Genomic DNA, 72089 nt, shown 5'->3' on the forward strand with positions numbered 1-72089 from the left:
AAATGTACTTAGATGTTTACAACTGAACTTTGTGATGATTCTTTGATTCTCCCACTCAATAAGATTTTTTTTACACCTATGAAATGTAAGAAATTCTGTTCTTTATTTTTACTTCACAAAGTGAAACCAAAACACACACACACACAAAAAAAAAAAACATGTCCCCTTTCTGCTATGGTTAATTTGATAAAAAGGCTATATAGGATATGGCAGCCGGAGACAGGGCAAGAAGCTGCCGTGTAGGCAGTTTTTTAATGATTATTTGTTATTTTCTTATTTAGTATTTCTTATTTACTTTATTTTATTATTTGTACCATCTATATAGTGATTCAAAACCTTTCGGGGGGAGGAGGGCCTTTATTGTAACTTTTTTTTTCCCCATTGTTGATTTCCCCTAGAACTGTAGTCTGCTAAGACCCAGCAACTTGTGCAGTTACCTGGGCCAAAGAGATCACATGACTGCCATGACTTGTGTCCATTAAACCCTGTATGTGGACTATATACATATGGCGTGTATAGATATGATGTGTATGCAATGCTAAATCCATACTTTAGGAGGTAGCTAAAAAATAGACATGCAAGTGATTTCGGCCCACCCAAAAACATTTTCTCTAGGGGGCCCAAAGCTCCTCAAGCTGGCAGTGCACAAACCTTGCTTTACAATACAGTACTTTTATGAAAAAATAAAAATAAAATAAAAATCAGAGAAAAAAAAATAATAATAATGCACTAACACAATAGATGCAGGCATTATATATAGACTAAGCCCTCATTCTGATATAATAAAATCTTAGACTCTTAGCCAATATATTTTGATCAAAACACATCTGTGCCCGCCTATACCGGCCAAGGGGGTCTCAGTCAGGCAGGTCCCACGCTAAACCCATGCCTCCCAAGTGTCCCTCTTTTGGAGAGAAAGTCCCTCTTTTTGACCCATGTCCCTCTCACGAATATTGTAGGGGAGAACACCAAAAGACAACAAGACGGAAGGGAAAAGACACTAGGCCTCACCGCTAGGGAAGGAAAAGGGTCACCACCTATGAAACCCTGCTCCTGGCCCTAACTCCTATCCGTATAGGCACCTCTCGATGGTAGAGATGCCCATACACAGGAACCTAGAAAACCCTGGTGGCCCTCAGATGCCCTAGACTTATGACAGGGCAGAGACAACCCGCTCCTTCCCTGGTGAAGGAACCAGCATCTCACTGAGGCCTAGTAAACAACAGAGGGGAGGGAGGAATACAAAAACACAACAAGCGGAACACTTAACTTCTAAGGATGATAGATGATCAGGACTTCAACTAGAACCACACTCCAGCTATTCTAACACCAAATGAAGCTATCCAGTGAAACCAAAAGATGCTGTCAGATCACTAATTAGCAGATAATCTTTCAGATCTTCCCAAACCTGTCACCGGTGTGACAGTCCCTCTTTTTGACTTGGGGAATTAATGCAGAAATGTGCATTAATAAATGTACTAAATTGCTCCTAACTAAAGTGTCTGTATGATTTCTACCTGTGTATTAGACCAGGACTTCACTATTTGGTGCCATTTGGACCTTAAAATATCTATAATCTGATGATTTATGTGCTAATATTTAAATAGATATTGAAGTGCAAGAAAAAAATAAAAATAAATGTAAAAAAATTAAGGAATTTATACTCACCTAACCGATCCCCAGCTGCTGCAGTTCTGATGGAGTCAGCAATTATGCTTTGGGCGGAGTTAGAGGTGTGGCCTAGTATGAAAAAAAACTGCTGTGATGCGCGCCGCACATATTGTCCCTCTTAGAGATTTTCAAAAGTTGGGAGATATGTAAACCTACCTATGCCGTTGGGCCTCTACATTCAGTAGCGCAGACTCTGCACATATAGTGTGCTGCTACTAGTCACCTCTATGTGCATCCAGCAACCACTGAGAGGAGGAGCAAGCACAGCTACATGTACCACCCAAATCAAGGAAGCCTGTTTGATAGGAAGGGCAAAAGTGCACAAGAATTCTACTCCCAGGATAAAATAGGAGCGTATTCACACTTGGAGGTGCCACTCCCTCAAGCATATACTACAAACTTAAACAAAAATCGAAATCCACAAAATCCACAAATCTTGCACGATATTATAAATAAATATGCGGATGTCCCCGGCTACATTTATGGGGGGAAAAAAATCTGAGAAAAAAAAAAGAAATAAGGCACTAACACAATAGATGCAGGCATTATATATAGTGTGGGGGGGTTAGCTCTTCTCCAGGGGTCATTCACACAAGTATCGTCACCAGACACCAAGTTTCAGGTCCAAACATCGCTTTATTTGGCATCTCAGCAAACCAAATCTAAATTATACAAAATAAACACCTGCCCGGCTGGGCTCTAACTAAACATATAATAACCTGACTCACTTAAAGTATACCTCACAGTTCACACACTGTTTCAGGTGCGGCTTTCTTAGCCAGTAGTCCAGCTCACTTCCAGGCTGTAACAAAGTCAGTCTAGGCCATCTCCCAGCCTCTTGGTCCCTCAGCCTTGCCCAGCTGAGACCACATTCACAGAGCCTCTAGGCCTCTGTCCACGGGTAACACACTCCCCAGAGTGAGACACACCCAAGATCCAGTAGCAGGATTAAATAGGATCCCTCGACATGAACATGCCTCAATTCCCGGATTGGAACCTGGGGAACAGGCACCCACCCAACACATTGCCTGTTGCCAGTAAAAGCCTGCCCTGAACTAGCTGAACCAGCTACACTATCTATATGGTGTCCCCCAACTATTTTAGTGGACACCTGAACTAGGGCTTTCACTCCACCAAGGCCGGGCCCCTTGGTGACACGCTCCCGGTGCACACAACACCCCTTTTATCCTGCTTCCCCGGGACTTTACTGCACACCTCAATGTTCACATTGCCACAATAGACTAACCCCTCATTCTGATATAATAAAATCTGAGACTCACAGCCAATATATTTTGATCAAAACTCATCTGTGCCCGCCAACCCTGCCAAGGTGATCTCAGTCAGGCAGGTCCTACACTAAACCTTACCACTGTACTTTACTCCTTTATAGAAGAACATGCCTTCATCAAGTCACTTGGGTCTCTTCCTCGGGCATCTTGAGGAAGAGGCCCAAGTAGCCACTGAAAGCTTCTGTGATGTTTGTGATAGATCACTGTGACCTTTACCCTCTTTCTCCTGATGCATGATGGGGGAGGAGGAGCTGTACCAGGAAGTCAGACAGTGTGTGAGGATAGTGTCATCATCGTTTCAGTTAGCCAATAAAAAGGTATCAACCACTGAGGAATCTATTTACTGGTGAACACGGTACAAAAATTTATTTTACTTCAAGTCAAAGAGTCATTCTTTAGGACACCACTATGTGTGCGTATGGAAACAGGAAGCCTGTAGTCATTTATGAAATAGGAAGAATACCGTGACATTGTAAATGTAAACCCTATACCACAAAGTTGCATTTGTAAGAAAGGAAACACAATGAACTCTTTAATCTCATCTTTATTTGCATAAAGCAAGAGTTGAATTGAATGCATCATGATGACTGAGTCTACTGTATGTATTTTATATGTAAGATGTCATAGATATATGGTAGGAGCAAATGTGGAGGAAATATCTGGAAGAATTAAGGCTGGATTCACATCATGTTTTTCCCATCCGTTTAACATATACAAAAAACGTATACATTAAACAAATGCCTTAGACTGATGTCATACAGTGGCATCCGTTCATCATAGAGTTTCATTATATAAAAAAAGTGTACTTTTTTTTACCAGACTCTACAGCAGTGGTCCCCAACCTTTTTTGCACCAAGGACCAGTTTCATGCAAGACAATTTTCCCAGGGACCGGGTAGGGGGTTCTGGGCTGGGCTTATGGGGTGCTGGTCGGCGGTGACTGATTCAAGCGTATAACAAAACACAAGGTGCATATTAAAATATATAACACTATATAATGACTATATACACTGACTAGGGTCTCTGCTGCACTGGTCTCTGCTGCACTGTATCGTATTTTTCGCCCTATAAGACGCACCTAGGTTTTAGAGGAGAACAATAAGAAAAAAACTATTTTCCATGACACCTCAGGTCAGACCAGCAATCAGACCTCCAATGCCTCAGATCAACCCCCCCATGTCAGTCAGCCATCAGCCCCCCCCATGTCAGTCAGCCATCAGCCCCCCCCCATGTCAATCAGCCATCAGCCCCCCCCCCCATGTCAATCAGCCATCAGCCCCCCCCCCCCATGTCAATCAGCCATCAGCCCCCCCCCCCCATGTCAATCAGCCATCAGCCCCCCCCCCCCATGTCAATCAGCCATCAGCCCCCCCCCCCCATGTCAGTCAGCCATCAGCCCCCCCCCCCCCCCCATGTCAGTCAGCCATCAGGCCAAATAAAAAAAATAAAAAAATAGGATCGGACTGTTCTATTATGGGCCTGACATTCCAAAAAAAGCGGAATGCACGCGGCTTTTTTTGGTGTTTTATTTTTTTTTGCATGGTATCGAGTATCGCAATACTTTTTTATGGTATCGAAACCAAATCAAAATTTTGGTATCGAAACAACCCTACGGCCTGTATCGCGGGCGCGGCGCACAATGTGAAGTCACAGTGCACCCTCACGCTGTGCGCAGGCCTGCACAGACAGCCGAGCCGAGGACCAGGAGGCGGCGAGTACAGATCCTTCACCGCTTCCTGGTCCTCCGGTACTAATGAAGCACTTCCATAATGGAAGCGCTTCATTAGTACCGTGTTAAAGACGGCCCTGATTGCCGCAGCCCGGCAAACAATCTTCCAGGGTCCGGTCTTTGGCCGCAGTCCGGCGGTTGGGGACCACTGCTCTACAGGATACAAAAACGTGGTGTGCTGCGTTTTTGTATTCTTTTATTTCTATAGTATACCGTACGTCAAACAGAGGCATAAAACGTGATGTGAACCCACCCTAAAACATCCTGCATGCCTACTGAGTACATCCTGCGTACATCCTGTGTAACCCTGCATACACCCTGTGACATAAAGAAACAAAAGTATCCTGTAAAAAAACATATCCTGTGCATCAGTTATGCACATTTGGCATCCATTTGAGCCATTTCCATCTGAGATCCATTCTTTTAGCCTCAGATCAGACCCCCATCAGCCTCAGATCAGTCCCCCATCAGCCTCAGATCAGACATTAAAAATATATAAACTTACCTTGATTGCTTCCACTCTGCAGATCCAGGACTCACTGCCCCCTGCTCTTTTTCCAGCCCGCTGCACTGTTACCTGGCGTCGCACAGCATCAGGTCATAACGTACGCCTACGTGCACTGAACGCAATCAGTATAGTGCAGAGCCAGGACCCGAAGAAACCAGGGAGGGTGAATACAGCCGGCGCAGCGCTTTCCTCACTGTTCCCCATGCCTCATTCACGCTGATGACCGCGGTCTATAAAACGCACTGTGTCATGGTGTGGCAGCAGTGTCAGTAGTGTGGGGATCAAAACCCTGGGCAAATGACAAGGTGCATCAGAGCTCAGCTGTCAGCTCCGCCTGGCATGCAGGGAAGCCGGCATGATGGGATTGCCAAAGCTCTGTATAAGGCCGTATATGCAGGTGCCGGTGAATTTCTTGTCCTCTGCTGTTTCCTTGTGGTATTGCAGAAGACCCCTCTGGCTTGTGAAATTCTGTACTGGTATTGTGACTACGCTTTGGCTTCTGGCTATTTGGTATTGTATTGTTCTCCTGGTTCCTGACTTTTTAGCGTGTTGGATTTCTTATTTGCTTCTGGCGTTTTGGTACTTCCTTGTCTGTCTGGCTTTTGACCTTTTTTCCGCAAAACTACCCTCTGTCTGTTCCCTGTTTGTGTGTTGTCCGCAGATGTATTTCAGCGTGGGAACTACCGTCCAGTTGTGGGGTCACTGCCTAGGATGACCGTGCAAGTATGTAGGGATAGTGGTTCTGGGTACCCTAGGGCTGCACTATCCCTGTTTGTGTGAGGTGGTTGTTGCCTTATCCTGACAAACTGACATTTTCCCCTCAAGAAAGTGCGTCTTATAGTCCGAAAAATATGGTATGTGTACAGGTACGCAATATTCAGGCACCAGCGGTGTGCACTCCGTTCTGCGGACCCATTGACCTGAATGGGTCTGCGATCTGCAAGATATGGCAAAAGATAGGACATGTCTTATCTTTTGAGCAGCGGAGGCACAGATCGGAAACACTGAAGTGGGCTTATTGGCCCAGAATATTTTTAAAAAATGAACACAAATCAATAGCCTGTAGTCAGCGCACGTCCTGATAAATGAAGACAGAAGGACCTTCTATCTTCATTCAGCAGGACCTGCGCTGACGTCACTGCGCTCACCACGTGGTGAGCGTGATTACGTCAAAGGTCCTTTGGCAGGTCCTGAAAGAAGAAGAAGGAAGAAGATGCCAGGTGCGCGAACAACAGGATTAGGTGAGGTTTTTTTTTTTGGTTTTTTTAACCCCTAAAGCCACATTTTAGTAAGCATTCTGTATTAAGAATGCTATTATTTTCCCTTATAATGATGTTATAAGGGAAAATAATACAGTAAGGCCCCTTGCAGACGAGCGTGTCCGGATAGGGTCCGGATGCGTTGCGGGTGCATTGCGGCAAATCCGCGCGAGTAGGTACCCAATTGCAGTCAGTTTTGACTGCGATTGCGTTCCGTTGAGTTTTTATCGCGCGGGTGCAATGCGTTTTGCACGTGCGTGATAAAAAAAATGAATGTGGTACCCAGAGTCCCAGACCCGAACTTCTTCATTGAAGTTCAGGTTTGAGTTCAAGGTAGTGTAGATTGTATTATTTCCCCTTATAACATGGTTATAAGGGAAAATAATAGCATTCTGAATACAGAATGCATAGTAAAATAGGGCTGGAGGGGTTAAAAAAAATAAAATAAATTTAACTCCCCTTAATCCACTTGTTCGTGCAGCCGGCATCTCTTCTGTCTTCTTTGAGGAATAGGACCTTTGATGACGTCACTGTGCTCATCACATGATCTTTTACCATGGTGATGGCTCATGTGATGGACCATGTGATGAGTGTAGTGATGTCACCACAGGTCCTTTTCCTGTCGTCACAGCGGGGAGTGGGGGAAACCCCCCACTGTGCGGTATCAAAGGGATAACGGGTAGCTGCTAGGCCAGGACTCTGGGATCAGGGAGCAGGTCACCTCCTAATGCCTCCCTAATTCTGACCCTGACTCCTAACCGTATGAGCCAACCCAGATGGTAGGAGGGCTCATACTCTGGAACCTCGGGGCCCTACTAACCCTCAGGAAATCCCTGGACTAGGAGCAGGGAAAGACGACCTGTTCCTCCACAACACAGACGAACAGGAGTCTCCACCGGCCAAGCTGCAAGGAGAGGGGAACACATACAGCTATAGAGATGGCAGGTAAGCGAGACTAGTAACACTTACCTGCCACAGACACACTGACTGGAACCCGTGCAGAAGTGCTGGTGTCCACACCAACATAAAAAGGACACACCACAACCACACAGGAACTCAGGACACCCATAGCTGCAATAAACGTGAGACACCATAAAAACACCCATGACCACAAGGGTGGCCCTCACTGGACAGCTTGAATATGAAGAACAGGAGGATAGCTCTAGCATACACCATGGCTGGAGTACCCCTCCGCTTTAGGCATTCAGCAGAGACTAAATAGCCCAAGCAGCCACACCCACACAAACCCAATGTTCACAAAACACTAGGAAGGGAGTTAACTCTTCCAACACCAGACAGAGGAAGGAAGCCACTTAAAGGGGAACTGCACACAAAAGCAAACAAAACCACACATTGCCGCAGGCAACAACATGCACGGCAAACATGTCTTGGCAATCACCCAGAAGGCCGAGAAACTGCCACCGCATGCTCTCACTGCAACATGTTGCCGCGGGCAACCGCAAGAGTAGCAACAGTGTCACAGCACACACCATAGGCCGTGACACCTGTGCACAGCAAAGATGAAGACAGAAGAGTGGATTAAAGGTGAGTTAAATATTTTTTTTAACCCCTCCAGCCCTATTGTACTATACATTCTCTATTCGGAATGCTATTATTTTCCCTTATAACCATGTTATAAGGGAATATAATAATGATCGGGTCCCTATCCCGATCGTCTCCTAACAACCGAGCGTGAAAATCGCACCGCATCCGCACTTGCTTGCGGATGCTTGCGATTTTCACTCAGCCCCATTCACTTCTATGGGGCCTGCGTTGCGTGAAAAACGCACAATATAGAGCATGCTGCGATTTTCACGCAAAGCACAAGTGATACGTGAAAATCACCGCTCATGTGCACAGCCCCACAGAAATGAATGGGTCCGGATTCAGTGCGGGTGCAATCCGTTCACCTCACGCATTGCACCCGCGTGGAAAACTCACCCGTGTGAAAGTGGCCTAATAGTTTTTTAATATCACCAAAGGCTTTTGAAAACACAACACAGAGAAAGATATAAGTATATAATATAAGAGACATCAATTCGCTCAGTGTTCATTTTTAAACAAACATAATAAAGGTTATTTTTTACCTTTTCCAAAAAAAGAGAACAAATAATTTAGGCCTAAAACAGAATTGGTATAGCTACAGGCGTTGGGTCCATGCCTCCGCACCGCAAAAAGCAGGACATATCCTATGACCACACGATCGTGTGAATAAGCCCTTAAAGGAGGTTATCCCATGATTAATTTAAACATATAGTACATGACACCTCTTTCTAACAAAGCTAGGACCGGCCCTGTACCTCACATGGATCCAGCGATCTCCACATTCATTGCTCTGCTAGATTTATATCAAGCTGACAGCTCAAGGGGCGTGTCTTATCTGCTGCAGGTAAGGAGGCGTGTCTGTGCTCTGCCTATCACAGCTCAGAAGGCAATTGAAGGATGAAACTGAGCATGTGCGGCTTTCTCAGTGAGCAGGACAAAAAAATAAGAAAAAGAACAAAAATATACATTCTATTAAATAACTCAGTGGCTATACAAAATCTTTAAAGGGAACCTGTCACCTCAAAAACACATATAAAACGGCCAGCATTACCTCATAGTAGCCCCCAGTCTGTTATTAATCATGTGTTTGATCCGTTAGTCTGATGCTCCATAGAATCACAAAACGATATTTTAAGCGCCATCAGCGCTATCTTGCCGGTCAGCTTGAAGTCAAGGGGGCAGCGGCTTCCTTGCTTCAAGTTAAGGTAAGCAGGTAAGCACGCCCCCTAACCGTCCCCTCTTGTGTTAGATTGACAGCCGGCAGTGCGGCCGGGAGCGCATAGGTCTCGCACATGCGCGGTGCGCTCCTAGGTAAGGCGCAATCCTGTCTCCGGCTGCCGCTGTTTAGGGTGCATTCACACGACCCCATTTTGGCTCTGCATCCGTTAACGGGTGCAGACCCATTTATTTCAAAGGGGCCGCAAAAGATGCGGGTCCGCATCCGAGGATCCGTTCCGCGGCCCCGCAAAAAAGATAGAGCATGTCCTATTCTTCTGCGGACAAGAATAGGCATTTCTATCACAGGGCCGGCTACATTCATCCCTGTTTTGCTGATCCGCAATTTGTGGACCGCAAAACACATACGGTCGTGTGAATGTAGCCTTTGCCGGTTTCAGCAGCGCACTGCGTTTGCGCGAGACTTAATGCATTCCCGGCCGCACTGTCAATAATTATGCCACCATTTGCCAAATAATTCCCTCATTTAATGGTGACTTGTAAACTGACTGAAAACGGTGGTAAAGCTTTTTTTTTAATTAATATATTTATGTATTTTAGACAATTTTCACAGAATGCACTTCTTCTACAGACCATGGTATCGATGAGAGACGAGGTGATAAGGACGGAACCAGCAGAGCAGACCACCGCGGCCGGTAGGCGGAGAATTAATGATGCGTCACTAGCCGCGCAGCTCAGCGATTCAGGCGGTCACGTGGTGCAGGGGAACCCCCCCCCCCCTTCAGCTGCGCATGCGTGGTCGATGAGCTGCCGTTAGGTGGCGCGCGGTGGCCGGTTATACGGACTGCTCCTTCAGAGCGGCCATATCGCAGCTTCGGTAGGGGGCGCTACATACGGCTGGGGCCGCCGTACTGAGGCTCAGTTATAGCAGCGGGACTCCGTGGTGTAATGCTGCAGTAGGAAGGCCTGGCTGTCAGGTCCATGGCGTCTTGCAGAGCTCTAGTCGTCTAAATACGACCACGTGCACATTGAAGTGTATTAGGGAGGACTAATGAAGACGCATCAGTTATCATTCTGCAATACAAGGCATTGCAGCGCCCCCTACAGTAACTATGTGGTAGTGCACACGTGTCAGTAATAAAGGGGGGTTCTCCCTCTCAGGACCCCATTCTGTTAGAAGCCCTTCCGTGAAGGACGTGGCTACTCCGTGTATTAGTGAGGTCCAGACGCCTCCCGCTCCGTGTTTATATGGACATGGGGGACATTTATAAAGGCGGCTTTTTATATCAGCCTTAGTGGCCCCCCTCCGCACTGCCGTAGTATCCTGCAGTCCGTGCGCCGGTCTGAAGACCTAGGCCAGGCACCGGCCCATGAACGTGGGTGAACGCACCTAACATCCGCAGATCTCATCCTTCCACTAAAAAGGGTGAAATCCACAGCTAAGACCACAAACCCTGACATGCGGCAGACTTGGATATCCGCACGGCGGGTCAATTTCCACGTGGAAGAAATCTGCAAAGTGTACATGAGAGTACTGTGATCTCATACACCTAGCTGGTACGGTACTACGCGGTAAAACCGAGTGTATTCCGCAACATGTGCAGGTGGCCTAAGGGTGGCTACACACGGTGCAGATTACACCCGTTTTTTTTTTCCGGGATGGATTTCATGCGAAAAAAACCGCAGAGTAATACGGCACGAACAAAGTGGATGGGATTAGACAAATCTCATGTACGATTTGCTTTTATTCTTATGTGAGGACATTGACCTGCTGTGTGGATTTTAGAATTTATAGGGGCACGTTTATTAGGACTGACTTTTTCGATAAAGCCCTAAACTGGCGGGGGATCCGCCGAAGTTATGAGAAGGCGCCGGCCTCTCCATGAGTTCAGCGGATCCTCCCCCACTTCTTTATGTAAGACAGCTTACTTGTCTTACAGTTAGACCATTTTCTACATCTAAGGCTACATGCACACGACTATGTGTTTTGCGGTCCGGAAAAAAAAAAACGGAGGACATCCGTATGCCATCCGTTTTTTTGCGGATCCATTGTAACAATGCCAAAAACGGACAAGTATAGGACATGCTCTATTTTTTTTGCGGGGCTACGGAACGGACATACGGATGCGGATAGCACACAGTGTGCTGTCCGCATTTTTTGCGGACCCATTGAAATGAATGGGATCCTATCCGCAAAAAAAAACAACAGACATGGAAACAAAATACGTTTGTGTGCATGAGGCCTAAAACAGGAGTACAAAATGGTAAATGAGATGGGCCGGCCCGCCCCCTTCCCCCACCTTGCCCACTTTTTTAGACCTGGCGTGAGTGGGAGAGGTTGCAGATTGTTGCGCAAAGGACCTGAACCAGAAATACGCTTAACTTAGGCGTATTTCTGTTCAATAAATGACCACCATAGTGCGATTGGGCATCTTCTGTAGAGTGGTTTCCTCATAGACTTCAATGAGGTTGTTTACAGAAACAGAAAATCTGCACCAAAAAATAGTGCGGATTTATTTCAGATTTTCTGCACAAAAATCTGCACTGTGTGTAGGCCCCTAAAGGCTTTTTCAGACGAGCCTGTGCAGTCCGGAAATCACGCTCCATACGTGAGCGTGATCCTCCATTCTGGAAACTGCTCGTTTTGCAGGAGCGCAGGGCATTATACAGATTTATAATGCTGTGTGCCTCTGAGTGACCTTCCTTCTGCAGGATCATACTGAAATAAAGCTGTCAGTATAAGGGTACATTCACACCACCATATCAATGGGTCCATATCGCGGAACGGGTGCAGACCCATTCATTTCAATGGAGACGCAAAAGATGCAAAAATATAGAGCATGTCCTATTCTTGTCCTCAAGCACGGACAAGAATAGTCATTTTCTATATAGCGCCAGCCATGTGCGGTCTGCAAAATGCGGAACGCACACGGCAATATACGTGTTTTACAGATCCGCAATTTACGGACCACAAAACACTTACGGTCATGTGAATGTAGCCTAATTCTGTAGCACTATGGTCATGCAGAGACACACAGCATTATAAATGAGTATAAGGCCTCATGCACACGGCCGTGTTCCACAGCCGTGAGCGGTCCGTGGTATCCCGGCCTGGCATTCTGCTGACAGTAGGAGCGCACTGAGTCATTGGTTGCTATGACGCCGTGCGCTTCATGCTGCCGCTGCACTACAGTAATACACTCGTATGATCTATACCAGTGTATTACTGTAGTGCAGCGGCGGCATAAAGCGCTTGGCGTCATAGCAACCAATGACGCCGTGCGCTCCTGCTCAGCAGGATGCCAGGCCGGGATACCACGGACCGCTCACGGCTGTGGAACACAGCCGTGTGCATGAGGCCTAAGGCTACATGCACACGACCGTATGCGTTTTGCGGCCCGAAAATTGCGGATCCACAATATAGAATAGGACATGTTCTATCTTTTTTGCGGGGCTACGGAACGGATATGGGGAAGCAGACAGCACACGTTTTTTTGCCTACCCATTGAAATGAATGGGTCCGCAACCTATCCGGAAAAAAAACGGAACGGACATGGAAACAAAATACGTTCGTGTGCATGAGGCCTAAGGGCTCAATCACACAAACTTATTTTTTTTCCGTGTCCGTTCCGTTTTTTTGGCCGACCATATACGGAACCATTCATTTCAATGGGTTTGCAAAAAAAAAAATAGAAGTTTCTCCGTATGTCCGTTTCACCAAAAAAAATAGAACATGTCCTATTGTCTACATTATGGACAAGGATAGGACTGTTCTATTAGGGGGTCAGCTGTTCCGTTCCAGAGAATACGGAATGCACATGGATGTCATCCATGTTTTTTTGTGGACTGCAAAATATATATGTGCATGAGCCCTAATGCCGTGCGCTCCTGCAAGACGAGCAGAGTCCAGAACGGAGCATGATTTCCGGACTGCACACGCTCGTGTGAAACAGCCCATGAATGAGGGCCGTCTTGCAGAAATTCTGCTCACATTTTTGTGTGGATTTCTATGTGTCTGCACCAAATCCAGACCAAAAGCTGCTTGTGTTACTTGTGGTTTTTAGGCCACCTGCGCACATTGTAAAATACGCATGGTTTTTCTACGCGGATTCCCGTGCAAAAAAACCATAGCGTAATACAGTACCAACAAGGTGTATGAAATTGGACAAATCTCATGTACACTTTACTGTTTTTTTCCGTGCACAAATTGGCCTTCTGTACGGATTTCCAGATCCTCAGCATTTCAGTTTGCGGTTTTAGCAGCGGATTTCACCCTTTTCAATGGAAGGATGAGATCTGTGGAAAACCGAAATTAAAATTGCGGATTTTAGTGGGGGGTAAGCTGCAGAAATGCACATAAATCTACATGGACATTTGTGTGGATATTATGTGCGTTCACCCGCACCCGAGTGCAGGTGGCCTAATGGTGTGAAGTCCATGCGTCTTCATTCAGGAAATACGTGGTCGGTGATATAATGTGATATTCATTTTATAATTTCGGTTTTATTTGTATATATAAAAAGTGTGAAAATTGTCCAGAAATCTATGAGTAACAGTGCTTTCAAGAAACCATATGTATTTTGTGGCCCGCAAAATGTGGATCCACAAAAAATACGGATAATGTCCATGTAACATCCGTGTTGCAGACCCATTGTAACGCTGCTTGTTCTTGTACGCAGAATGGACAGGAATAGGACATGTTGTATCTTTTTTGCGGGGCCGAGGAATGACTATACGGATGCGGAAAACACATACTGTGCTGTCCGCATTTTTTGCAGACCCATTGAGAGGAATGGGTCCACATCCGGTCCACAACAATACAGTCATGTGAATAGGGCCTGAAAAGGTGACAAACAATAGAAGGGCAACTCATGCTTTATTCTTTTGACATCTGTTTTCTGTTTTACATGTAAGTACATATGGAGACAATGGCAAGCAGTACAGCCAAGTGTGAAAGCAAAGGTTTAAAAAGGAAGAAAGATAAAGAAGTGAGTATCTGTCTGCAAATAAACAACATTTTTAACCCCTTAATGACCAGGCCTGAAAAGGCCTTAAAGGTTATGTGTCATCAGAAAATGACCTACAGTATTGTTTAAATCATGTTTTTATGTTTAACATATTTTTAAGGGATTTTTGATAGTTATTTTAAATTTTCCAAGTCGCTATCTATATTAAAACAAAAACCATAAAATCCTGCAGTTTTCACACTGGACAGTAAGGGTCCATTCACACATCCATGTGTGTTTTGCGGATCCGCAAAACACGGACACTGGCAATGTGCGTTTCGCAATTTGCGGACCGCATATTGCCGGCACTTAATAGAAAAAGCCTAATCTTGTCCGCAATTGCAGACAAGAATAGGACATGTTCTATTTTTTTCGGGAACGGAATTGCGGACCCGTAAGTGCGGATCTGCAATTCCAGATCCGGGCAGCACATAGTGCAGCCCCATAGAAATGAATGGGTCCGCAATTCCGTTCCGCAAAATGCAGAACAAAATTGCGGACGTGTGAATGGAGCCTAAGCCTAATAATAGGCGCCACTTTTTGGTTTGTACAGATCACTTTACAGCAGTTATCTCATTTTAATCCTGCCTGTAATGATATCACCTCTGTGTATAGATAAGACAGGATCCATCATTCACATTAGGTGATCTTCAGAGCTTGTCTATTCTTTCCTTGTACAATGACCACTGCACAGGGCACAGAGCATGCCTAGAAAACTCTATCATAGAAGTCAATGAGGTCCCCTCCTGGCCATTGTGTCTATGGACCATGGGGTTAAGAACAGCTCAGGCAAGATGGCCGCCCCCACAATCATGTTCAGGAAACAGAATAAATAAGGCTCCATTCACACGTCCGCAACATGTTTTGCGGATCTACGGTGCCGCAGATCTGCATGTGCGTTCGGCAATTCCGGATCCGGGCACCACATCGTGCTGCCCCATAGAAATGAATGAGTCCGCAATTCCTTTCCTCAAAAGGCGGAACAAAATTGCGGACGTGTGAATGGACCCTAAATCTGAATCAGAAAATAAAAACAGATTAGAAAAAAGAATGTCTGTTACTCTCTGGTTTTAACTGTCAGAAAACATTTTTGGTGACACATTCATCTGGGTTGAAATGTATTGGTGGCAAACTACAGGAAGGCTGATTATAAAAATTAATTTTAAAAACTTAAACTCCCTTTCCCATCCCAGCACTAGCTGCAGCTGGATATATTGTCTGGCTGCAGCCAGTCACTGACCTCAGTAGTCTCATGCCATACACTGCTGAGCAGTGATGGTCAGTTTGCAGTGTTCGCCTGCGAACACATGCGGGCTGCCATCTTGACTCACAAGTCCGGCGATGCACAGGTAAGCCCTTACCTGTGCCTGTGCCGCGAGCCGGTCTGAAATCAAATGCGATCAGCAGGAGCAGGCAGTTCCGAGAACAGCCGCCGGGGGCCTTCATCGGGCTGTTCTCGGAACTGCCTGCTCCAGCTGACCGCATTTGATTTCAGACTGGCTCGCGGCACAGGCACAGATTAGGGCTTACCTGTGCATCGCCGGACTTGTGAGTCAAGATGGCAGCCCGCATGTGTACGCAGGCGAACACTGCGAACTGGCCATCACTGCTGCTGAGGCCAGTAGTAGTTTGCAGCCAAAACAATATGTCACAGCTGCAGCCGGCTAAGAGGAAGGAGCGGTGGCACTGGATTGGAGGGGAGAAGGCTGGTTTGCGAGGTGTTTTTAATATTTTATCAGTCTTCCTGCCGTTTGCCCCCAATAAGTTTCAGCTCGGACAACCCTTTTACTGACCTGATCCTTTTTTGCAATTTAGCGCATGTGGTAGTTTAACAGCCCTAAGGCTAGATGCAGATGAGCATGCTCCGTTAGTGATCGACAGGCCCGGGGCTATAATAAGGCAGACCAAGCGGCCGCCTTAGGGCGCTGAGAAGGCGCGGGGGCGGAAAAATGAACTTTTTTTTTTCATTAATCACTTGCATGCCGCCGACCTCCCGCGGCTGTTCTCCTCTGTGTGGTGGTCCTCATATCTTCTCTCTGGGCTCCCGAGTCCTGACAAGTTGTTTGAGGACCTTTCCCACTCTGCCAATCAGTGGCTGAAGCTGTGTCACGTGTCAGGGCAGTGATTTCCCGCTGAGCCAATCACTGGTATGACACAGCTGCAGCCACTGATTGGCTGAGTGGGAAAGGTCCTCAAAGTCTTGTCGGGAGCACAGAGAGAAGATACCAGGACCACACAGAGAAGGGGAGCTGCTCCAGACGGGAACAGGCCCAGGTGAGGAGCATAATGTTTAATTTTACACAACATTATTAGAGGGGGAAATGTGACATGGGGGGGGGGGGGATGTGCCATGAAGGGGGTTGAAATGTGACATGGAGGGGGAGAAATGTGACACAAAGGGGATGATGTAAAAAGCAGGGGGTGATGTGACATGGAGGGGGAGAAATGTCACATTTCTCCCCCTCCATGTCACATCACCCCCCTATGTCACATTTCTCCCCCCTCCATGTCACATTTCTCATCCCCCTCCATGTCACATTTCTCATCCCCCTCCATGTCACATTTCTCATCCCCCTCCATGTCACATTTCTCATCCCCCTCCATGTCACATTTCTCATCCCCCTCCATGTCACATTTCTCATCCCCCTCCATGTCACATTTCTCATCCCCCTCCATGTCACATTTCTCATCCCCCTCCAGGTCACATTTCTCATCCCCCTCCAGGTCACATTTCTCATCCCCCTCCATGTCACATTTATCATCCCCATCCATGTCACATTTATCATCCCCCTCCATGTCACATTTATCATCCCCCTCCATGTCACATTTATCATCCCCCTCCATGTCACATCACGCCCTCCTTTTTCTATCACCCCCACCGAGTTGTGTGGGGGGGGCGCCAAAATGTAGCTTCGCTTGTGTGTGCAAAAATCCTTGCACCGACCCTGGTGATCGACATTTCCTGGCCTGAACACTGCTCCTGTGAAGTGAACTCTCAACATTATAATGATCAGCATTATGTGATACCAGTTCAGTAGATCTGTGGCAAGACTGGATTTCACAGCACTGTAAAACATTATAATGTTGTGAGTTCACTTCACTGGAGCAGCGTTCAGGCCAGGAAATATCTCACTCACGGAGAGTGTTTCCTGGAATGAACACGCTCGTCTGAAACTAGCCTAACTTTTTCATATGTTTGGGTACCAAAATACTTCTTGCAGTGTTTTTCTCTGGACACATAGGGCTTTATATTAATATGGAGTTGTGTTTTTTTTCTATTTTGAATAAACTATAGAAATTAACTAATATATATATATATATATAACAAAAAGGGCAGCACTCCAAAAAGTAAAAAATGAAAAAATCTTTATTTACCCATATGGGACAAGCGACGTTTCGGCTCAGTATGTGAGCCTTTCCTAAGGCTCACATACTGAGCCGAAACGTCGCTTGTCCCATATGGGTAAATAAAGATTTTTTCATTTTTTACTTTTTGGAGTGCTGCCCTTTTTGTTATTTTTATCTATCTGGATTGGCTTATATCCACACTGGGCCAGCTGCACCCGCCTTTATTTCATTGACGGTGCTGCCACTGAACTTTTTGTTTTTCTATATATATATATTCTTTGAAGCGTAATTGTTTCAGTACAATTTTATATGTGGTCTTAGGCCTCATGCACACGACCGTTGTGTGCATCCGTGGCCGTTGTGCCGTTTTCCGTTTTTTTTCGCGGACCCATTGACTTTCAATGGGTCCGTGGAAAAATCGGAAAATGCACCGTTTTGCAGCCGCATCCGTGATCCGTGTTTCCTGTCCGTCAAAAAAATATGACCTGTCCTATTTTTTGGACGGACAACGGTTCACGGATCCATTCAAGTCAATGGGTCCGTGAAAGAACACGGATGCACACAAGATTGGCATCCGCGTCCTTGATCCGTGGCCGTAGGTTACTTTCATACAGACGGATCCGAAGATCCGTCTGTATGAAAGCTTTTTCAGAGCTGAGTTTTCACTTCGTGAAAACTCAAATCCGACAGTATATTCTAACACAGAGGCGTTCCCATAGTGATGGGGACGCCTCTAGTTAGAATATACTGAGAACTGTGTACATGACTGCTGCCTGGCAGCACCCGATCTCTTACAGGGGGCTGTGATCCGCACAATTAACCCCTCAGATGCTGCACCTGAAGGGGTTAATTGTGCATATCATAGCCCCCTATAAGAGATCAGGGGCTGCCAGGCAGCAGGGGGCAGACCCCCCTCCCTCCCCAGTTTTAATTTCATTGGTGGCCAGTGCGGCCCCCCCCGCCCCCCCTCCCTCCCTCTATTGTATTATTTTCATTGGTGGCACAGTGTGCGGCTCCCCCCGGCCCCCCCCTCCCTCCCTCTATTGTATTATCATTGGTGGCCAGTGTGCGCCCCCCCCAGCCCCCCCTCAATTGTATTAATATCATTGGTGGCCAGTGTGCGGCCTCCCCTCTCCCCCCCCCCCCCCGATCATTGATGGCAGCGGAGAGTTAGAAGCATCATACTTACCTGCTGCGCTGTCTGTGACCGGCCGGGAGCTCCTCCTACTGGTAAGTGACAGATCATTAAGCAATGCGCCGCACAGACCTGTCACTTACCAGTAGGAGGAGCTCCCAGCCGGTCACAGACAGCGCAGCAGGTAAGTATGATGCTTCTAACTCTCCGCTGCCACCAATGATTGAGGGGGGGGGGGGGGGGAGGCCGCACACTGGCCACCAATGATATTAATACAATAGAGGGGGGGCCGGGGGGGGCGCACACTGGCCACCAATGATAATACAATAGAGGGAGGGAGGGGGGCGGGGGGGGGGCCGCACTGGCCACCAATGAAATTAAAACTGGGGAGGGAGGGGGGTCTGCCCCCTGCTGCCTGGCAGCCCCTGATCTCTTATAGGGGGCTATGATATGCACAATTAACCCCTTCAGGTGCAGCACCTGAGGGGTTAATTGTGCGGATCACAGCCCCCTGTAAGAGATCGGGTGCTGGCAGGCAGCAGGGGGCAGTCATGTACACAGTTCTCAGTATATTCTAACTAGAAGCGTCCCCATCACCATGGGAACGCCTCTGTGTTAGAATATACTGGCGGATCTGAGTTTCACGATGTAACTCAAATCCGATGGTATATTCTAACATAGAGGCGTTCCCATGGTGATGGGGACTCGTCAAGTTAAAATATACCATCGGATTGGAGAAAACTCCTATCCTATGGTATATTAACTCCTGACTTTACATTGAAAGTCAATGGGGGACGGATCCGTTTGAAATTGCACCATATTGTGTCAACGTCAAACGGATCCGTCCCCATTGGCTTGCATTGTAATTCAGGACGGATCCGTTTGGCTCCGCACGGCCAGGCGGACACCAAAACGACTTTTTTTTCATGTCCGTGGATCCTCCAAAAATCAAGGAAGACCCACGGACGAAAAAACGGTCACGGATCACGGACCAACGGAACCCCGTTTTGCGGACCGTGAAAAAATACGGTCGTGTGCATGAGGCCTTAGGGACAGGGATGTTAAACATTTTTGTAAGGGCTCATGCACATGAACTTATTTTCTTTTTGTGTCCGTTATGTTTTTTTTTTTGCGGACGGTATGCGGAACCATTTATTTCAATGGGTCTGCAAAAAAAAACGGAAGTTACACCGTGTGCATTCTGTTTCAGTATGTCCGTAAAAAAAATAGAACATGTCCTATTATTGTCCGCATAATGGACATGGATAGTACTGTTCTATTAGGGGCCAGCTGTTCTGTTCCGCCAAATACGGAATGCACACCAACGTCATCCGTATTTTTTACGGACCGCAAAATACATACGGTCGTGTGCATGAGCCCTAATACACTTTATTAGGAAAAAGATGTTTCTTTGCATTAGAAAAGGTGTAAAGAATCTTCTTAGCAAAGCTGTAACTGAGTGTTGCTAAGGAGAGTCTGTCTTCAGTGTTCTGTTGAGCACTGAAGATGCCTGTGTGTAACATACAGAGGCTTCCACCCTCTTGTCACTACCCCAGTCCTGGACTATGTACCTGTGCACTAAGGCCTCATGCACACGGCCGTTGTTTTGGTCCGAACCCGAGCCGCAGTTTTGGCGGCTTGGATGTGGACCCATTCACTTCAATGGGGCCGCAAAAGATGCGGACAGCACTCCGTGTGCTGTCCGCATCCGTTGCTCCGTTCCGTGGTCCGCAAAAAAATAAAATAACCTGTCCTATTCTTGTCCGCGCTTTGCGGACAAGAATAGGCAGTTATATTAAAGACTGTCCGTGCAGTTCCGAAAATTGTGGAACGCACACGGACGCCATCCGTGTTTTGAAGATCTGCGATTTGCGGACCTCAAAACACACAACGGTCGTGTGCATGTAGCCTAACTGTCAATCACCCTGCCTACATGACTTGTTACACATAGGTGTCTTCAGCGCTCAGTAGAACACTGAAGACAGACTCTCCGTAGTAACACGCAAGACTCTTTACACCATTTTTGGTTGCAAATAAACATATTTTCCTAATAAAGTATAGTACAAAATTTGAATAGCAAAAGAAAAGGGGCACACTCAGATGGACGCACTTGAATGGAAAATGATATACAATTTATTAAAACCTAAAAACATAATCCCTAAAAATGGACATACATAAAATACAGGCCCTATAAAAAATATTAATGAGTTGGATGGAGTGGCTAACTGCTGATTGCGGTTAGTACGGTGCTACAAACTCAAATTGAGGACACCCTGCCTCAATCAATGGAGTAAGTGAAAGATTGTAGTATAAGTGAGCACTCACTCTATGGCATTAATTGTATATGTTTAATAATAATATCCTCCAATAATTCATAAAATAAAATGGTACATATAAAATACAATCTCACATAAATTGCAATGTATCATAAAATACCTAAAAATTGGTCGGCCGACCATAAATATGCAAAAGACCACAATATAGGTAAATAGCAATAATAACAATAGATAGCAATAACAATAGATGACAATAGCAGCAGTCAATAATAGCAGCAGTGGATGTCTCAATAGTGTCGTGCAATATTAACCTCAGTGTCTGAGGGTGACAAGAATAAGTGCTAAATAAACAACTAATATGGTATAGGAATTAGTTCTGAGGCCAGAACTTGGTGCAAGTGTCTTTGTGTCCATAAAAAATAAAAAAATAAAAAATATAGTGGATTACGGTAAACACTTCAAAATAAGAAAAAATTGTGACACCTGGTAGTTCACTGCACGTTGATGAATGCTGAAGTGTTTGTATCTCTTTCTATAGCTATTGGCAATTGCCGTATAGGTTGGATCATCCCGGTCAATGCGTCATCCACATTAAATTGTTTGCATATATCCCTATGCAGATAGTCTATATCTTGCTGTTTTAAAGTGAGCTTATGTAGAGAGTCTATGGCGTCAGCCAAACAATTGCCTGTGTATAGCGGATGGCCTTAAATGGTTTGGGAAAGAAAGCTCTTACCTCCTGTTGAGCTTGTTTCAAGATCTTATACCTGACTGAGTCCAGGTGGTGAGCTGGGGACGCCACTACGTCCTCACAGTTCGTGTTGTCCGATGATCTCACCCAATCTCGCGATGTTGCGAACAGGACTTTCGTCCGGTGAGCGCAATCACTTGGATGTTAAGTCGATTCAATTATCAAATATTTCCATTGTTCGGATCATACGAATTTCCAGTCTAGCATGGCCATGCAAAGCTTGTTTCTGCGGAGGTTTTCTCAGAGTGTCCGATATACCAGACGCGTTTCGGGATGATTCCACATCCCTTCCTCAGTGGTCATATCCGGCACTCCCAACCTCCTCCTTTATAAATGTTTTTGAAGTCCTCCACAAGCTGCGGTAATGTAATCCAGGATTGGATTATAATCAGCAATTTTCGCCACAATGCGGTTTTAATGCGGTTTTATTGCGATTTTTTTCGCTGAGGATTGGGTGAGATCATCGGACAACACGAACTGTGAGGACGTAGTGGCGTCCCCAGCTCACCACCTGGACTCAGTCAGGTATAAGGTCTTGAAACAAGCTCAACAGGAGGTAAGAGCTTTCTTTCCCAAACCATTTAAGGCCATCCGCTATACACAGGCAATTGTTTGGCTGACGCCATAGACTCTCTACATAAGCTCACTTTAAAACAGCAAGATATAGACTATCTGCATAGGGATATATGCAAACAATTTAATGTGGATGACGCATTGACCGGGATGATCCAACCTATACGGCAATTGCCAATAGCTATAGAAAGAGATACAAACACTTCAGCATTCATCAATGTGCAGTGAACTACCAGGTGTCACAATTTTTTCTTATTTTGAAATGTTTAATTCACTATATTTGTTATTTTTTATGGACACAAAGACACTTGCACCAAGTTCTGGCCTCAGAACTAATTCCTATACCATATTAGTTGTTTATTTAGCACTTATTCTTGTCACCCTCAGACACTGAGGTTAATATTGCACGACACTATTGAGACATCCACTGCTGCTATTATTGACTGCTGCTATTGTCATCTATTGTTATTGCTATCTATTGTTATTATTGCTATTTACCTATATTGTGGTCTTTTGCATATTTATGGTCGGCCGACCAAATTTTAGGTATTTTATGATACATTGCAATTTATGTGAGATTGTATTTTATATGTACCATTTTATTTTATTAATTATTGGAGGATATTATTATTAAACATATACAATTAATGCCATAGAGTGAGTGCTCACTTATACTACAATCTTTCTTTCACCTATAAAAAATATGCCTATATATGCATAAATATCATGAGTCCCGTGTGCCAATCCAAGGGTGGTACCTACAGCACCTATGTCAGCTGCATATAATGAAGTACAGCCCATGCTGAAGAATGGGAGAGATAGTACCTATATCACCTATGCCGGCTGAAAATGTAACACGTGCACCAGTGGCCACTGAGGAAGAGGTACAGCACCTCGAAACACGTTTGGCGTAAGGAGTGAGCGTTCCACTAACTAATCCAGCAGAGACAATACCTGCAACAAGAAAATAAGAGAAAAGAAAATCGGCATTGTCTGGATCCGGTGTAAGCAGTCGGCTATCTGTGACGTCAACTCAGCTTTACCCGGTCTCCCAAGCAACCAGGTCACGTGGGACGCCACGCTGAGGTCTAGCACACCACGTGGGACGCCGCTGGTGTGCAGCCGCCTGGAATCAGTGCTGCAAAGCTGCAATGAAGACGGGTAAGACCCAGTTCCTGGGGAGTACCCATTCCTCTATTGTGAACTTACCAGGTGACTTTTGGAAGTGATGCTGAGTTATTAACTGTGAAAGTTGCCGTATATATGAATCGGACCGCAATTGGGAACGACCAGAAGCTATTGTGATTGGCATCAAGCGCTATACAGCCATTAACATTGCAACACTTGCACATTAAGTGATATACAGCTGGTTTAGGTGCCTATTGCACCATCTCCTTATTTATTGCGGTACACTGGTGCACGTGTTACATTTTCAGCCGGCATAGGTCAGTGTTTCCCAACCAGTGTGCCTCCAGCTGTTGCAAAACTACACCTCCCAGCATGCCCGCACAGCCAAAGGCTGTCCGGGCATGCTGGGAGTTGTAGTTTTGCAACAGCTGGAGGCACACTGGTTGGGAAACACTGGCATAGGTGATATAGGTGCTATCTCTCCCATTCATCAGCACGGTCTGTACTTCATTATATGCAGCTGACATAGGTGCTGTAGGTACCACCCTTGGATTGGCACACGGGACTCATGATATTTATGCATATATAGGCATATTTTTTATAGGGCCTGTATTTTATGTATTTCCATTTTTAGGGATTTTGTTTTTAGGTTTTAATAAATTGTATATCATTTTCCATTCAAGTGCGCCCATCTGAGTGTGCCCCTTTTCTTTTGCTATTCACGTTTTCACTTTGGGCCCTAAGGGTGGGCCATTTAGGTGAGCACCTTTTCCATTTACGGTGAGAGGTTGAGCCGCTGAGTCTTCAATTGTTTAACATCCCTGTCTCGACACAATATTAAAAATAAATTGAAAGGACAGTAACACATTATTTTACTTTCTATTGTTTAATCCAAATAAAATCTCTAAAAGAACATATGAATGAAGAGCTCTATGTGTCCAGAGAAAAACACTGCAACAATTATTTTGGTAGCCTAAACATATAAAAAATGTAGGCTAGTTTCAGACAAGAGTGTTCATTCTGGGAAACACACTCCAAAAACTGAAGCAACACTTACACTTCAAATTTACTTATTGACACCAAAATAAATGACAGAAGTGGGTTCCCTAATTGATGACGGGTGTTTCAGTATATAATATATAAGCATCACCAAAAAAAAGTCTGCACTTAGGAAAAAAGTGAAGACTAAAAATCCATTTTTATTGACACCAAAAATGTTTTAAACAGTAGTGTGAGCGGTGCCTGGACATGTGACCAAAGCCACGTATGGGCCGCTGCTCATGTGATCCTGACGGCGTGAGGGGTGCCTAGACATGTGACTTGCGTGACATGCCCAGATGCTGCCCACATGATCTTAACTAGTGTCCAGGGGTAACATAATTATGTGCCATGCGAGTGAGGGATATGGGCTGACATTGGTTACATCACTAGCCTTGCATTGTGGATGGACCGGGAGGGGGAACCGACTTGTCACCTTTAGGTCAAAAATTGAGTTGTGATTGGTGAGGTGTGTGTTTGATTGCCAGAATCTAGTAGTCATGGAACATCCCCTGACAAAGCATTTTGCGAGATGTGTCAGAGCTGGTCGGACATCTTCGGTGGCTGGATTTATTTCTTCAATTGATTAGAAGTATTTGACTATCTTTTGGCCCCTTGTAATATACTATTAGTTATTTTGTGACTATTGGCATTACCTGAGGAAACTTTACATAACTGTTTGTTGTACTGTTCTAAGTCACTGCAGGTCTGAATGCCATTTCTATGTTTGACCACCAGATGTCCCCCTAGTTCCTTGTCTTGTCCTTTATGTGGATCTTAACTGATGCATAGTATATATTTTTAAAAGATTTTATGGTGACAATTAGGGATGAGCGAATCGACTTCGGATGAAACATTCGAAGTCAATTCGCCTAAAACTTCATTTCAATACTGTACGGGGCGAGCGCTCCGTACAGTATTAGAATGTATTGGTTTTGATGAGCCGAAGTTATTACTTCACGAGTCTTCGCATAATAACTTCAGAAATTGATTTATACTGTAGAAAACCATTTCCCGAACTCGGATTCGGTTCCAAGATTTCATCCGAAGTCGATTTGCTCATCCCTAGTGACAATAAAGCTTGGGTTTCAAGTTTTACCTTGGTTCTAAGTGCAGATTTTCTTTTGTTGGTCAATTGGACTGATAGGACGTAATATATAATACAAGTGATCCCTCATGATACAATGGCCTCAGGATATAATATTTTCAACTTACAATGGTCTTTCCTGAGTCATTGTAAGTTGAAATTAGACTCACCATACAATGCCTCAGACTCAAATCCAGCCAATCAACATGGCCTTTTCCCTCGTAAAACACCTGCATTGCTACAGTACAATGAGGAACTACATGTTCTGTACTGCCCTCTGTCTGCACCAGGATGAACTGCTCCTTCAGACACCAGGAGAGGACCGCTCCATTTTATTTTTCTGGTGTACTGAAGAAGCCCCTGTCCTCATCATAGATGGCGATTTACAGCTTCCAGTATCTATTTCTGACTGTTATATGTAAGGACTTACTTTATCTGTCTTAGTTATCTGCTTATTTCTCTTAAAGGGAACCTGTCATCAACTTTATGCTGACCTCACTGAGGGCCGCCGTGTGTCATTCATGAGATAAAAGTAAGTGGTTGCTGAGATCCAGCATCATAATAATTACAGCCCAGGCCTTAAAGAGTCAAATCTACTTAAAGAGTCATGATTATTCATATTCTCCTGCTCTCTCACCCATCTGCTGATGATTGGCAGTTCTCTGCTAGAGAGAAAGGGAGAAAACTCGGTAGAAGACTGTCAGTCATCAGCAGGTGGGCAGGAGAGCAGGAAGTCATGAATAACCAGGACTCTTCTCAGGTGGCCGGGACTCTTTTCCAGGCCCAGTCTGCAATGATTGTGATGTTGGTGCTCGACAACCACTTACTTATAAATGACAGACCACTGAAATCAACTCACCTGTCTGTACTTTATGCTGCTGTTAGTATGGGCAGCACAAAGTTGATGACAGGTTCCCTTTAAATCTTAATTTTCCCTTATTTTAGGTTGACATTTTGGGACTCTGGAATCAAAGCCCAGTTTTCCATAGAGTTATGGGCTCAAGCTACAATTTTTCAGCGTACAATGCTCATCCAGGAACTTAATATTGTAACTTGAGGGACAACTGTGTATATATATATATATATATATATATATATATAGTCTCACTGGAGCGGGATGTCTATGGTAGTGGTCTGAGTTGGCACTGTATTTTTTTTTACCTTTATACGTTTTATTTTCCACTTGTGTGTTTATGTTTTTGATACAAGTAATATTCCCCTAATAAGGTCACAAAAGACCTCTGAGAGACATTTTGTAATTTTTATAATTTTGCACTTTCCCACTAACACTGGGAACACCCTCTGAGGCAATATGCAGCAGCAGATCCTGCTGTGCCCAGAGCGCATAAGGTGTGCTTGCCAGGTTTTCCCATTAACAACAATTATCAAAGACTGGCATAAAATACCGGTCTTTGATAAATAACCCCCACTATATCAGCAAAAATGCTACAAAAAATGCAGATGAAATCATGTGACATTTTAAGGCCCCAAAAACTGTATGTGAAGGAGCCCTAATTGTGCGTTTAATTACAAATGAATGGTTATATATATTACCGCACCTGCTGAAATAAGTGACTGTGTATTTGACTTACAAACAGAATGTAGATCCTGAGACTCTTCAGTGTTTGTCGTCTACAGACCGGCCTTCCATTCTGTCCGACAGCCCTCAGGTCGAAGACATTGACACCATGATGAAAGGTTTGTGATTTATCAATGCATTTCATGCTTCTTTAATTTCTGCATTTGTAAAAACGGATTGTATTTCTGTTTACAGATTTGAGCAATGAAGTAAACCTTCTGTTTTCTAACTATGCAAAGACACTGAGGTAAGTGCTCCTCCAGTCATATACCCCATGGTGAAAACTTAAATTGGAGCCAACAACCCCTTGTGTCCTAACTGGTGCCCCCTGAACTTAAAAATCCCACTCACCTGTCCGCGGTCCCGCTTCTCCATTCATGGCCTTTTCAGGTACCCCCAGTACAAGAAAGAGGCTTGGTCCTGTGACTGCTGCTGCTATTCACAGACCTCAGCGGTCACAGAGGCTTCAACAGTACATTACTGCTGTGTGAATTTAAAAATGGGGAAAAGTCAAATCTGTCCTTTAGACGTTTTCTCTTTTGATGATCTACTCCTAATTTACGCTTCCAAAACTGCATCAGGAAGCCTGAACGTACTCTTAGGTGCCACAGTTACTAGTGAATCTGGCATCTAATTAGAAAGAGGTGGCTCGATCACTACATCAGTATCCGCATGACATGATCACGGTTTGCTGATGGGTTTTCATGGCATTAGGGTCCTTATTGGAGGCAGAAAGTCTGCAATCTTTATAACCTCATAGGGTAATATTTTCATAGACAGGCATGATACACATACAGAAGTTATATGGAGTATTAAACCAGCAGTCAGATGATTGCATGGCTTAAAAAGGTGTAAAAAAAAGGCTGCAGCGGTGCCTCTCAGAGCGCTCTGCACCTTTGGTTTACGTCGACTCTGCTCATGCAGCACGCGGAGTACAGATCCTTTATACCAGGGATGCTCAACCTGCGGCCCTCCAGCTGTTGTAAAACTACAACTCCCACGATGCCCTTCTGTAGGATAATAGCTGTAGGCTGTCAGGGAATGATGGGAGTTGTAGTTTTGCAACAGAGCAGAGCAGATGAAAGCCAAAAGGTTCAGAGCACTTTGAGAAGCACCTCTGCGCCTACAGTACTTTGAATGAAGGTTTAGGTACCCTTTAAAAAAATTAAATAAAAACAAAAAATCCCATTTTCACCATAGAAAAGTTTACTCTCGTTTGGTCACTTTGCCTTCCAAAAAATTTAATAGAAAGTGATTAAAAATGGTACCAATAAAAACAACAGCTCCGCTACAAAAAAAAAACAAAACACACAGCTCAGACGATGGGAGGATAAAATGGTATGGCTCTCAGAATATAGGGCAACACAAAAACAAATGATTTATTTTAAAAAATGTATTGTGCAATAGTAGTTCAGCATAAAATGATATAAATTTGGTATTATATCGGAATAATAGAACTGACCTACAGAATAAAGTTAACATTATTTATATCACTTAGTGAATGCCATAAAAACATCCCCCAAAGAAAAATTGTGGAATTGCTGCTTTTTTCCACCTCCCCCCAAGTAAAACTAAAAAGATGTTTTCATTACATTATATAAACCACAAAATGGTTGTATGTTAAAAAAAAATACAAATTGTCCTGCAAAAAAAAAAAAAAAACACGAACGTAATTCACACGACCTTATGAATTTTGCGGTCAGAATTTTTTTTGCAGACCCAATGTAACAATGCCTATTCTTGTCCGCAAAAAAAGATAAGAATAGGACATGTTCTATCTTTTTTGTGGGATTGCGGAACAGCCGCATTTTTTGTGGCTCTCATTAAAATGTATGGGTCCGCATTCAGTCTGTAAAAAATGCAGATTTGATGCGGACCAAAAATAGGATGCACTGCCATTTCCCCTCAACTTTTTTGGGGAAAAGTGCGTCTTATAGGGCGAAAAATGCAGTAACTGGGATTTTTTTATTTTTTATAAAACTTTATTTAACTCTCATTATTACCACCAGGCAGTCTAGTAGGCCATGTCTCCTGTACGGTGTAATAGGCATTTACAGAATCAGACCTGGGGACCTTCATTACACCATTGGCATCTGCAGTCCTATTTGGAGGGGGACTATGGGTGACAGAAGCCGATGCATGCCTACATTCATGCCTTGTTCTCCTTTTAGCATCAGTCAACAGATAACCGAGACTCTCTCCTCACAGGGCTGAGCTCATTGTTAACCATACCGCCACTGTGCATTAAATGTCTACGATGCTTCCACTGAATTAAAATGTTACTTTTCCTTTATTCAGTGAACGTTCCGCTTTGGATTCACTACACGTACAGAAGTTTGATGAAATTCTTACAGAAGCCAGGTCACTGGAAAGTCAGATAAGACAGAAGAAGGAAGACCTTAGGAGCTACCTCACCATGATTGCAAAGACTTTACAAAGATAAAGGAACTGATAATCATATTTATTTTGCTGTAAATTATACATGTAATAGAAGGTGTTTACAAAAGTTATCAAATTAGGATTTTTTTTTTTAGGCTGTGTAAAAGTGAAGCTTCAATATAATAGTGCCCCAGGTGCTAGAATCTGGGGGGCGTCCAACCTTTTACTATATTCCATACCCCATTCTTTGTATTTGGGTTTGTACGCCAGTCGCTGGGCTTATTGGGGGAAAGAACCTGGGGAGCTATAAAAGCACGTGCTGAGAGATCCATGAGTTATATTGTGCAAATAAATACTTTACTTTAAAATGCCGTCTTATGCTCGTATTTGTGAAAGTGGCCTGGTGCAGAACAGGTCTAAGCCTTTCTATATCAAATAGTAAATGGTCATACCATAAGTCATAATGGCATCCATGTAACACATATGTCATCAGTTTGTCAATAGCATTTATGACGTATCTGTAAACATGCTGTTATAGCCTATCAGTGGTAGATGCCACCATGTATTAACCCCCACCAACCCAGCGGGATCTGTGACGAGAACTATACTTACCTACTCCCTGTCAGTCCATTCAGGCTCCTTTGCACTTGAACTTTCTTCACTAGACCTCCAATCCCGGCATGTAAAGTTCCTGCATGGACGGGGTCATGTGCACCGCCGCAGCCAGGGATTGGCCCAGGTAGTGACATGTCCCCAAGAGACATGTAACTACTTGACCACATGTCACCAGTGAGGCCAGTCGTTGGCTGCAGCAGCACACCTGACTAAGTCCGTGAAGACTGACCAGAAGCCATGGAGCCTTAACAGAGCGGTGGGGAGCAGGTAAGTATAACTTTACAGGTCCTGCTGAGGGAAGGGGGCATTTTATCTGCTTTTTACTAATTTACCAAAAAGTAGGGATTAAATGAAAAGTAATGTGGCTGCAGAATCTGACCATACGGGGTGTGTAAACTGTTACTATGAAGACAGATAGGCCTGCATATGAGCTGTACAGTCGTGGCCAAAAGTTTTGAGAATGAGACAAATATTCGTTTTCACAAAGTTTGCTGCTAAACTGCTTTTAGATCTTTGTTTCAGTTGTTTCTGTGATGTAATGAAATATAATTACACGCACTTCATACGTTTCAAAGGCTTTTATCGACAATTACATGACATTTATGCAAAGAGTCAGTATTTGCAGTGTTGGCCCTTCTTTTTCAGGACCTCTGCAATTCGACTGGGCATGCTCTCAATCAACTTCTGGGCCAATTCCTGACTGATAGAAACCCATTCTTTCATAATCACTTCTTGGAGTTTGTCAGAATTAGTGGGTTTTTGTTTGTCCACCCGCCTCTTGAGGATTGACCACAAGTTCTCAATGGGATTAAGATCTGGGGAGTTTCCAGGCCATGGACCCAAAATGTCAACGTTTTGGTCCCCGAGCCACTTAGTTATCACTTTTGCCTTATGGCACGGTGCTCCATCGTGCTGGAAAATGCATTGTTCTTCACCAAACTGTTGTTGGATTGTTGGAAGAAGTTGCTGTTGGAGGGTGTTTTGGTACCATTCTTTATTCATGGCTGTGTTTTTGGGCAAAATTGTGAGTGAGCCCACTCCCTTGGATGAGAAGCAACCCCACACATGAATGGTCTCAGGATGCTTTACTGTTGGCATGACACAGGACTGATGGTAGCGCTCACCTTTTCTTCTCCGGACAAGCCTTTTTCCAGATGCCCCATACAATCGGAAAGAGGCTTCATCGGAGAATATGACTTTGCCCCAGTCCTCAGCAGTCCATTCACCATACTTTCTGCAGAAGATCAATCTGTCCCTGATGTTTTTTTTTTTTAGAGAAGTGGCTTCTTTGCTGCCCTTCTTGACACCAGGCCATCTTCCAAAAGTCTTCACCTCACTGTGCGTGCAGATGCGCTCACACCTGCCTGCTGCCATTCCTGAGCAAGCTCTGCACTGGTGGCACTCCGATCCCACAGCTGAATCCTCTTTAGGAGACGATCCTGGCGCTTGCTGGACTTTCTTGGACGCCCTGAAGCCTTCTTAACAAGAATTGAACCTCTTTCCTTGAAGTTCTTGATGATCTTATAAATTGTTGATTGAGGTGCAATCTTAGTAGCCACAATATCCTTGCCTGTGAAGCCATTTTTATGCAACGCAATGATGGCTGCACGCGTTTCTTTGCAGGTCACCATGGTTAACAATGGAAGAACAATGATTTAAAGCATCACCCTCCTTTTAATATGTCAAGTCTGCCATTTTAACTCAATCAGCCTGACATAATGATCTCCAGCCTTGTGCTCGTCAACATTCTCACCTGAGTTAACAAGACGATTACTGAAATGATCTCAGCAGGTCCTTTAACCACCTCCGGACCGCTGTACGCACAGACGCGTCCTGGAGGTGGTTGATTCATTCCGCCTGGACGCATATACGCGTCATCTCGCGAGACGCGAGATTTCCTGTGAACGCGCGCACACAGGCGCGCGCGCTCACAGGAACGGAAGGTAAGAGAGTTGATCTCCAGCCTGCCAGCGGCGATCGTTCGCTGGCAGGCTGGAGATGTGTTTTTTTTAACCCCTAACAGGTATATTAGACGCTGTTTTGATAACAGCGTCTAATATACCTGCTACCTGGTCCTCTGGTGGTCCCCTTTGTTTGGATCGACCACCAGAGGACACAGGTAGCTCAGTAAAGTAGCACCAAGCACCACTACACTACACTACACCCCCCCCGTCACTTATTAACCCCTTATTAGGCCCCTGATCACCCCTGATCACCCCATATAGACTCCCTGATCTCCCCCCTGTCATTGATCACCCCCCTGTCATTGATCACCCCCCCTGTCATTGATCACCCCCCTGTAAAGCTCCATTCAGACGTCCGCATGATTTTTACGGATCCACTGATAGATGGATCGGATCCGCAAAACGCATCCGGACGTCTGAATGAAGCCTTACAGGGGCGTGATCAATGACTGTGGTGATCACCCCATATAGACTCCCTGATCACCCCCCTGTCATTGATTACCCCCCTGTAAAGCTCCATTCAGACGTCCGCATGATTTTTACGGATCCACTGATAGATGGATCGGATCCGCAAAACGCATCCGGACGTCTGAATGAAGCCTTACAGGGGCGTGATCAATGACTGTGGTGATCACCCCATATAGACCCCCTGATCACCCCCCTGTAAAGCTCCATTCAGATGTCCGCATGATTTTTACGGATGCACTGATAGATGGATCGGATCCGCAAAACGCATCCGGACGTCTGAATGAAGCCTTACAGGGGCATGATGAATGACTGTGGTGATCACCCCATATAGACTCCCTGATCACCCCCCTGTCATTGATTACACCCCTGTCATTGATCACCCCCCTGTAAAGCTCCATTCAGATGTCCGCATGATTTTTACGGATGCACTGATAGATGGATCGGATCCGCAAAACGCATACGGACGTCTGAATGAAGCCTTACAGGGGCGTGATCAATGACTGTGGTTATCACCCCATATAGACTCCCTGATCACCCCCCTGTCATTGATTACACCCCTGTCATTGATCACCCCCCTGTAAAGCTCCATTCAGATGTCTGCATGATTTTTACGGATGCACTGATAGATGGATCGGATCCGCAAAACGCATCCGGACGTCTGAATGAAGCCTTACAGGGGCCCAAGTTAGCAGAATTATTATTTTTTTTTCTTACAAAGTCTCATATTCCACTAACTTGTGTCAAAAAATAAAATCTCACATGAACTCCCCATACCCCTCACGGAATCCAAATGCGTAAAATTTTTTAGACATTTATATTCCAGACTTCTTCTCACGCTTTAGGGCCCCTAGAATGCCAGGGCAGTATAAATACCCCACATGTGACCCCATTTCGGAAAGAAGACACCCCCAGGTATTCCGTGAGGGGCATATTGAGTCCATGAAAGATTGAAATTTTTGTCCCAAGTTAGCGGAACGGGAGACTTTGTGAGAAAAAAATTAAAAATATCAATTTCCGCTAACTTGTGCCAAAAAAAAAAGATTCTATGAACTCGCCATGCCCCTCATTGAATACCTTGGGGTGTCTTCTTTCCAAAATGGGGTCACATGTGGGGTATTTATACTGCCCTGGCATTCTAGGGGCCCCAAAGCGTGAGAAGAAGTCTGGTATCCAAATGTCTAAAAATGCCCTCCTAAAAGGAATTTGGGCACCTTTGCGCATCTAGGCTGCAAAAAAGTGTCACACATCTGGTATCGCCGTACTCAGGAGAAGTTGGGGAATGTGTTTTGGGGTGTCATTTTACATATACCCATGCTGGGTGAGAGAAATATCTTGGTCAAATGCCAACTTTGTATAAAAAAATGGGAAAAGTTGTCTTTTGTCAAGATATTTCTCTCACCCAGCAAGGGTATATGTAAAATGACACCCCAAAACACATTCCCCAACTTCTCCTGAATACGGCGATACCACATGTGTGACACTTTTTTGCAGCCTAGGTGGGCAAAGGGGCCCATATTCCAAAGAGCACCTTTAGGATTTCACAGGTCATTTACCTACTTACCACACATTAGGGCCCCTGGAAAATGCCAGGGCAGTATAACTACCCCACAAGTGACCCCATTTTGGAAAGAAGACACCCCAAGGTATTCCGTGAGGGGCATGGCGAGTTCCTAGAATTTTTTATTTTTTGTCACAAGTTAGTGGAAAATGCTGATTTTTTTTTTTTTTTTCATACAAAGTCTCATATTCCACTAACTTGTGCCAAAAAATAAAAACTTCCATGAACTCACTATGCCCATCAGCGAATACCTTGGGGTCTCTTCTTTCCAAAATGGGGTCACTTGTGGGGTAGTTATACTGCCCTGGCATTCTAGGGGCCCAAATGTGTGGTAAGGAGTTTGAAATCAAATTCTGTAAAAAATGACCTGTGAAATCCGAATGGTGCTCTTTGGAATATGGGCCCCTTTGCCCACCTAGGCTGCAAAAAAGTGTCACACATCTGGTATCTCCGTACTCAGGAGAAGTTGGGGAATGTGTTTTGGGGTGTCATTTTACATATACCCATGCTGGGTGAGAGAAATATCTTGGCAAAAGACAACTTTTCCCATTTTTTTTATACAAAGTTGGCATTTGACCAAGATATTTATCTCACCCAGCATGGGTATATGTAAAAAGACACCCCAAAACACATTCCTCAACTTCTCCTGAATACAGAGATACCAGATGTGTGACACTTTTTTGCAGCCTAGGTGGGCAAAGGGGCCCATATTCCAAAGAGCACCTTTTGGATTTCACAGGTCATTTTTTACAGAATTTGATTTCAAACTCCTTACCACACATTTGGGCCCCTAGAATGCCAGGGCAGTATAACTACCCCACAAGTGACCCCATTTTGGAAAGAAGAGACCCCAAGGTATTCGCTGATGGGCATAGTGAGTTCATGGAAGTTTTTATTTTTTGTCACAAGTTAGTGGAATATGAGACTTTGTATGAAAAAAAAAAATAAAAAAAATAATCATCATTTTCCACTAACTTGTGACAAAAAAAAAAAAATTCGAGGAACTTGCCATGCCCCTCACGGAATACCTTGGGGTGTCTTCTTTCCAAAATGGGGTCATTTGTGGGGTAGTTATACTGCCCTGGCATTCTAGGGGCCCAAATGTGTGGTAAGGAGTTTGAAATCAAATTCTGTAAAAAATGACCTGTGAAATCCGAAAGGTGCTCTTTGGAATATGGGCCCCTTTGCCCACCTAGGCTGCAAAAAAGTGTCACACATCTGGTATCTCCGTACTCAGGAGAAGTTGGGGAATGTGTTTTGGGGTGTCATTTTACATATACCCATGCTGGGTGAGAGAAATATCTTGGCAAAAGATAACTTTTCCCATTTTTTTATACAAAGTTGGCATTTGACCAAGATATTTCTCTCACCCAGCATGGGTATATATAAAATGACACCCCAAAACACATTCCCCACCTTCTCCTGAGTACGGAGATACCAGATGTGTGACACTTTTTTGCAGCCTAGGTGGGCAAAGGGGCCCATATTCCAAAGAGCACCTTTCGGATTTCACAGGTCATTTTTTACAGAATTTGATTTCAAACTCCTTACCACACATTTGGGCCCCTAGAATGCCAGGGCAGTATAACCACCCCACAAGTGACCCCATTTTGGAAAGAAGAGACCCCAAGGTATTCGCTGATGGGCATAGTGAGTCCATAGAACTTTTTATTTTTTGTCACAAGTTAGTGGAATATGAGACTTTGTAAGAAAAAAAAAAAAAAGAAAAAAAATCATCATTTTCCGCTAACTTGTGACAAAAAATAAAAAGTTCTATGAACTCACTATGCCCATCAGCGAATACCTTAGGGTGTGTACTTTCCGAAATGGGGTCATTTGTGGGGTGTTTGTACTGTCTGGGCATTGTAGAACCTCAGGAAACATGACAGGTGCTCAGAAAGTCAGAGCTGCTTCAAAAAGCGGAAATTCACATTTTTGTACCATAGTTTGTAAACGCTATAACTTTTACCCAAACCATTTTTTTTTTACCCAAACATTTTTTTTTTATCAAAGACATGTAGAACAATAAATTTAGAGCAAAATTTATATATGGATGTCGTTTTTTTTTGCAAAATTTTACAACTGAAAGTGAAAAATGTCATTTTTTTGCAAAAAAATCGTTAAATTTCGATTAATAACAAAAAAAGTAAAAATGTCAGCAGCAATGAAATACCACCAAATGAAAGCTCTATTAGTGAGAAGAAAAGGAGGTAAAATTCATTTGGGTGGTAAGTTGCATGACCGAGCAATAAACGGTGAAAGTAGTGTAGGTCAGAAGTGTAAAAAGTGGCCTGGTCTTTCAGGGTGTTTAAGCACTGGGGGCTGAGGTGGTTAATGACAGCAATGAAATGCAGTGGAAAGTTTTTTTTGGGATTAAGTTAATTTTCATGGCAAAGAAGGACTATGCAATTCATCTGATCACTCTTCATAACATTCTGGAGTATATACAAATTAAATGACTTGTACCATCATACAACATACATACATGTGTAAATATAGGTATATAAGTGCGGAGCTCACGCACAATCCTATATATCTGGAGTACTCCTAATAGGACCAAATGGCTAGAGTGAGGCTGCAAGAGATATTCAAATGAACCGCTTGTATGTCCAGGACATGGATGGCAAATTGCCAGGTGATTGAAACAAAAGTTCAAACAAAGATTACAAAATGTCCTTGCTGTATTCTCATCAAGAGAGGTTCTGCATTCACATAACCTGTAACAGATCTTAGCCGCAACTGTTAGGCAGTGCTCCACTTACTTTTTCGCTTGCGGAGCAAGATTTCAGACAAGCTCACTCAGCGTCTCACGTGTCCAGCCAGGTAATGAATCGCTGGGTTAGTGACGCAGGCGTCTGAAGCCGTCAGACCAACGGAAGCTGGTTGAGCTGAGCTGAGCTGGTGATTGCCTTAGCCTGTCAGGCCGGCAGCAGTAGATGTAACAAGGTTTTACCTTGATTTGCGGCAATAGTGACACAGGTGTAGTCCACTTTTTGAGTAGTTAGTGAATGCAAACCTTTAAAGCGGTATGGGACGTCTTCGGATACTTTAAAAATCCTCAAAGAACTGGAAATTGAAGCAAAGTCTTCCTCTTGCAAAAAACCGCACCGAGAGCCTTGGTCTCTATACACACTAGACGCGTTTCGGAAACAAGTTCCTTCCTCAGTAGATAATCATAGAATGCTGAATGTAGATACAAGTCATGACTTTAAATACCCTTTTTCAGGTTAATACAAAATGTGGGTCGGATTGTGGATTGGGCTAATTACACAGCCTCAATCCACAGCTATACAATATAAGCAGTGATTGCTCACAGTTTCATTGCAACCTATAACTTCCTATCACACTATGTATATATATGCGCACAGTATATACTAAAAATATATAAACATAACCAAGAATAAATTATAACATATGCTGAATAGACTAAGTTGTAGTATTGAAAAGATTTAATAACAGATGCGGATCGAACTGCAAACTCAATTCATATCACAGTCCCTATTTCCACCATATATAAATGATCTGTAATCAATACTTTACAGCATATGTTTATAAATATTCAAAGTATGAACAATAACATAAAAAATACTGTTTATAACAATAAAATAAATAAAATAAAAAAAATGTAAAAAAAAAATGTTAAAAAATTTTCAAAATTTTTTTTCCAAAAATTTCTTTCCAAAGATTTTTTATTTTTTTTCTTGAAATAGGTAACCCATGCTAAAGATGTCTAGATTGAGATATTTTTGTGGCTTTAGGAGAGAAGGGAAGGGATGCAGGAGGAGTCAGTGCGGTGATTAACAACCTGGCACCGACTCCCCATGTAAACCAACCCGTCTCCCCTAGAGAAACCCAAAAATCTCAATTTCCGAGTTGAGGCCCTGGGGCATCAGGGACCCAAACTCAAATATTTTCTTGGACTCTTGTCTAGACATTTTGGCCACAAAATCTCCTCCTCTCCAATCTTCTTTAACCGATTGGATAGCTGTGTATCTCATATTACTTGGATCACCTGCATGGTAAAGTTTAAAATGTTTGGATAAAGGATGCGTTTCAGATTGTTTTTTGATGTTATTTATATGTTCAGATATTCTAGTCTTAAATGTCCTTTTTGTACGGCCAATGTACTGTTTTGGGCATGGGCACTGAATAATATAAATTACTGCCTTACTATTGCATGACAATATTTCTTTGATTTCCCATTTAAAATTATTGGACGTTGACATTATCTGTTGTGTGTTTCTATTAAAATGTGTCTGTCTACAATTGAGACAGCAACCACATCTGTAGAAACCTTTTAAATTAGCCCATGGGGTTATCAATGATTTTGTCGGGTGTTTTCTTATAGTAGGAGCTACTTGAAGTCCCAAATTAGAGGCCCGAGTATACACTATTGGCGGATGTGCTGGAAGTATAGGGCCCAGAACCTTATCGTTTTTCAATAGGTGCCAATGGTTATGGACAATACTGCTCACCATCTTATGATCTTTATTATATGGTAGAATTATTTTAGCTGTAGTGTCTTGTTCTTGTAAAGTAGTCGGTACTTCTTTGGGCTCAAAAAATGAGGCTCTGTCTAATTGTCTTACCCTTTGGATTGAATTCTCCAAAAGTTTATTGGGGTACTCTTTTGCTAAGAATTGAGCTTTCATATTTAGTGCCTCTGCCTCAAATTGTTCATCTGCCGTACAATTTCTTCGTAAGCGCCTAAATTGGCTAAAAGGGACATTTAAGAGCCACCTCGGAAGATGGCAACTTGTATTCAAAATGAAACAGTTTTTAGCTACATCTTTTTGATATGTGCTACAGGCAAAAGTTTCCTTTTTCTTTTCAATGTGTAGATCCAAAAAATCCACTGAGCATGGGTCAATATTGGCTGTGAATTTCAAATTAAACTTGTTGGTGTTGATGTTGTCTATGAACTCCAACAATGATATATGGGATCCTTTCCAAATTAACAGGATGTCATTTATATAGCGCCGCCATAGGACCAGGTCTGCTCCAAGCTTTGGGGTAATGGTGTCTTGTTCCCAAGCTGCCATAAATAAATTGGCATAGCTCGGAGCGAACCTGGTACCCATGGCGGTGCCCGTAGTCTGTAGATAATAATTGGACCCAAATTGGAAATAATTATGATTAAGCACAAAATTGATGCCATCTAGTATAAATTGGAGTTGTTCAATTGCAAGGTTCCCCTTTTGAGACAGGATTTTGGACACTGCCTGTATACCCTGATTGTGATTGATGCTTGTATACAGAGAACTTACGTCCAATGTAGCAAGCATCCAGTCTGGGTGACAGTACATATTCTCCAACAGTGTCACTACTGTAGAGGTATCCCCAAGATACGAAGGAGTGTCTCTGACATAGGGTTGCAAAAACCTGTCCAGATATTGAGTGTCTCTGATGCTTGCTACATTGGACGTAAGTTCTCTGTATACAAGCATCAATCACAATCAGGGTATACAGGCAGTGTCCAAAATCCTGTCTCAAAAGGGGAACCTTGCAATTGAACAACTCCAATTTATACTAGATGGCATCAATTTTGTGCTTAATCATAATTATTTCCAATTTGGGTCCAATTATTATCTACAGACTACGGGCACCGCCATGGGTACCAGGTTCGCTCCGAGCTATGCCAATTTATTTATGGCAGCTTGGGAACAAGACACCATTACCCCAAAGCTTGGAGCGGACCTGGTCCTATGGCGGCGCTATATAGATGACATCCTGTTAATTTGGAAAGGATCCCATATATCATTGTTGGAGTTCATAGACAACATCAACACCAACAAGTTTAATTTGAAATTCACAGCCAATATTGACCCATGCTCAGTGGATTTTTTGGATCTACACATTGAAAAGAAAAAGGAAACTTTCGCCTGTAGCACATATCAAAAAGATGTAGCTAAAAACAGTTTCATTTTGAATACAAGTTGCCATCTTCCGAGGTGGCTCTTAAATGTCCCTTTTAGCCAATTTAGGCGCTTACGAAGAAATTGTACGGCAGATGAACAATTTGAGGCAGAGGCACTAAATATGAAAGCTCAATTCTTAGCAAAAGAGTACCCCAATAAACTTTTGAAGAATTCAATCCAAAGGGTAAGACAATTAGACAGAGCCTCATTTTTTAAGCCCAAAGAAGTACCGACTACTTTACAAGAACAAGACACTACAGCTAAAATAATTCTACCATATAATAAAGATCATAAGATGGTGAGCAGTATTGTCCATAACCATTGGCACCTATTGAAAAACGATAAGGTTCTGGGCCCTATACTTCCAGCACATCCGCCAATAGTGTATACTTGGGCCTCTAATTTGGGACTTCAAGTAGCTCCTACTATAAGAAAACACCAGACAAAATCATTGATAACCCCATGGGCTAATTTAAAAGGTTTCTACAGATGTGGTTGCTGTCTCAATTGTAGACAGACACATTTTAATAGAAACACACAACAGATAATGTCAACGTCCAATAATTTTAAATGGGAAATCAAAGAAATATTGTCATGCAATAGTAAGGCAGTAATTTATATTATTCAGTGCCCATGCCCAAAACAGTACATTGGCCGTACAAAAAGGACATTTAAGACTAGAATATCTGAACATATAAATAACATCAAAAAACAATCTGAAACGCATCCTTTATCCAAACATTTTAAACTTTACCATGCAGGTGATCCAAGTAATATGAGATACACAGCTATCCAATCGGTTAAAGAAGATTGGAGAGGAGGAGATTTTGTGGCCAAAATGTCTAGACAAGAGTCCAAGAAAATATTTGAGTTTGGGTCCCTGATGCCCCAGGGCCTCAACTCGGAAATTGAGATTTTTGGGTTTCTCTAGGGGAGACGGGTTGGTTTACATGGGGAGTCGGTGCCAGGTTGTTAATCACCGCACTGACTCCTCCTGCATCCCTTCCCTTCTCTCCCAAAGCCACAAAAATATCTCAATCTAGACATCTTTAGCATGGGTTACCTATTTCAAGAAAAAAAAAATAATAATAATTTTTGGAAAGAAATTTTTGAAAATTTTTTAACATTTTTTTTTTACATTTTTTTTATTTTATTTATTTTATTGTTATAAACAGTATTTTTATGTTATTGTTCATACTTTGAATATTTATAAACATATGCTGTAAAGTATTGATTACAGATCATTTATATATGGTGGAAATAGGGACTGTGATATGAATTGAGTTTGCAGTTCGATCCGCATCTGTTATTAAATCTTTTCAATACTACAACTTAGTCTATTCAGCATATGTTATAATTTATTCTTGGTTATGTTTATATATTTTTAGTATATACTGTGCGCATATATATACATAGTTTGATAGGAAGTTATAGGTTGCAATGAAACTGTGAGCAATCACTTTTTATATTGTATAGCTGTGGATTGAGGCTGTGTAATTAGCCCAGTCCACAATCCGACCCACATTTTGTATTAACCTGAAAAAGGGTATTTAAAGTCATGACTTGTATCTACATTCAGCATTCTATGATTATCTACTGAGGAAGGAACTTGTTTCCGAAACGCGTCTAGTGTGTATAGAGACCAAGGCTGTCGGTGCGGTTTTTTGCAAGAGGAAGACTTTGCTTCAATTTCCAGTTCTTTGAGGATTTTTAAAGTATCCGAAGACGTCCCATACCGCTTTAAAGGTTTGCATTCACTAACTACTCAAAAAGTGGACTACACCTGTGTCACTATTGCCGCAAATCAAGGTAAAACCTTGTTACATCTACTGCTGCCGGCCTGACAGGCTAAGGCAATCACCAGCTCAGCTCAGCTCAACCAGCTTCCGTTGGTCTGACGGCTTCAGACGCCTGCGTCACTAACCCAGCGATTCATTACCTGGCTGGACACGTGAGACGCTGAGTGAGCTTGTCTGAAATCTTGCTCTGCAAGCGAAAAAGTAAGTGGAGCACTGCCTAACAGTTGCGGCTAAGATCTGTTACAGGTTATGTGAATGCAGAACCTCTCTTGATGAGAATACAGCAAGGACATTTTGTAATCTTTGTTTGAACTTTTGTTTCAATCACCTGGCAATTTGCTATCCATGTCCTGGACATACAAGCGGTTCATTTGAATATCTCTTGCAGCCTCACTCTAGCCATTTGGTCCTATTAGGAGTACTCCAGATATATAGGATTGTGCGTGAGCTCCGCACTTATATACCTATATTTACACATGTATGCATGTATGTATGTTGTATGATGGTACAAGTCATTTAATTTAGTGTATTAATAAAAATTTTAATGCAAAAATACTGTGAGCCAGCCTATATTTCTATTGATTTGATCTCTTTTTTCAGCTGGTAACTGAAAGGCTGAGCTCCAGTAGTTTGCTGGTGGAGCCTTTTCTTATTTGATAATAGTTCTATATACAAATTGCTATTATAAAAACTTAAGCAGCAACTTTTCCAATTTCCAATATTTATGTAATTCTCAAAACTTTTGGCCACGACTGTAGATACAGAATGGCAGGACAGCTTTAATTATGATATTTTGCAAGTTAGCTTAATTTTTCATTTAAGATTAAACACACTTAAAATAATTGGGTACAAAGGTGGACACAGCAGTTAAGTTTACATTTGAATTTAAATCAGATTTATGAACAGTGGTAAATATGGTTAAGCTTTTCACACATTAAAGTAACTATGAATAGAGATCGGTGAATTTCGTGAAATACGGTTGCAATTTGGTCAGATTCAATACAGTATAAATAGAAAGTGCCCTGATTGCCCTGAAAAGTCATGCATGACACTAAGGTCTCCTGGTCCTGTATCAAAGCCCTTTCAAGCTGTTTGACAGACAGCCTGTTGAAAAACACATTGCAATGGGGAATTTTTCGACCACTCATAGACTATAAACGTCCTGGGCGGTCGGGACTTATCTAGTTTTGGAACATTCATTTAGAGCAGTGGCAGATTGGGAACTTAAAGTTGCCCTGGAAAAAAAAACTAAAAGTGGCCACTAGGCAGGTCCAAACTGACAAAAAAAAGAAGGCAGGGACAACACAAGTAGGCAGGGCCTGCAATACCACAGTGCAGCACAAAATACTGCACCAGCAGAACCAAATATCAAAGTGCAGCACAAAATACTGCTGCCCCTACCACAGTATTCAACTGTATTTCCATCCTGAGGACGGTCATACAGTTGAGTTCAGGAGGGCTTGGGCGGCCCCCTGGGCATCAGCCCACCGGGAAATTTCCCTGTAGGGTCTATGGCCAATCCGCCCCTGATTCAGAGACTGCAGCTACACTCTAATTGTACAGCTGCTGAGAGGGGGCCCACTGTCAGTTACAGCAGGGCTCAACATAGAGAAGGCAGGGGCTGTTCTTCGGTGCCTCTGCCTTCTGGATCGCAAAATGAGCTGTGTTTACAGATAGTAGGCAATATGCGCCTAGACCAGGAGACTGCAGAAGCTGCCGGGTCTTCCTGAGACCTCGATCAGCCCTGCAGTGAGGCTGTACAGCATAGTATACTACTGTACAACTTTTTTTGGTGGCTGTATTCGCCCTACTATGTCAGTTCCAGTTACAGGAGAAAGCAGTAAAAAAAAAAGTTAAATGTCCCTCAGAGGTCTTGTGTGACCTAATGGGGAACACAAAGTGTAAACTAAATGAAAAACAAAAAATCTGATGTATAAAAGCACCCTTTTTGCCCAATTAAGTCATTTAAAAGTAGAAATAAAAAAATAGACATATATAGTATCGCCATGTCTGTAACGATCGGTTCTATAAAAATATCATATGATCTACCCCATCAGGTGAACGCTCTAATGCCAAAACAGCTATTTTTTAGCCACTTCAGCAACTCACCAAAACATGAGTTGAACAAGAGATCAAAATGTCATATGTACCCCAATATGGTACCAATGAAAACATCACCTCATCTCGCAAAAAATTGGCCCCCACACAAGACTATTGCCAGAAAAGAAATATATAAATAAGGCAACACCAAAAATCATAAAATAAAAATATATGCTATTATTGTGTAAAACTTTAAAAAATTAAATAAAAAATAGACATATTTGGAATCGTTGCATCCCTAACAACCAGCTCTATAAAAATATCACATGAAATAAGCCATCAGATGAACGCTGTAAAAAAACTAAAATGCCAAAACAGCTTTTTTTGCCACCATTTTTTAGTCACCTCGTCTTTGGGGTTGAGCGAACCCGAACTGTAAAGTTCGGGTTCGTACCGAACTTTAGGATTTTTGGACCCCGGACCCGAACATTTCCATAAAAGTTCGGGTTTGGTGTTCGGCGCTTTCTTGCCGCTTTTTGAAAGGCTGCAGAGCAGCCAATCAACAAGCGGTTAACTGTCTGACCTTAGAAGCCATCACAGCCATGCCTACTAATGGCATGGCTGTGATTGGCCAGAGCAGCATGTAACACAGGCTCTATATAAGCTCGAGTCACGTAGCGCTGCACGTCACTCTGCTGTTACAAGTGTAGGGAGAGGATGCTGCTGGACTTGTGATTTCAGGGAGAGAATAGGAGAGAATGTAACTCTGCGATTTACAGAGAAATAGTTGTGTGGGTGCAGGGCACTATCGTTTTACCCTGCCCTGAGCCCATTGACCAAAAAAAAAAAAACTTTTATAATTCTGTTAGTTAGGTGGGTGGCGGTGGCGGCGGCCATTTTATGCAAGCTCAGTGCACTAGCACTGCATCTGAGCTTTTGGGACATTGCAAATCACCATTTTCTTGGGCAAACTACAACATCTGTATTAGTCAGTGTGCAATTTAAGCTAGAAATACACCCATCATTTTCTGGGGTTTGAAAAACACACATTTTTTTTTCAAAAAGCAGTATTTTCCAGATCTGCAAGTGTTAAATTCAAGTTAAACCACCTCAGCTCCCCTAGCTTAAACACCCTTAATGACCAGGCCACTTTTTACACTTCTGCACTACACTACTTTCACTGTTTATTGCTCGGTCATGCAACTTACCACCCAAATGAATTTTACCTTCTTTTCTTCTCACTAATAGAGCTTTCATTTGATGGTATTTCATTGCTGCTGACATTTTTACTTTTTTTGTTATTAATCGAAATGTACCGATTTTTTTGCAAAAAAATGACATTTTTCACTTTCAGTTGTAAATTTTTTTTAAAAAAACGACATCCATATATACATTTTTCTCTAAATTTACTGTTCTACATGTCTTTAATAAAAAAAAATGTTTGGGTAAAAAAAAAATGGTTTGGGTAAAAGTTATAGCGTTTACAAACTATGGTACAAAAATGTGAATTTCTGCTTTTTGAAGCAGCTCTGAGCACCTGTCATGTTTCCTGTCATGTTTCCTGAGGTTCTACAATGCCCAGACAGTAGAAAAACCCCACAAATGACCCCATTTCGGAAAGTAGACACCCTAAGGTATTCGCTGATGGGCATAGTGAGTTCATAGAACTTTTTATTTTTTGTCACAAGTTAGCGGAAAATTATGATTTTTTATTTTTATTTTTCCTTACAAAGTCTCATATTCCACTAACTTGTGACAAAAAATAAAAAGTTCCATGAACTCACTATGCCCATCACGAAATACCTGGGGGTGTCTTCTTTCCAAAATCGGGTCACTTGTGGGGTAGTTATACTACCCTGGCATTCTAGGGGCCCTAATGTGTGGTAAGTAGTTTGAAATCAAAATCTGTAAAAAATGGCCGGTGAAATCCTAAAAGTGCTCTTTGGAATGTGGGCTCCTTTGCCCACCTAGGCTGCAAAAAAGTGTCACACATCTGGTGTTGCCGTACTCCGGAGAAGTTGGGCAATGTGTTTTGGGGTGTCATTTTACATATACCCATGCTGGGTGAGATAAATATCTCGGTCAAATGCCAACTTTGTATAAAGAAATGGTAAAAGTTGTCTTTTGCCAAGATATTTCTTGGAGCTCCGCCCAACATAGGAGCTCCGCCCAACATCCATACCCACTTAGCCCGTATGCCCTGGCAAACCCGATTTCTCCATTCACATCAATCGATGTGGATGAATAAATCATTACCGGGATTTTTTATATTTTTTTATATATACAAAGTGTTTGCCAAAGCATATGAACACCGCCGCCTCCTCAGCTCATATGCCTCGGCAAACGTATCTTTTACTGCAGAGGAGAAATCTCGTCTTGCAGCTCCGCATACACCGACTTTTGTGTAATCTGATAGCAGCGCAATGCTTCTGTCAGAATGCACATCAGTGCTGCAGCTAGTCGATCGGTTGGTCCACCTGGAAGGTAAAAAAAACAAAACAAAAAATAAAAAACCAGGCCGCAACGCAATAAATTTTATTAACTTTATAATAACTTTTGAACAGAACATATAAACTTTATTTAACTTTTTGAACTGAACGTTAACTTTTTTGCTTACTGGTGTTTTTTTTTTTTTTAACCTTTTATAGGACAAACCTCTCCTTCCCCATGGGACAATGTGCAAAGCGCAAATCGCCTAAAGATGTGGCGAAGTACATTATGCACTTTATCCCAGGTGAAAGGAGAGGTTTGCAGCAGCTGTGAGTGAAAGGGCCCTAATAGCCCTGTGTACCTGTCCTGTGAGATGCAATCCCTATGCTAAGTGTACCTGTGTGTGGTACTTCCGGAAACACTCTCCAAAGCATAGGGCAGGGTGGTCAGGGCAGTCAGGACAGAAATAGCGGGTGTCACGCCTTATTCCACTCCTGCTACAGACACAACATCTTTTTTGGGGTGACGGTTGGGTTGAGGTACCGGCAACGACACTGGGGAAATGTCGCTCGTGTAGACGGCTAACTACACTGGTGGATGGGGCCACGGAACCTCCTGGATACAGGAGGTTCTCGATGATCTCGTCCTGAAATTTGAGGAAGGATCGTGTTCTCCCAGCCTTACTGTAGAGAACAAAACTATTATATGCAGCCAATTGAATTAAATATACAGACACCTTCTTATACCAGCGTCTGGTGCGTCGGGAAACTAAATACGGAGACAATATCTGGTCATTGAAGTCCACCCCTCCCATGAGCAAATTATAGTCGTGAACACAGAGGGGCTTTTCAATGACACTGGTTGCTCGCTCAATTTGTATTGTCGTGTCTGCGTGAATGGAGGAGAGCATGTAAACATCACGCTTGTCTCTCCATTTCACCGCAAGCAGTTCTTCGTTACACAAGGCAGCCCTCTCCCCCCTTGCAAGACGGGTGGTAACGAGCCGTTGGGGGAAATCCGCGCGACTAGTTTGCGCGGTGCCACAGCAGCCAATCTGTTCTAGGAACAAATGCCTGAAGAGGGCCACACTTGTGTTGAAATTGTCCACATAAAAATGGTACCCCTTGCCAAATAAGGGTGACACCAAGTCCCAGACTGTCTTCCCACTGCTCCCCAGGTAGTCAGGGCAACCGACCGGCTCCAGGGTCTGATCTTTTCCCTCATAGATCCGAAATTTGTAGGTATAGCCTGTGGCCCTTTCACAGAGCTTATACAATTCGACCCCATACCGGGCGCGCTTGCTTGGGATGTATTGTTTGAATCCAAGGCGCCCGGTAAAATGTATTAGGGACTCGTCTACGCTGATGTTTTGCTCAGGGGTATACAAATCTGCAAATTTCTGGTTGAAGTGGTCTATGAGGGGCCGAATTTTGTGGAGCCGGTCAAAAGCTGGGTGGCCTCTGGGACGGGAGGTGGTGTTGTCGCTAAAGTGCAGGAAACGCAGGATGGCCTCAAATCATGCCCTGGACATAGCAGCAGAGAACATGGGCATGTGATGAATCGGATTCGTGGACCAATATGACCGCAATTCATGCTTTTTGGTTAGACCCATGTTCAGGAGAAGGCCCAGAAATTTTTTTATTCGGAAACTTGGACTGGTTTCCACCGGAAAGGCTGGGCATAATAGCTTCCCGGGTTGGCGGCTATAAATTGAGTGGCATACCGATTTGTTTCTGCCACGACTAAGTCCAAGAGCTCCGCAGTCAAGAACAGCTCAAAAAATCCCAGGGCCGAACCGATCTGAGCTGTCTCAACCCGAACTCCAGACTGGGCGGTGAAAGGGGGAACTAATGGTGCGGCTGAAGTTGGGGACTGCCAATCAGGATTTGCCAGCACCTCAGGGACTCTAGGGGGTCTACAGGCCTGTCTGTGCAGTGGCTGCGACGGGGTAACTATTGCACGTGCCACCGTACCAGCTTCAACTGCCCTTCTGGTGCTCGCTACTTCACCATGTTGTACGACAGTGCTAGTACTAGGTCCAGGGAGGGCTGCGCTGCTGGTGTATGCCTCACCACGTGATCCGACAGCGCCAGCCCCACTCTGCTGCCCTTGAAGCGGATCCTGCGCAACCTGTGGTCTAGCGACACGGGGCCGGGTACGCCTGGTGCTATCAGGGACCTCAACCTCCTCGTCCGAACTTTGGGTCAGACTGCCACTGCTTTCTACAGGTTCATATTCTGACCCGCTAGATTCGTCAGATGAGGGTTCCCATTCCTCATCCGACTGGGTCAGAAGCCTGTAGGCCTCTTCAGAAGAATACCCCCTGTTTGACATTTGGACTACTAAATTTAGGGGTATTCCCTGAGAATACCCAAGAAAAAAAGCAAGCCTGTCTTACAAATGGGAGGCTAGCGAAGTACCGGAGGCCGCTGCGATTGATAAAAAATATCAAAACTGATTTTTTTTATCGCCGCAGCGCTTTGAAAGTGATTGTGCAGTGATCAAAAAAACAGCTATTTTGGGAAAAATACAAAATTTGCAGCCTTTGCTGCATCTGTCAGTGTGAAACACACGCGTTAGATACTGCTGTTGTATTCTGTTATTTAAAAAAACACCCATTTTGGGAAAAATAATAAATTTGCAGCCCTTGCTGCATCTGTCACTGTGAAATACACGCGTTAGATACTGCTGTTATATTCTGTTAGAAAAAAAAAAAAAACACCCATTTTGGGAAAAATACTAAATTTGTGGCCTTTGCTGCATCTGTCAGTGTGAAATACACGCGTTAGATACTGCTGTTATCTTCTGTTATTAAAAAAAAACACCCATTTTAGGAAAAATAATAAATTTGCAGCCTTTGCTGCATCTGCGAGTGTGAAATACATGCGTTAGATACTGCTGTTATCTTCTGTTATAAAAAAAACACCCATTTTGGGGAAAAATATTGAATTTGCGGACTTTGCTGAATCTGTCAGTGTGAAATACATGCGTTAGATACTGCTGTTATATTCTGTTATTAAAAAAACACCCATTTTGGTCCAGATCCTAAATTTGCGGAGAATGAGGAGAGCGTCAAATAAGGGACGTGGCCCCGGTCTTGGTGCTGCAAGTGGAGCTCCTGTTGCAGAAGGAGGACGTGGTCAATCTGTGCCAGCTACACGCACAAGTGAAACACCTTCCTCAGGTGCGAGTAGGCGACAGAACCTTTAGTGTTATTTGATCGGGCCTAATGCGGCTCTACGAATGGAGAGGCCAGAACAAGTACAGGCGATAGTAGATTGGGTTGCTGACAGTGCCTCCAGTTCCTTCACAATGTCTCCCACCCAGTCTCCTGCTGAAAGATCAGAGTCCATCAGTTTGCCAAAGCAAATCAGTCCATCAGTCTTTCACCTCACCCCCTTTCAAATCAGCCAAGCAGTCTGAGCCCCAAGTCATGCAGCAGTCTCTTCTGCTTTTTGATGACACTGCTAGCATGGTTTCCAAGGGCCATCCACATAGCCCTGCCCCAAAAGTGGAAGAGATTGAGTGCACCGATGCCCAACCACTTATGTTTCAAGATGAGTACATGGGAGGACCACCGCAGCACGTCTCGGATGATGACGAAACACAGGTGCCAACTGCTGTGGCTTTTGAAATTGTGCAGAACGACAAGGAAGGCAGGGGTGAGGACTGGGTGGAAGATGATGTGGAGGATGATGAGGTCCTCGACCCCACATGGAATAAAGGTCATGCGAGTGACCTGTGTAGTTCGGAGAAGGAGGCAGTGGTCGCACAGAGCCACCAGCACAGCAGAAGAGGGAGCAGGGTGCAAAAGCGTAGCGGCCATCCCCTAGACAGTACGCCTGCTACTGCCCAACGCAACAAGGGACCGAGCACACCAAAGCCAGCTCCAAGGAGTTCCCTGGCGTGGCATTACTTCAGACAATGTGCTGACCACAAGACACGAGTGGTTTGCACGCTGTGCAATAAGAGCCTGAAGCGAGGCATAAACGTTCTCAACAAGAGCACAACCTGCATGACCAGGCATCTAAGTGCAAAGCACGAGCTGCAGTGGAGTAGACACCTCAAAAACCAAGAAAGGTCTGTGGCTCCTCCTGCTTCCTCTTCTGCTGCAGTCTCGGCCTCTTCATCCACCTCTGGAGTGACAGAGGCACCTGAGGATCTGCCAGCAACACCACCACCTGGGTCACCAAGCATCTCCACAATGTCCGACAGAAGCGTTCAGCTCTCCATCTCCCAAACACTGGAGCGGAAGAGGAAGTACCTCCCTACCCACCCGCGATCCCTGGCCCTGAATGCCAGCATTTTAAAATGACTGGCCTTTGAAATGCTGTCATTCCGTCTGGTGGAGACAGAGAGTTTTAAAAGCCTTATGGCGGTGGCTGTCCCACAGTACGTCGTGCCCAGCCGCCACTACTTTTCCAGGCGAGCCATCCCTTCCCTGCACAACCAAGTGAGGGACAAAATCAGGTGTGCACTGTGCAACGCCATCTGGGGCAAGTTCCACCTAACTACGGATACGTGGACCAGTAAGCATGGTCAGGGACGTTATATCTCCCTAACAGTACACTGGGTAAATGCCGTGGCGGCTGGGCCTGAGGCGGATAGCAGTTTGGCGCATGTCCTTCCATCACCGAGGATTGCAGGGCGCTTCAGTTTGCCTCCTGTTGCTTCCTCCTCCTACTCCGCTTCCTCATCCTCTACCGCCTCCTCATCCGGTCAGCGTAACACCTTTACCACCAACTTCAGCACAGCCAGGGGTAAACGACAGCAGGCAGTTTTAAAACTTATCTGTTTGGGGGACAAACCCCACACCGCGCAGGAGCTGTGGACGGGCATGGAACAACAGACAGATGAGTGGTTGGTGCCAGTGAGCCTCAATCCCGGCCTGGTGGTATGCGATAATGGGTGAAATCTCGTAGCAGCTCTGACACTAGCCGGTTGGACGCACATCCCTTGCCTGGCGCATGTGCTGAATTTAGTGGTGCAAATGTTCCATAAAAATGACCCTGATAGGTCAGAGCTGCTGCAGAAAGTGCGGGCCGTCTGTGCGCGCTTTCGGCGTTCTCACCCTGCTGCTGCTCACCTGTCAGCGCTGCAGCGTAACTTCGGACTTCCCGCTCACCGCCTCATATGCGACGTGCCCACAAGGTGGAACTCCACCTTGCACATGCTGGCCAGACTGTGTGAGCAGCAGCAGGTGATAGTGGAGTTTCAGCTGCAGCACGCATGGGTGAGTCGCTCTGCGGAACAGCACCACTTCACCACCAATGACTGGGCCTCCATGCGTGACCTGTGTTCCTTGTTGCGCTTTTTCGAGTACTCCACCAACATGGCCAGTGCCGATAACGCCATTGTCAGCGTTACTATCCCACTTCTATGCCTCCTTGAAAAAACGCTTCTGGCGATGATGGAAGAGGATGTGGCACAGGAGGAGGAGGAGGAAGAGGGATCATTTCAAAGGGTTTCCGGCCAGTCAATCACAAGTGGCTCTGAGGGTGGGTTCCTGCACCCACAAACGCCAGGTACACAATTGTCCAGCCAGGGCACAGTTCTGGAGGATAAGGAGGTGGAGGATGAGGAGATGGAGGAGGAGGAACTGTGTTCACAGCAGGGTGGCACCCAAACCAGCTCATGGCCATCACTGGTGCGTGGCTGGGGGGATACAGAGGACTCAGACGATACACCTCCCACACAGGACAGCTTGTCGTTGCCTCTGGGTAGCCTGGCACACATGAGCGATTACATGCTGCAGTTTCTCCACAACGACCGCCGAGTTGCCCACATTCTAACTTGTGCTGAATACTGGGTGGCCACGCTGCTGGATCCCCATTACAAGGACAACGTACCGTCCTTAATTCCGTCACTGGAGCATGATCTTAAGATGCGCGAGTACAAGCGCACGCTGGTAGACACACTGCTGGTGGCATTCCCACCTGACAGCGGGTGCACAGTGGAACCACAAGGCAAAGGCAGAGGAGGAGGAAGAGGTTGCCAACGCAGCTGGGGCACCACCAGCACCTCAGAAGGCAGGGTTAGTATGGCCGAAATGTGGAAAAGCTTTGTCAGCACGCCACAACAACCAGCACCAACAGCTGATATGGAACGTCTTAGCAGGAGGCAGCATTTCACCAACATGGTGGAGCAGTATGTGTGCACACGCCTACACGTATTGAATGACGGGTCTGCCCCTTTCAACTTCTAGGTCTCCAAATTGGGCACATGGCCTGAGCTTGCCCTTTACGCCTTGGAGGTGCTGGCCTGCCCTGCAGCCAGTGTATTATCTTAACGTGTGTTTAGCACGGCAGGGGGCATTATCACAGACAAGCGCAGCCGCCTGTTAAAATGAACCAGGCATGGATCCCACAGGACTTGTCCGTACCTTGTGCAGAATAGACATGTATACCGGCCTTACCCAGCCATTGTTATACTACAGCGCAATTGCTCATTGTTGTATTTTTGATATTTCCCACTCTTTTAAAAAAAATAAAAAAATTAAAACCAAAAACCATTGTTGGCTACCTCGTCATCCTCCACCACCGCTATGTCCACCGCCTCCTCAACCTCCTACTCCATATGGACCTCCACCTCATACATCAAGATTTTTTTTATTTATTTGTACGTATTTTATTTTATGTCATTCATTTTTCCTTTGATAATAGCAATCCATCCAGGCCCTGACACAGTAAAGCAGCCCCAAACCATGATGCCCCCACCACCATACTTCACAGTTGGGATGAGGTTTTTATGTTGGTGTGCTGTGCCTCTTTTTCTCAACACATAGTGTTGTGTGTTTCTTCCAAACAACTCAACTTTGGTTTCATCTGTCCACAGAATATTTTGCCAGTACTGCTGTGGAACATCCAGGTGCTCTTGTGCAAACTGTAAACGTGCAGCAATGGGTTTTTTTGGACAGCAGTGGCTTCCTTTGTGGTATCCTCCCATGAAATCCATTCTTGTTTAGTGTTTTACATATCGTAGATTCGCTCACAGGGATGTTAGCATATGCCAGAGACTTTTGTAAGTCTTTAGCTGACACTCTAGGATTCTTCTTCACCTCATTGAGCAGTCTGCGCTGTGCTCTTGCAGTCATCTTTACAGGACGGCCACTCCTAGGAAGAGTAGCAGCAGTGCTGAACTTTCTCCATTTATAGACAATTTGTCTTACCATGGACTGATGAACAGCAAGGCTTTTGGAGATACTTTTATAACCCTTTCCAGCATTATGCAAGTCAACAATTCTTAATCGTAGGTCTTCTGAGAGCTCTTTTGTGTGAGGCATCATTCACATCAGGCAATGCTTCTTGTGAAAAGCAAACCCAGAACTGGTGGGTTTTTTTTATAGGGCAGGGCAGCTGTAACCAACACCTCCAATCTCATCTCATTGATTGGACTCCAGTTGGCTGACACCTCACTCCAATTAGCTCTTGGAGATATCATTAGTCTAGGGGTTCACATACTTTTTCCACCTGCACTGTGAATGTTTACATGGTGTGTTCAATAAAAACATGGTAACATTTAATTCTTTGTGTGTTATTAGTTTAAGCAGACTGTGATTGTCTATTGTTGTGACTTAGATGAAGATCAGATCACATTTTATGACCAATTTGTGCAGAAATCCATATCATTCCAAAGGGTTCACATACTTTTTCTTGCAACTGTATATTTAGAATGCGGCCAGCATATTCCCCCCAGTCATGGGTGCCCCCCCTCCGGTATGTGCCTGCAGGAGGGAGAGGCCGACAACTTGACAATTATGTCCAGTTTTGGCCACTTCAAAGGACAAAGGATCAATAAAGATCCTCTGCCATTTGGCAGCGGTGGAGATGTTATGCATAACAGGGACAGGGGAACAAAGAGCTCCCCTGCCCCTGTGTGCCGCTTACCTCCGGCGCTGTAATTAGAGGTGTGTGCAATATCTTCACAGGCGGGAGGTTCAAAGGATCCCTCCGCCTGTAAGCACGCTCCAGGATGCGCGGGCTGGTGCGGTGACATCATATCCCCGCGCCAGCCCACATGGACTCGGCTGAATGCGGGAAGACAGGAGCGAGCGCGGCCGGGTTTAAATACCCCGGCCGTGTGGCGCTCAAGAACAGAACTCCTACCTGCCTCCCGGAAGCAGAGCGTTGTGCTGCGCTCAGGAGGCTACCCCCGGCACCCTCTACAAGAGGAGAGCGCAGACAGCCATGCGCCGGGCTGCGCTGTGCTAGAAGAGACAGAACCCCTACACCCCCTGATCAGAAGCCGAAGAAGAGAGAACAGGCAGCGATTGCACTGCGCTCAGTAGAGTTGAGTGGGAATCAACCCCTGGACAACGAGCATTCTTGGCTGAGTATCATTACCCCTATACCACCAACGATTAACTGCATTATCCCCTGTAACCCCTGTATTAACCCCTGCTTTATCCCTATACCACCAACATCTTAACCTTATCCCTGCATTAACCCCTGCTTTCCTTACCTTGCTCCCCTCCCTGCTACCCCAGCCCACAGTCCCCTGTACCCCTGCAGCCCCAGCCTTAACCCCTGCTGCTGCATTACCAACCTTGGGTTAACCCTTGCCCTGCAGTTACCCCTAGCTGCTGCAGTTACCCTGTTAACCCCTTGCTGGACTCATCCTGCCCAGCAGAGCCCTGTCCTGCAGAGTCCCTGGACCCCAGTACTCTGCCTTCATTACCCCTGCTGATTTACCCCAGGAATTTACCCCTTCACTGCTCCCTGCACCGCTGCAGCAGTAACCCCTTTACTGCTGCACGGCTGCTTAACCTGTAGGGACAGTGTGTAGATAGGTTGGGCTGAAATATACTTGTGTAAGTGAGTGTAATGTATAGATAATGTGTGGGGTGTAATTGGGAATTGAATTGTGTAGTGTAGTTAGGTTTGTATTGGTTTATTATAGTGATATTACTGTACTGTGTTGTGTCGTGTCTATATGTATATATATTTATAACCATTGATCTATAAATATATATATAGATATAGCGTATAATTATACTGTATACTTGTATTGTGTAATAAATATTTCTTTATCCATAACATACAGTGTATAGTGTTTTTAGTGACCGCCATAGTATAGTAATAGTAAGTTGTAGTTTAGTACAGTATAGTGTATATTCAACAGAGGAAGTTAGACAATTAGCTAATTAGCTAGAGAGTAATTTCTATTTTATTGTATAAAAGGGGGGAGAGTAGTCTGTGACCGGTCAAATAACCAGATCAAGCCTGTCCAGACTAACAGAGATTTTCCCCTGACTTTGGGAAAAAGAACTGTTGTGAAGAGTGCATCCCTGAGGATGGAACAATTCAGGAGATGGGAGCACAATGGCAGTGTAGACGGACCTAAGCCATGCAGGGCAAATATTAGATGTTTTGCATGTGGTGGCTTAGGTCATATAGCGAGACACTGCAACGCAAATACTGTAGGAACATAACACACAGGACAGGAAACCAAGTCACGTGTTTCAGGTGTGGGAACAAAGGACACATTGCAAGGGATTGCCCTTGTGCAAGTAAATGCAATGTGTCCAACAGTAGTATCCAGGTAACAAATTGTGTAGTGGGTTCTAGTCATATTGGCCATAAAGGGGTTACCTCTCACCGGCATATGCCTCACCAGGTGCTGAGGGGTCAGAATGGCCAAGCTAGGCTAGGCAACATTTGACACCCCTGTACTATTTGTTACACCATTTGTTCCCCGTGTATGTCCATGTTATGTGTTTTTGTTATCTGTTTGTATGTTTTTCTTGATGTTGATGGTTGTAGTCCTTGTCTACGAACGTGTTCCACCCTGCTGATTTTTGTAGCTTACATTCCTTGCTATAAAACCAGATGCTGCTGTTTTGGATTTATTATTCTGTCCCCTTTGAGTAAAATGGTGTTATACTGTGGATCGAGAAAGTTGTTGGTTAGCGGAACGGGTGACATTGGAACACGGTTATGTGGGATGTCACAATGTGCAACCAAGGTCTCTGATCGATACAGGTAACACTGTTTTGCTTGAGGTTTTCGGTAGGGCTGTGCTATACTGGGGCGGACAGACAACATTGGTGTAATGTTGCGCTGTGCACTTAATTCTAGTCCGATCAGGTAACACAACTCTGATTGGGATTGGACACAGAGTGATTGGCAGCAGAGTATGGACTGTGTTTTTGTATTGTGGAGTCCTGAAGAGCCAGGGAATGACTCATGCCATGGATTCTGCTGGCCTCCACAAGACAGGGGGGCAATCAGCCTGAGTACACATGAGTAAGATAGGGATACCGTATCATCAATTACAAGATGGTGCTTCATCCACAGCTCCCCTCGGATATCCTAACTTCTTAGGTTGGCCATCCTTATCTGTTGGTACAGATGGCTGTGAAGCAGAGGACGCGATCCTCTGAAGGTAGGGTGTTCAGACACCAGTGTTAGGATAACGAGGGGCCCTGTGAGATGAAGGGCAACCCAATACCTTTCTCTACTCATGGGTCAAAAGTATTGGTTCTGGTGTAGGACAATTAACTGTACAGTGAGGGGAGAAATCCCCCAGGAGCGCCTGGTATTTTCTTCTGTCATAGGTATGTTCACTATGGAGCAGAGGAAAAACCCACATGATGCCACAGAAGAGACTAGCTATCCACCCTGACACTCTTCTGAGGCTTCAGAGGATCCCACTGGATTTTGGCAGTCAAGCGACCCTTGTTTAGAGGTCTTCAAGAGACGGAGAACTGTGCCACAATCCAGCAGGAGCATTATCTCAGGCTCTGGAGAAAGACTTGGAGATGTTTGTGTCGAAGAGCTTATTCAGCTACAATCTCTTGACTCACTCAGTGAAAGTTCTTCTGGTTCTGGTCATCATCATCTACATGGGACTGCGTATCGGAGGGTCAAGGGACTTATTTACCAAGCACACCAGAACCAGACAGAACTTTACAGAACTAACCAGAGGAGGAGGCTCAGGACATAACTCCAACATAGTCCTGTAGCCAGATATCTTATGGACACACTTTGTTTCCTATGAGGTTTCAGGACGTATAACCTATGCCATCCTGAAACCCCATAGTACTGTGTAGTCATACTGATTATTTGTATGTTTGTCAATTGTGTACCCATAGACACTCTAGGTACAAATGTGTGACATCCTATTCTCAGGGAAACTCGCCCAACTCACTACGGTGAGTTACAATTTGGTTGTACACATTTGCATCCTATAGTCGGTTTCCCATTGACATGTGGGTCTGTGACCGACCTGTGTTTTGGAGGTGTAGAGAGATATTCCAGGTTGCATTAGTCTCTATGGGTACACACACTAAACCTAATTTGGCAGTGTTGGGAGGGATGTGACCTGTTTTTGTGTGAATGGGGAAGAGTAGATTCCCTAGGGACAGGCCCCTCCTTTACCAAGTTATTTGCAACCTTAACCCCAAAAATGGTGACGTTTGTAAGAGTTGGACTGAAAGTCAGATATAGCGGTGTTCTTTCCCGCAGTTAGAATTTAGGTACTATGACATCGCCTCTTACTCAGAAATTCTGACCTGCCTTGTAAAGACCTACATATCTGTCTATGGGAGAACCTCTTCAATGACAGATTCTTCAATCAAAATGAGATTAGAAGTGTCAGATGGAAGTTGTGCCTATGATCGGCACTGACGGAAAGTCAGTTTGACTTAGAGACTGTGACGGTAAGGCCATTCCAGAGTATTGGGAGTGGCTGACACCGGATGATTGTTACTGACAGAAAGAAAGAAGGCAAGCCCACGGTTGCTACGTGGATCGACCTAGACACTGTGAGGGTGAAGCCATTCCAGAGTCAGGAAAATACATTGGGAGTGGCTGATACCTGAAGATCGACACTGACAGACCGCAGACCAAGAAAGTTCCAGAGAAGAAGACGGTGTATTCTGTGGATGGAGACGTCTGGTTACGTTGAAAGGCAGGTCGAAGGTGTTGGTAGCGATAGGTGATGTCTAGGTACCTAAGGGCCAGTTTATACTTCAGTCCTTCCTGAACTGTCACCAACAGTGAGTGGGGTTGAGGGGGCAAATATATCCCAACCCTTCCCTCAAGCTTAAGCTTTATTGTCGTGTACTCGACAACAGGGGGATTGTAGAGGGAAGTAGTATATTGCAAATATATGTATATGTGTCTTTTAATATATTCATATATACACTCACCTAAAGAATTATTAGGAACACCTGTTCTATTTCTCATTAATGCAATTATCTAGTCAACCAATCACATGGCAGTTGCTTCAATGCATTTAGGGGTGTGGTCCTGGTCAAGACAATCTCCTGAACTCCAAACTGAATGTCAGAATGGGAAAGAAAGGTGATTTAAGCAATTTTGAGCTTGGCATGGTTGTTGGTGCCAGATGGGCCGGTCTGAGTATTTCCCAATCTGCTCAGTTACTGGGATTTTCACGCACAACCATTTCTAGGGTTTACAAAGAATGGTGTGAAAAGGGAAAAACATCCAGTATGCGGTAGTCCTGTGGGAAAAAATGCCTTGTGGATGCTAGAGGTCAGAGTAGAATGGGCCGACTGATTCAAGCTGATAGAAGAGCAACGTTGACTGAAATAACCACTCATTACAACCGAGGTATGCAGCAAAGCATTTGTGAAGCCACAACACGCACAACCTTGAGGCGGATGGGCTACAACAGCAGAAGACCCCACCGGGTACCACACATCTCCACTACAAATAGGAAAAAGAGGCTACAATTTGCACGAGCTCACCAAAATTGGACTGTTGAAGACTGGAAAAATGTTGCCTGGTCTGATGAGTCTCGATTTCTGTTGAGACATTCAAATGGTAGAGTCCGAATTTGGCGTAAACAGAATGAGAACATGTATCCATCCTCTGATGGCTACTTCCAGCAGGATAAGTCACAAAGCTTGAATCATTTCAAATTGGTTTCTTGAACATGACAACGAGTTCACTGTACTAAAATGGCCCCCACAGTCACCAAATCTCAACCCAATAGAGCATCTTTGGGATGTGGTGGAACGGGAGCTTCGTGCCCTGGATGTGCATCCCTGAAATCTCCATCAACTGCAAGATGCTATCCTATCAATATGGGCCAACATTTCTAAAGAATGCTATCAGCACCTTGTTGAATCAATGCCACGTAGAATTAAGGCAGTTCTGAAGGCAAAAGGGGGTCCAACACCGTATTAGTATGGTGTTCCTAATAATTCTTTAGGTGAGTGTATATTGGCCCTGCATGGCCAGTATGGGCCCAGGTCTGTGTGTGTATATGTATATATATGGAGATGTGTGTATGCCCCTTATATTGCACACATCTGTATTTGTGTGTATACGGGCTTATATTAGGGGATGTCTATATATGGATGGATGTATGCCCTAGTCATTACATGCATCTCTGTGTGTATGCCCCTTATATTACATACATCTATATATATATATACATGGAAAAGGTCAGGCAGCACTCCTTCAGATACAGCTGTAATTGTATGGGTGCCCGCGGTGGTCCCTCGATATAGGACAGAATCAGTAGAAAAAGAAAATCCGCAGCACTCCTTCAAGTAAAAAATGTGCAATTTATTCACACATGTCAGCAAAGACAACGTTTCGGTCCTCTCACAGGACCTTGAAGGAGTGCTGCGGATTTTCTTTTTCTATATATATATATATATATATATATATATATATATAGACCTAAATGCGGCCAGAGTAGATGACCCCAGTCACGGTGCCCTCCCAGCCTAATCCTCCTGCATTCCTGCGAGGGGAGTGACACCAGATGGCTGGACAATTATGTCCAGCTCTGGGTCACGTCAAAAGGCAAGGGATCATTTAAGATCTTCTTGCATTTTTGCAAAACATCTCCAGCAGGGCTGGACATGCCCCCACCTTCCTCAGGGGGCCAGTTGGCTGTTATCTGTTCTGAGTACATGCATTCCGTCACATGCACACGATGATGTCATATCCCTGCACCTTAGGTTGAAGAGGGGGAGGTGGGCTGCTATGCTTATATATTAGCCCAAGCCAGGACAAAGACTCTCTCTCTTGGGACTGGACAACAAACAGAGACACACATGGGAGCAGCTCCATAAAGATGGACCGAACAGTTCCCCATGGAGGAAGTTGAGACAAACAAGCTGGCTAAGTAGCAGTAACCCCTGCTCTGCAACCCCCTGTATCCCACCTGATATATAACCCCTTGCTGGACTGATCCTGCCCAGCAGAGCATTTACCCCTGCTGCATTAACCCTTCCCTGCTGCCCATACCCTCCATACTACCCCTGTAGCCCCAGCCTTGGACCCCTACAGCAGTGTGTTAACCCCTTTACTGCTGATCAATACCTGCTGTACCACTGTACCAGCCCTGACCCTGTGTTAACCCACCAATCTTGAGTTAACCCTTGCTGTATTACACTAACCTGTAACCCATGGCTACATCCCTGTCTATATCCATGGCCTGCAAGTATTAACCCTTGCAGTGCCACCATTTGTGTTTTACCCCTTGTATCCCATAGGGACAGTGAGTAGCCAGGCGGGTGGGTTGCTGGTATTAATATGTGTGTGAGTGAAATGTATAGATAGTGTGTGGGGTGGAATTGGGAATTGAATTGCGTAGTGTAGTTAGGTTTGTGTTGTGTTTATTGTAGTGCTATTACTGTACTGTGGTGTGTGCGTCTATATGTATATATTTGTAACCATTGATCTATAAATATATTTAGATATAGCGTAATAGACTATTTGTATTGTGTGATAAATATTTCTTTATTCATAACATACAGTGTATATTGTATAGTGTTTTTAGTGACCGCCGTAATATATAAGCAAAACTTCGTGGCACTCTGCTGTCCCTTTGCCGCTGGAAGTCGGGTTCCCACCCGGTCTTTGTAAAAAATATAGAAACTCCAGCAATTAAGTTGCAAGAAAGGATTTTTTTAATTGGTATTTGCGGCTGTGTACAATGTGATGTTTCGGACACACATTGGCCTTCATCAGACTTGTACCGCTTGTTTGACTGGATATCCAGGATGTGGGCGTCAGGATAAAAGTGCATTCGCACTAACTGGAAAGCGCCTTTGATAGTATAGTAATAGTAATTCGCATGTAGTTTAGTTCAGTGTAGTGTATAGGCAACAGAGGTAGCTAATTAATTAGTCAATTAATTAGTTAGAGAGTTCATTTATATTTAAGGTATAAATAGGCGGAATCATCAATAGACGACTCACGCCTATTTAAGAATATTAATTATTGGTATTACCCAAAATATCAATAATTAATATTTCCCTTAACACCTTCAAAAATATGAACGACTTATTTGGAGAAAGACTTTTAGTTGCTGATGTCTCAAAGATAACAAAAAAATGTATTCTTTGCCCAAAGAACTCTGATGTTGATAGCATAAATGAAGAGGTGCTAAACATTTTGGAAGGAGATACTGTGAAATTCCTTAGCTCAAACTCAATTGATGACTCAACTGAGGAAAATATGCAGAACTATCCTATTGAGTTTCTTAATAAGCTAACTCCAACAGGAATGCCTAGGCATAAACTGAACCTCAAAAAGGGAGCAATAATTATGCTCCTTAGGAATCTAAACACTAAAAGAGGATTATGCAATGGAACCCGCCTCTTTGTTAAAGACTTGAAAAGAAACCTCATTATTGCTCAAGTAATAACAGGTTCAGCTGAAGGGGACATGGTCTTTATTCCACTTATTGATTTAGCTCTATCCTCTACTAATTTACCATTTAAACAAAGATTACTGGCCACTCTCAGGATATCTGAACCATTTGAAATTTATTTGCATATAGTAAATATAGTAGGTGGCAATGTATAAACGGCGGTAATTAATATCACAAATGTCTGATAACACTAAACAACATAAAACATACCCAAAGTCCACACATGCAGTTTCCCAAATTTCGTAAAACAAATGGGATGCAATAATCTAAAATAAGCTAAAATTTGAGGAATAAAATGGAATGATCGATTCGCACTTCTAACGTAAATTGCAGTAAATCGTATAAATGTTCGTATTACTATTCGTATGGGAAAAGTCTCGAATCAATTGGTAGCGATAAAACAATGTCCTATAGCAGCGTCCAATTCGATATTTGAACAGAGGTATCCGAAAGTTTCTAATGTCCCAATGCGCAGGCAGTGAACAGAATCAAGCTGCGTCCCACTAATTGCATGCACCAGCGGCGTCCCACTGGAATATTGGCAACGAAAGTTTTTAAATAGCTGGGTAAAATCACTGGATAAAATCGAACGGTCTTACCGTCTCATTTGAAGAGTCGACAAAGTTGCTTTGTACTGTGGTCCTCTAGATATGTAGACCAGTAGTTCGTCCTAGATTTGCACACTGGCAACTGTTTGGTAGTGATGTCGCGAACATAAAATTTTCAGTTCGCGAACAGCGAACGCGAACTTCCGCAAATGTTCGCGAACTGGCGAACCGGGCGAACCGCCATAGACTTCAATAGACAGGCGAATTTTAAAACCCACAGGGACTCTTTCTGGCCACAATAGTGATGAGAAAGTTGTTTCAAGGGGTCTAACACCTGGACTGTGGCATGCCGGAGGGGGATCTATGGCAAAACTCCCATGGAAAATTACGTAGTGGACGCAGAGTCGGGTTTTAATCCATAAAGGGCATAAATCAACTAACATTCCTAAATTGTTTGGAATAACGTGCTTTAAAACATCCAGTGTGTGTATACGATCAGGTATGATGTTGTATCGATCAGGTAGTGTAAGGGTTACGCCCGCATCACAGACATTGACAGACCAAACTCCCCTTTTAATGCACCGCAAACAGTTCATTTGCACAACCGCAAACTCCCCATTTGCACAAGGTTGGATACCAAGCTAGCCACGTCCCGGTGATGTCATTGAAGGTTTCTTCCTCCACCCAGCCACGTACAACACCAAGGGTCCCCGAAAGGTCAATTGAATTGATTTTTCGAACGGGGAGATGGTTAAAAAAACGCTGGCTCCCTCCCCTTTGTTTTTATCCACGGTGACTGCGTCTGCGCCGTGCAATTTACTGTCACACCCGATATGAGTGGTATTTTCTGTAGTACTATTCTCATCAGTTTAATCCCTCTAACGTCCCCGACTCCCCAATCTGGGGGCCATTTATTAAACAGATTTTTCGGACGGGGAGATGGTTAAAAAAACGCTGGCTCCCTCCACTCTGTTTTAATCCACGGTGACTGCGTCTGCGCCGTGCAATTTACTGTCACACCCGATATGAGTGGTATTTTCTGTAGTACTATTCTCATCAGTTTAATCCCTCTAACGTCCCCAATCTGGGTGCCATTTATTGAATAGATTTTTCGAACGGGGAGATGGTTAAAAAAAACCTGGCTCCCTCCACTCTGTTTTAAACCACGGTGACTGCGTCTGCGCCGTGCAATTTACTGTCACACCCGATATGAGTGGTATTTTCTGTAGTACTATTCTCATCAGTTTAATCCCTCTAACGTCCCCAATCTGGGTGCCATTTATTGAATAGATTTTTCGAACGGGGAGATGGTTAAAAAAACGCTGGCTCCCTCCACTCTGTTTTAAACCACGGTGACTGCATCTGCGCCGTGCAATTTACTGTCACACCCGATATGAGTGGTATTTTCTGTAGTACTATTCTCATCAGTTTAATCCCTCTAACATCCCCAATCTGGGGGCCATTTATTAAATAGATTTTTTGAACGGGGAGATGGTTAAAAAAACGCTGGCTCCCTCCACCGATATGAGTGGTATTTTCTGTAGTATTATTCTCATCAGTTTAATCCCTGTTACGTCCCATATCAGGAATTGCCTTTTATGAAAAAAAATTTAGGCCGGGTACCTTCGACTGCCTTCACAGTGACAGACCAAACTCTCATACACTAAACTGAATTGATTTCAGGAACCGGGAGATGGAAAAAGCAGCTTGGTCGGTCCTCTTACTCCCAAATTGGGGCACTGCGCGTGCACAGAGCAATGTGCTGTGACACCCTATATGAGTGGTGTCTTAACTAGTACTATTGCTATCAGTTTAATCCCTGTTACGGACCCTATCCGGTCGAATTGATTAACCATTGTCGAATCCCCCATTGACATCCCCCTTATAAGCTGTGTAAAGCATATTTTTTAGTTTGGTTTTGAACTGCTGCATCCTTTCCGACTTTTGGTAATTTGGTAACATTTCTGCCACTTTCTGCTTATACCGGGGGTCTAGTAGCGTGGCCACCCGATCGCTTTTGGTCTGACCATAATGAAGCAACGGCCTTATCATCTGGGGTGTGGCAACATTGCCAACACACTTTTATAGAGGTGATGATGATTGCTTCATTGTGATACGCAAGCCCCTTCACCACAACAAGGTAACGATCACGAAGGGGAATTGACACTTGTATGTGCCTTTTTTTTTTGGTTTGTTTTTGCAGCCACAGTGCTGCACCATAGGACAGAAAAATTAGGCATGTACACATGCCTGAAAAATAATGGCATTGTTGCAGACGCTATTGTAGCAGCGGCCGGAAAAATTTATGTTTTCCAGGCAGAAAAGTGACTAAAACATTACGGCTTGAACCCTAGTTGGTGGTGGAGAATTCACGAAAGTCATCCGGTATGCAGACATTAAATACAGCAGCGTGGGGACCATTTTGAGGCCAAGGCATGTAATCAGGCCTTTTGTTAGTCAAACGTATCCCCCACTGTCAGTCCCTTCGGGATCCATGCCTCATTCATCTTTATGAAGGTGAGGTAATCAACACTTTTTTGACCGAGGCGACTTCTCTTGTCAGTGACAATGCCTCCTGCTGCACTGAAGCTCCTTTCTGACAGGACACTTGAAGCAGGGCAGGCCAGAAGTTCTATCGCAAACTGGGATAGCTCAGGCCACAGGTCAAGCCTGCACACCCAGTAGTGAAGGGGTTCATTGCTCCTCAGAGTGTCGATATCTGCTGTTAAGGCGAGGTAGTCTGCTACCTGTCGGTCGAGTCGTTCTCTAAGGCTGGATCCCGAAGGGCTGTGGCGATGAGTAGGACTGAAAAAGCTCCGCATGTCCTCCATCAACAACACATCTGTAAATCGTCCAGTCCTTGCCGCCGTGGTAGGAGGAGGATTACACTCACCTCTTCCCCTGTTAGATTCCCGTTGTGCTGTGACATCTCCCTTATAAGCTGTGTAAAGCATATTTTTTAGTTTGGTTTTGAACTGCTGCATCCTTTCCGACTTTCGGTAATTTTGTAACATTTCTGCCACTTTCTGCTTATACCGGGGGTCTAGTAGCGTGGTCACCCAGTACAGATCGTTCTCCTTTATCCTTTTTATACGTGGGTCCCTCAACAGACATGACAGCATGAAAGACCCCATTTGAACAAGGTTGGATGCAGAGCTTCTCATTTCCCGTTCCTCGTCCTCACTGATGTCATTGACGGTCTGTTCTTCCCCCCAGCCACGTACAACACCATGGGTCCCAGATAGGTGACAACAACGAGCACCCTGGGGTGCCTGCTGTGGTTGGTCTTCCTCCTCCTCAAAGCCGCCACATTCCTCCTCTGACTCCTCTTCCTCATACTCCTCTTCCAGCGTTGCTGCAGGTCCGGCAAGCGATGATGACAAGGCTGTTTCTGGTGGTGATGGTGACCACAACTCTTCCTCTTCCTCTTCACGCTCATCTACAGCCTGATCCAGAACTCTTCGCAGGGCACGCTCCAGGAAGAAAACAAATGGGATGAGGTCGCTGATGGTGGCTTCGGTGCGACTGACTAGGTTTGTCACCTCCTCAAAAGGACGCATAAGCCTACAGGCATTGCGCATGAGTGTCCAGTAACGTGGCAAAAAGATTCCCAGCTCCGCAGAGGCTGTCCTAGCACCCCGGTCATACAAATACTCGTTGACGGCTTTTTCTTGTTGGAGCAGGCGGTCGAACATTAGGAGTGTTGAATTCCAACGTGTCGGGCTGTCGCATATCAAGCGCCTCACTGGCATGTTGTTTCGCCGCTGAATATCGGAAAAGTGCGCCATGGCCGTGTAGGAACGCCTGAAATGGCCACACACCTTCCTGGCCTGCTTGAGGACGTCCTGTAAGCCTGGGTACTTAGACACAAAACGTTGTACGATGAGATTCAACACATGTGCCATGCACGGCACATGTGACAACTTGCCCAAATTTAATGCCGCCAACAGATTGCTTCCATTGTCACACACCACTTTGCCGATCTCCAGTTGGTGCGGGGTCAGCCACTGATCCACCTGTGCGTTCAGGGCGGACAGGAGTGCTGGTCCTGTGTGGCTCTCTGCTTTCAGGCAAGTCAACCCCAAGATAGCGTTACACTGTCGTATCCGGGATGTGGAATAGCCCCTGGGGAGCTGGGGGGAATCAGTTGATGTGCAGCCAGACGCCGCAGCAGAAGAGGACTCAGCCGAGGAGGAAATTAAAGAGGATGGAGTAGGAGTAGAGGAGGTGGCAGTAGGTCTGCCTGCAAGTCGTGGTGGTGTCACCAACTCCGCTGCAGAGCCACGCATTCCATGCTTGTCAGCCGTCAGCAGGTTGACCCAATGCGCAGTATACGTGATATACCTGCCCTGACCGTGCTTTGCAGACCAGGTATCAGTGGTCAGATGGACCCTTGCCCCAACACTGTATGCCAGAGATGCCATGACTTCCTTTTCAATGACATGGTAGAGGTTTGGGATTGCCTTTTTTGAAAAAATTTTTCGTCCGGGTACCTTCCACTGTGGTGTCCCAATAGCGACAAATTTTTTGAAGGCCTCAGACTCTACCAGCTGGTATGGTAAAAGCTGGCGGGCTAAGAGTTCCGTCAAGCCAGCTGTCAGTCGCCGGGCAAGGGGGTGACTTTGTGACATTGGCTTCTTATGCTCAAACATGTCCTTGACAGACACCTGACTGTGGGCAGATGAGCAGGAACTGCTGAAGGTGAGAGATGGAGTGGCGGGTGGTTGAGAGGGGGCAGGGAGGACAGCAGTGGTTGACGTGGCTGAAGATGCAGGACCAGGAGGAGCATGGTGGCTTTGAGTTTGCGTGCTGCTTGTACTCATGTGTTGATCCCATAGGCGTTTGTGATGTGAGATCATGTGCCTTCGCAAAGCAGTTGTACCAAGGTGGGTGTTGGACTTCCCACGACTCAGTTTCTTTTGGCACAGGTTGCAAATGGCATTGCTTTTATCAGAGGCAGACACACAAAAAAAATGCCACACTGCTGAGCTTTGCAATGACGGCATTCTAGTGGTGGCAACAGCATGCGTTGACTGGCGTGCTGTCTGGCTGACCCCAGGTGCCGATACATGCTGTCTGACTGTGCCACTAACTCCTTGCGACGACCTCCCCCTGCTTCCAACTCGTCTCCTCATTCTCTCTGTCTCCCCTTCAGAACTTTCCCCCTCTTCTTCTCTTCGAGCAGGCACCCACGTGGCATCCGTGGACACATCGTCATCATCAACCGCTTCACTTGTATCTGACACCTCAGCAAAGGAAGCAGCAGCGGGTACAACATCATCATCATCACACTGTACGTCCATGTGTGTAATCCTGCCTGACTGAGACATATCCCCGTAATCTACATCATCTGGCAATAATGGTTGCGCATCACTAATTGCATCCAACTGATGTGTAAATAACTCCTCTGACGGATCAAGTGAAGCGGCTGTGGTGGCTGTGGTGGTAGTGGCGACGGGCGGGTGCGTGGTAACTTGAGAGCAGGTGACCGAAGCTGAGTTGGAGGAGGATGGTGCGTCAAGGTTCTTAGCGGAAGCTGTTGAAGATTGGGTGTCCTGTCTAAGCCAGTCAACTACGTCCTCTGAATTTTTCGGGTTCAGGGTACGTGGCCTCTGAAAACTGGGCATTATTCCAGGGACAGTGGAAATCACAGCACCACGACCACGACGGCCCCTGCGGGGTGGCCTGCCTCTGCCTGTCATTTTTTTTTTAGATAAGTGGTACTACGCGTGCTAGGTACTGTGCCACCCGGTATGAGTGGTTGGCACTGGCAGTGGGCACACTACAGTCTGTGGAAGTGGGCCTGACACACACTGGCAGCAGGCAAGCAACTGAATTTAGACTACTGTCTAAAAATTAAATGCCTTATTTATCGGCAAGCTACTGTGCCACCCGGTATCAGTGGTTGGCACTGGCAGTGGGCACACTACAGTCAGTGGAAGAGGGCCTGACACACACTGGCAGCAGGCAAGCAACTGAAATTACACTAAAGTGTAAAAATTAAATGCCTTATTTATCGGCAAGCTACTGTGCCACCCGGTATGAATGGTTGGCACTGGCAGTGGGCACACTACAGTCAGTGGAAGAGGGCCTGACACACACTGGCAGCAGGCAAGCAACTGAATTTAGACTACTGTCTAAAAATTAAATGCCTTATTTATCGGCAAGCTACTGTGCCACCCGGTATCAGTGGTTGGCACTGGCAGTGGGCACACTACAGTCAGTGGAAGCGGGCCTGACACACACTGGCAGCAGGCAAGCAACTGAAATTACACTAAAGTGTAAAAATTAAATGCCTTATTTATCGACAAGCTACTGTGCCACCCGGTATCAGTGGTTGGCACTGGCAGTGGGCACACTACAGTCAGTGGAAGCGGGCCTGACACACACTGGCAGCAGGCAAGCAACTGAATTTAGACTACTGTCTAAAAATTAAATGCCTTATTTATCGGCAAGCTACTGTGCCACCCGGTATCAGTGGTTGGCACTGGCAGTGGGCACACTACAGTCAGTAGAAGCGGGCCTGACACACACTGGCAGCAGGCAAGCAACTGAAATTACACTAAAGTGTAAAAATTAAATGCCTTATTTATCGGCAAGCTACTGTGCCACCCGGTATGAGTGGTTGGCACTGGCAGTGGGCACACTACAGTCAGTAGAAGCGGGCCTGACACACACTGGCAGCAGGCAAGCAACTGAAATTACACTAAAGTGTAAAAATTAAATGCCTTATTTATCGGCAAGCTACTGTGCCACCCGGTATGAGTGGTTGGCACTGGCAGTGGGCACACTACAGTCAGTGGAAGAGGGCCTGACACACTGACTGGCAGCAGGCAAGCAACTGAATTTAGACTACTGTCTAAAAATTAAATGCCTTATTTATCGGCAAGCTACTGTGCCACCCGGTATCAGTGGTTGGCACTGGCAGTGGGCACACTACAGTCAGTGGAAGCGGGCCTGACACACACTGGCAGCAGGCAAGCAACTGAAATTACACTAAAGTGTAAAAATTAAATGCCTTATTTATCGGCAAGCTACTGTGCCACCCGGTATCAGTGGTTGGCACTGGCAGTGGGCACACTACAGTCAGTAGAAGCGGGCCTGACACACACTGGCAGCAGGCAAGCAACTGAAATTACACTAAAGTGTAAAAATTAAATGCCTTATTTATCGGCAAGCTACTGTGCCACCCGGTATGAGTGGTTGGCACTGGCAGTGGGCACACTACAGTCAGTGGAAGAGGGCCTGACACACTGACTGGCAGCAGGCAAGCAACTGAATTTAGACTACTGTCTAAAAATTAAATGCCTTATTTATCGGCAAGCTACTGTGCCACCCGGTATCAGTGGTTGGCACTGGCAGTGGGCACACTACAGTCAGTGGAAGCGGGCCTGACACACACTGGCAGCAGGCAAGCAACTGAAATTACACTAAAGTGTAAAAATTAAATGCCTTATTTATCGGCAAGCTACTGTGCCACCCGGTATCAGTGGTTGGCACTGGCAGTGGGCACACTACAGTCAGTGGAAGAGGGCCTGACACACACTGGCAGCAGGCAAGCAACTGAATTTAGACTACTGTCTAAAAATTAAATGCCTTATTTATCGGCAAGCTACTGTGCCACCCGGTATCAGTGGTTGGCACTGGCAGTGGGCACACTACAGTCAGTGGAAGAGGGCCTGACACACACTGGCAGCAGGCAAGCAACTGAAATTACACTAAAGTGTAAAAATTAAATGCCTTATTTATCGGCAAGCTACTGTGCCACCCGGTATGAATGGTTGGCACTGGCAGTGGGCACACTACAGTCAGTGGAAGAGGGCCTGACACACACTGGCAGCAGGCAAGCAACTGAATTTAGACTACTGTCTAAAAATTAAATGCCTTATTTATCGGCAAGCTACTGTGCCACCCGGTATCAGTGGTTGGCACTGGCAGTGGGCACACTACAGTCAGTGGAAGCGGGCCTGACACACACTGGCAGCAGGCAAGCAACTGAAATTACACTAAAGTGTAAAAATTAAATGCCTTATTTATCGACAAGCTACTGTGCCACCCGGTATCAGTGGTTGGCACTGGCAGTGGGCACACTACAGTCAGTGGAAGCGGGCCTGACACACACTGGCAGCAGGCAAGCAACTGAATTTAGACTACTGTCTAAAAATTAAATGCCTTATTTATCGGCAAGCTACTGTGCCACCCGGTATCAGTGGTTGGCACTGGCAGTGGGCACACTACAGTCAGTAGAAGCGGGCCTGACACACACTGGCAGCAGGCAAGCAACTGAAATTACACTAAAGTGTAAAAATTAAATGCCTTATTTATCGGCAAGCTACTGTGCCACCCGGTATGAGTGGTTGGCACTGGCAGTGGGCACACTACAGTCAGTAGAAGCGGGCCTGACACACACTGGCAGCAGGCAAGCAACTGAAATTACACTAAAGTGTAAAAATTAAATGCCTTATTTATCGGCAAGCTACTGTGCCACCCGGTATGAGTGGTTGGCACTGGCAGTGGGCACACTACAGTCAGTGGAAGAGGGCCTGACACACTGACTGGCAGCAGGCAAGCAACTGAATTTAGACTACTGTCTAAAAATTAAATGCCTTATTTATCGGCAAGCTACTGTGCCACCCGGTATCAGTGGTTGGCACTGGCAGTGGGCACACTACAGTCAGTGGAAGCGGGCCTGACACACACTGGCAGCAGGCAAGCAACTGAAATTACACTAAAGTGTAAAAATTAAATGCCTTATTTATCGGCAAGCTACTGTGCCACCCGGTATCAGTGGTTGGCACTGGCAGTGGGCACACTACAGTCAGTAGAAGCGGGCCTGACACACACTGGCAGCAGGCAAGCAACTGAAATTACACTAAAGTGTAAAAATTAAATGCCTTATTTATCGGCAAGCTACTGTGCCACCCGGTATGAGTGGTTGGCACTGGCAGTGGGCACACTACAGTCAGTGGAAGAGGGCCTGACACACTGACTGGCAGCAGGCAAGCAACTGAATTTAGACTACTGTCTAAAAATTAAATGCCTTATTTATCGGCAAGCTACTGTGCCACCCGGTATCAGTGGTTGGCACTGGCAGTGGGCACACTACAGTCAGTGGAAGCGGGCCTGACACACACTGGCAGCAGGCAAGCAACTGAAATTACACTAAAGTGTAAAAATTAAATGCCTTATTTATCGGCAAGCTACTGTGCCACCCGGTATCAGTGGTTGGCACTGGCAGTGGGCACACTACAGTCAGTGGAAGAGGGCCTGACACACACTGGCAGCAGGCAAGCAACTGAATTTAGACTACTGTCTAAAAATTAAATGCCTTATTTATCGGCAAGCTACTGTGCCACCCGGTATCAGTGGTTGGCACTGGCAGTGGGCACACTACAGTCAGTGGAAGCGGGCCTGACACACACTGGCAGCAGGCAAGCAACTGAATTTAGACTACTGTCTAAAAATTAAATGCCTTATTTATCGGCAAGCTACTGTGCCACCCGGTATCAGTGGTTGGCACTGGCAGTGGGCACACTACAGTCAGTTGAAGTCGGCCTGACACACACTAGCAGCAGGCAAGCAGCTGAAATTACACTAAAGTGTAAAAATTAAATGCCTTTTTTATGCAAAGTCC

At 44.8% G+C, this 72089-nt stretch overlaps 1 protein-coding gene across 1 annotated transcript; it reads left to right on the top strand.

Annotated features, from left to right (window-relative positions):
- The first annotated feature begins 14103 nt into the window (after nucleotides 1–14103).
- Nucleotides 14104–29540, top strand: TEX12 (testis expressed 12). Its single transcript, XM_040426683.1, has 4 exons — nucleotides 14104–14164; nucleotides 27117–27216; nucleotides 27293–27344; nucleotides 29396–29540. Exons 1-4 carry the CDS (start codon nucleotides 14105–14107, stop codon nucleotides 29538–29540), a joined length of 357 nt encoding a protein of 118 aa, XP_040282617.1. The 5' UTR covers nucleotide 14104.
- Nucleotides 29541–72089: the final 42549 nt, after the last annotated feature.

This window comes from Bufo bufo, chromosome 1 (genome assembly GCF_905171765.1).
Source record: "Bufo bufo chromosome 1, aBufBuf1.1, whole genome shotgun sequence".
Lineage (NCBI taxonomy): Eukaryota > Metazoa > Chordata > Amphibia > Anura > Bufonidae > Bufo > Bufo bufo.

What these genes read in the sequence shown, in the direction of transcription:
- TEX12 (XM_040426683.1), top strand. Translation starts at nt 14,105, where the DNA reads ATGGCAAGCAGTACAGCCAAGTGTGAAAGCAAAGGTTTAAAAAGGAAG. An exon ending in AAAGGAAGAAAGATAAAGAA is followed by an intron (nt 14,165 to 27,116) that starts GTGAGTATCTGT and finishes ACTTACAAACAG; the next exon opens with AATGTAGATCCTGAGACTCT. An exon ending in CATTGACACCATGATGAAAG is followed by an intron (nt 27,217 to 27,292) that starts GTTTGTGATTTA and finishes TTCTGTTTACAG; the next exon opens with ATTTGAGCAATGAAGTAAAC.